The sequence below is a fragment of the Nymphaea colorata genome, chromosome 12, assembly GCF_008831285.2.
Source record: "Nymphaea colorata isolate Beijing-Zhang1983 chromosome 12, ASM883128v2, whole genome shotgun sequence".
Classification (NCBI taxonomy): domain Eukaryota; kingdom Viridiplantae; phylum Streptophyta; class Magnoliopsida; order Nymphaeales; family Nymphaeaceae; genus Nymphaea; species Nymphaea colorata.
In genome coordinates this window covers 15,289,661-15,346,908 of record NC_045149.1, presented here as the reverse complement: position 1 = coordinate 15,346,908, position 57,248 = coordinate 15,289,661, and the positions used below count along the sequence as shown (strand labels likewise).

General features: G+C 40.2%; 5 protein-coding genes across 10 annotated transcripts; 1 reads left to right on the top strand and 4 right to left on the bottom strand.

Moving 5' to 3' along the window:
- Nucleotides 1–496: 496 nt before the first annotated feature.
- LOC116266045 (phosphate transporter PHO1-like) lies at nt 497–8,095 on the bottom strand. Its single transcript, XM_031647115.2, has 14 exons — nt 7,783–8,095; nt 7,093–7,393; nt 5,545–5,902; nt 5,419–5,467; nt 4,296–4,367; nt 3,697–3,826; nt 3,424–3,547; nt 2,808–3,057; nt 2,560–2,664; nt 2,398–2,442; nt 2,123–2,275; nt 1,719–1,997; nt 887–1,023; nt 497–782 (listed from the first exon to the last, which is right to left on the bottom strand). The coding sequence occupies exons 1-14, from the start codon at nt 8,023–8,025 to the stop codon at nt 692–694; spliced, it is 2,337 nt and encodes a 778-aa protein (XP_031502975.1). The 5' UTR covers nt 8,026–8,095; the 3' UTR covers nt 497–691.
- A 10,480-nt stretch (nt 8,096–18,575) lies between these two features.
- On the bottom strand, nt 18,576–27,822 carry LOC116266322 (uncharacterized). Of its 4 annotated transcripts, none has more exons than XR_004175330.2 (9): nt 27,344–27,822; nt 26,628–26,971; nt 25,942–26,191; nt 24,932–25,097; nt 24,730–24,832; nt 23,546–23,674; nt 21,250–21,465; nt 18,952–20,552; nt 18,576–18,873 (listed from the first exon to the last, which is right to left on the bottom strand). XR_004175330.2 is itself a non-coding variant. In XM_031647485.2 (8 exons), the coding sequence occupies exons 1-8, from the start codon at nt 27,588–27,590 to the stop codon at nt 20,274–20,276; spliced, it is 1,734 nt and encodes a 577-aa protein (XP_031503345.1). In that variant the 5' UTR covers nt 27,591–27,822; the 3' UTR covers nt 18,576–20,273. The 4 variants fall into 4 exon arrangements, 2 of the variants coding, with proteins under 2 accessions (XP_031503345.1, XP_031503346.1); XR_004175329.2 differs by having other exon boundaries at nt 18,577–19,089; nt 19,450–20,552; XM_031647485.2 differs by having other exon boundaries at nt 18,576–20,552.
- Nucleotides 27,823–29,142: 1,320 nt separating this feature from the next.
- On the top strand, nt 29,143–34,455 carry LOC116265131 (uncharacterized). 3 transcript variants are annotated; one of them, XM_031645647.2, is made up of 10 exons: nt 29,143–29,477; nt 29,656–29,700; nt 30,447–30,588; nt 30,692–31,018; nt 31,121–31,343; nt 31,863–32,009; nt 32,092–32,216; nt 32,337–32,541; nt 33,412–33,659; nt 34,163–34,455. In XM_031645647.2, exons 3-10 carry the CDS (start codon nt 30,479–30,481, stop codon nt 34,329–34,331), a joined length of 1,554 nt encoding a protein of 517 aa, XP_031501507.1. In that variant the 5' UTR covers nt 29,143–29,477; nt 29,656–29,700; nt 30,447–30,478; the 3' UTR covers nt 34,332–34,455. The 3 variants fall into 3 exon arrangements, with proteins under 3 accessions (XP_031501507.1, XP_031501506.1, XP_031501505.1); XM_031645646.2 differs by having other exon boundaries at nt 29,567–29,700; XM_031645645.2 differs by lacking the exon at nt 29,656–29,700.
- A 15,705-nt stretch (nt 34,456–50,160) lies between these two features.
- LOC116265188 (pentatricopeptide repeat-containing protein At3g51320) lies at nt 50,161–52,589 on the bottom strand. Its single transcript, XM_031645735.2, has one exon. The coding sequence runs from the start codon at nt 52,288–52,290 to the stop codon at nt 50,608–50,610; it is 1,683 nt and encodes a 560-aa protein (XP_031501595.1). The 5' UTR covers nt 52,291–52,589; the 3' UTR covers nt 50,161–50,607.
- Nucleotides 52,590–54,503: 1,914 nt separating this feature from the next.
- Nucleotides 54,504–56,323, bottom strand: LOC116266393 (fasciclin-like arabinogalactan protein 1). The gene has a single exon (XM_031647594.2). The coding sequence runs from the start codon at nt 56,177–56,179 to the stop codon at nt 54,992–54,994; it is 1,188 nt and encodes a 395-aa protein (XP_031503454.1). The 5' UTR covers nt 56,180–56,323; the 3' UTR covers nt 54,504–54,991.
- Between the last annotated feature and the right edge of the window lie 925 nt (nt 56,324–57,248).

The following is a 57,248-nucleotide window of genomic DNA, read 5'->3' as shown; positions in this document are numbered from 1 at the left end:
CTCAAATGAAAATGCCCCTAAGGAATCGAACAAATCTAAAATCCCTGACGGAACTAGGATAGGATGCCAGAATCAAAGCAACAAGAAGAAGGGGAAAAAGAAAGCCAGAGACACATAACAATATTTTGACGAGCAGTGCCCGCAGGAACCGGCGATGACGACCTTTCCGAAAGACAGACAATGCAGAAGGTCGGATTTTCAGCAGACGGACGGGAGAGAGAGAAAGGGGCTTAGACACAGTTACTTTTGTTGGGCGGGCAAAATTTAGAATTCTCTGACGCTCGTGACTCGCGTAGAGCTCTTCTCTCTCGAAGCTGGTCCTTCTTTCTGGCTTTATATATTTGGACGCTTGCGCTGTAATTATAATTTTGACGTTCATTCGGGAAGCGACAGAGATATAAATGAACTTAAGACCTCAAGCTCCCTTAGCACAGTCTTATTGTGTCTAAGAAGCTCAACTCGCCCCTCAAGAAAAAGAAAAAGAGAAGAAAATGTATATACAAAAGATCAATTTATGCAATGTTGTTTCTACAGCGTGCTTCCCCATGGAAACCTTCGTTGAGATTGGGTTACATGACCAACGGGTAATTGGCACAGAAGTCGTCTACTTTCTGCAGATTAATTTCCTTGTAAAACCTGCCCCCTCCCAATGAGCAATTAATTCTCTTAGCCTTCAATCCATTAAATAAACTCACTCATCATCATCCATCTCCTGGAAAGGAAGCGGCACCGCCTTCACAGCCCTGAACTTGCCCACGTTGTTCAAGTGTTCATTCTCGAGCCTGTTAGTTGAACCCCATATTTGTGTCATAAACCCCTTAAGTTCACAAAGAAATTAAAAGCATGAGATGAGCAAATCACAGCCTAAAACGTGCTATAATTTTACCTGTAGTAGTTCCAATGGCCGCGCCGAATCACCTCTAGTGATGCTACAACAAATTCCACCACTCTAAGATCGACCTTACCGGTGTTGATGGGCATGACTGCTTCGATCCAAACAAGCCTGAGAACAAAGTTTACGACCTGAAAAATGCAAGAAAATAGTCCCTTCATGACCTCGCCCAACAGCAAGAGTAGTTCAATATCGATCTGAATGATCCTTTGTCCTTTGTTAACACAAAAGTTTCTCTTCACAAAAATGTACATCGAAGTTAAAGAACTTGGTCGTGTTGGAGCAACAAGCACGCACGCTTGAACGTATGAGCTTGGACATGTTGGTGTTACTAGCACCAACACTATAGCTCGTGACAAATCTGAATACACGGATCTCATATCTGATCCAAAACTGAAATATTGCTGAAGCTTCTCTTCTTGGCAATTCTGCAGTCCAATTAGAAGGACGTTTCTAATGTTTGCTGATAAATGGCAAGGCGACATTACTAGATCTATCCGAGAAGTTTGAGCACTTTCTCTCTATAACATAAGGAGCAGAGTCTTATGTTCTTATAAAAATGTTTTGGCAGTGAAGGTGCCTTTTCACTGACGTTTTCCCCAGAAGTATTTCTTTTGTGTTTGTTACGTTTCTGGAGTGTTTCTGATCGTTTGGCCATTAAGACCTTCAATAGCATTTTTCGCCACGGAGCAAGCAACGCAAAATAAAACTGAACTGTTACTGACATTTTTTCTTTCTTTCTTTCTTTACTAACTAATGGTTTCTTAGAGACAGCGAAAAGTGGAATTCTGGTATATAAAGAAGTCTGCAAAGGAATGGTACTCACAATGGCGAGATAATAAAGGCTTTTGTGTCTGAGAACGAGGTCATCCCTTAGCCATGGGTTCTTGGACCTGGGGTTGAGCAGGCCCCAGTCCTGGACAAAGTCCCAGTAGAGCTGGTAAACAGTCGCCACGGTCGAGGTGACCACCACGAGGGCCAGCCATGCCGGGGTGGGCTGCATCCCGTAGGTTAGCCTCGCACCTGCTGCTACCATGGCCGACACGTACTTGCCCAAGTTGGCGATGTGCTTCAGGTCACCCTCATCAAACCATCTTCTTGCACACTGTACGCGTCCAAGCAAAAGTAATCAGTGGCCAAAATCCGGCGAGCATATATATAAATTAGTTAGCACCTCCATCCATGGCTTCAAATATATACAACAGAAAACATTCTGTCTTGTCTTCGTACCTGCATTGCACGCCAGAAGTAAGGCATGAAAGAAATAACGTATGCCAGCTCCTTGTAGAGTTTGCTGCTAGTACAAGTCTGGTAGTGGTGGGTTCTGAAGCTGCCGGCGAGGAAATAGCAGGCGGTGAACTCCATGTGCCTGAGCAATGGCACCTGCCCTCCAACAAGCAACAAGAAGTTACTTCCTTTCGTTTTATCAATTAAAACTTGATTAGAACATGGAATTCAAGAAACAAGCAATACGATCGGAGCGGGATTTGTGGAATTCAAAGCACCTGACTGGTAAGCTGATCAGCCATAAAGAAGTCGACCATCAATACCTGTTAGTCCAGGGACATCGCTAGAATGTAAGATTGTATTACCATAACCCATAATACCTGGATATTGATTACCAAGTTCTTGAAAACGAAACAAAGCTTGAGAGTCTGGGAATTTACCTTGTAGAATGGGGAGAAAACGATGTTGCGCATGACCCGCAGGAAGTAATAGCGGGTTGAGCGGTAAAAGATGTTGAGAGGACAGACGAGCAAGCCTGTGAATATCTACAAATGAAAAAAGAAAAACAGAATAAGAAATTATTACTAAACAATTTTTGCAGGTGACAATGTGTTGTGTGGTGTATGATTCGTGTCATGGTGATTCGGTTTTGAAGAAACGGCAGAGGACTTTGTCTTTTTTCTTTTACCAGGAAGAGAACTCCGGGGATGGCATCGACGTTATACGGCGAGAAGCCATTAGTCCGGAGGATGAGGTGGGCCACCATGGCACTGACCACAAGTGTCATGATCGTGGTGCAGATGAGGAAGACGTCCCTCTGCCGGAGAGCGGTCGTGGGCGAGAAATCGAAGATGAAACGGTAGTTGATCCTCGTTCTCCTCCAAGCAGAGATGTTCACTCCATACAAGAAGATGTGTAGGCTGATCAACGCAAACATGCTTCACAGGCACACCAGATAGAGGCACCCAAGAAAAAAATCATGTTAATTAATCCCCACCACCACTACACTAACTTGTACATTCCGTCAAACACCTAATGATGCAAACTATATGGTGGAAAACCATGAAACCGTGGAGTTAAAAAGTCCGGACCAAGCTTGCAGGACCTGGATATTTGTTGCACAATGCATGCCTGTCCGGATGGCTGAGAGCCCACCTATGCTATGGGGACAAAATGGTGGCAAATCAAAAGGCTGCATCGCCAAGGGGTCGAACAAATGTGGTGTGTTCGACCCCCTAACACGCACTACACTGTAGTTAATGTAGTTACGATGTTAGGAGGGTGCTTTGTTAGATCGTGTATACCTGAAAACAGGGTAGACGGTTTCCATGTAGCCGGAATCGGATGAAGAGGGGGAGTACATGCCGGAGAGGTGAGCCAGAAAGGCATAAAGGCAGAAGAGCGTCAGGAAGCACCCTGTGAACAGACCTGCACCAAAGAAACACCATCACAAGGACAGGATCAGAGGAGACTGATAGCATTTTTGTTTTTTGTTTATTGATATGCAGAAGAATAATTGCTTCAAAGAATATGTTGCCTGCATGCATGTGTGTGGGTCGGAGAGTGACGTTACATACCTACCAAAAAGGTGACCATGTGAGAACCCTTCTGACTCTGAGGCCTCAAGAACTTCATCGCCCTCTTCCGGTCGTTCCCTGCGAAGTGCTTGGTGAACAACGATTCCACCTCGTCCCCCATCCTCGCCACCTGCCCCCACCACAAAGATTACTTACATTACTCATTTACTTCCACAAATAATATATACATATATATTCATTTATGGTGCAACCTAGAGCAAGAAAGTTGGAACATTGAACTTTAGAAAAAGAAAATTCAAACCAGTGTGGACAGGGGCCCTATGATTCTTTGTTCAACACTTTAGTCGGGGTGATTTAACTTAGTGCATCCAGTTGTGGCACTCACAACTGCAAGTGCACCCACTAGAGCCATACAATTAAATATATAAGACAAGGATCCCATTTGGAGCGTTGCGATTATTTGTGAATTCAACATGGATGCAGAAGATATGCTTTCATGGATATGCAGATATATTATTTAAGCACAAATGCGTCAAAGATAAAGTAATTGGTTAAATTAATAGTGTTCCGTTAACGCTATAATGCATGAAAAAGTTTTTGTATTTTCTAGAAAAGCGAAGGGTGCGACTGAGCATTACCTTGTCCGAACTTATGAAATACGAGCATTTAACCGCCTTCAAATACGTAGGTGAAGCTTGCTGATTCGAGACCTGATTGTTTCAGAATTAACAAAGAAAATGTTAATAAATGGAAGCAGATAAAAGATCATCGTCGGCAATGGGAAATGCGGGATAACCTTTCTCCTTGACTCTATATCTACTTTTTGGAGAATATGGGTTTTAATATTTTTCACTCTTGTGAAAACATATCTGAGTACGAATGACACCTACGTCTGGATTAACCATGCTTTTAAATAAACTAGTAAAATTAATTTAAAAGTTAAAGATTCTGCAATTATGCTTCCAATAGGGTCCGCTTATATTCACATGCTTACTAAGATTAAAAATCACATTTGTTCTGGATATATATTCATATCGCATTAAATACACATACGGAGCATGACTTTATTCTATTTAGTTTTTTAAATCTTGTACTTAAAGTTTGCCACAGGATTGGAAGAGGAAGTGAAGTTTAGTTGGCAACTAGAAACCATTATAAGGTGCTAAGGTGAGCAAGGGGATAAAAGTAATGGCTAGAGAGTCCTTTTGGCCAATAATGTATGAGAGAGATCATGGAGTTGAGTGGCTTTCTCAGCTTCCACTGTCAAGTTGATCGTTCTCCGGGTTGGATATATATCTCGGCAACTCAGACCCGATCAAATATAGCATGCTCACACGAGGGATGAGATAGAAAAGACTCGAAACGAAATCCAGATTTAGGTTCAAACTCAGAATGCCAAAATGGATCCCTCACCAAATGAGTTAAATGGATATTGGATCCGAGCAATTTAAATCCCAGTATGGGCACCTCTAAAATGGCTAGGAAACGTTTTTTTTTTTTTGGTTCACCAACATGCAGGGATTAATTCAACAGAATATTGAACGTGAAGCAATGTTGAGAACAAGTTCGAGGGGCCTGAAAAACCAATATCATGATTCTGGAACAACTAAAAGAAGATCGAAGTGAAGGTTTTGATTAAGATATACGAATGGATGGTATGCAGATGAAAAATAATGAGCCATGGAAAACCAATATCATGGTTCTGGAACAACTGAAAGAATATCATGCTAGATTCCCTCTCGTTCAAATGAGAGAGAGTACCTTATCGAACTTCTTGAGTATCTTTCGGAAAGCCTCCAAATTCAGGGAGCTGCCATGAAGAAAAACTCACCATCAACGACTGCCAACTGCAGAGAGAGAGAGAGAGAGATGGAGGATCGGACGCACCTGTAAGTCTTGAGCAGGCCGAGCCCTCTGTACAGCTCCACATAGGCTCCCCTGATCATCTTCTCTGCGCACTGCACCTTCTTCCGGTTGACCGCCTGACCGGGACCCTCCCTCCTGGACGGCCCGTTGATGACGTCCTCCCACAGCCCCTGAGCCAGCGCCGAGATGGCCCTTGTGGGAGTCGTCGCCGGCAACTCGATCCGCAACCCGCTTCTGCTCTTCCCCTTCCCCCACTTCACCCCTTCCTTCTTGGTCTTCACCTTCGCCGCCGCTCCCACCACCCTCATTCCGTTCCCTTCCAGCGCCGCCACCAGGTCGCCGGCCGCCGGTGAGCCGTCGCTGCCGGGCTCGTCTGTTTCTGTCATGAACCAAGGTGAAATTCGCTGCATAGATTAGTGACTGTTTTGGCGGTGACCGGGAGCCATATGGGGACATGTCCATATGTTCTTTGACCAGGTCGGTATGTACCATTGATTGAACGCAGGCACTTGGCTGGGTTCAAAGGGTTGGGACTTCAGCCGCGCTAAGGGAAGCAAAACCAAACATAAGGTTGAACCGTTTCTGACTCCTACCAAACCTTTCGTGGTACGGCGGTAACTCAAAGTGTAAAGCTATGCATCTAAAACATTACGTCAGAATGAATATATTCCAAATTCTTGTTAGTTAGCCAATCAAAATCTCTCCACGTTTTTTACAGATATTTCTTTTATAAAGTTGAGAGATGTTCCACACATAGTTAAATAGTTAATCGAAGACGCTGATTTAAACGGGATCAGGTTCTAAATCTCTTGCCAGGATCATGCATGACTAAATGCGAAATTGGATCAGCTTAAAATGGTTAAAATATCATATTTAACTAAGAACTAAAACCCGAACCATAACAAACCCATTGCAGGATGTATTCTAGAATACATAGGATTAAAATCTTTCACAGGTTGCAAGCAATTTTTTTGATTGTTTTCGGTGGAGAAAATGATAGGAGGACGGAAAAGTGAGGATATATGGGGAATCCTCTCCTTCAAACTAGACCGCCACTTCTATAAGCCCCAACTCGAAAAGTCGGATCTAATGAAACCAAAACCCCACCACGACTCTACCGGAAACCGACTTGTTTTCGTCATCTTAGTAAATTGACTGATACTTGAAACATGGTCGTGAAAACTGTAAGGATGAGGACAGGTAATTAGCCCCACAAGCTTTAAACACACACACACACACACATATATATATATTCAATAACTTCTTATCTATACATTCAAATAGAACGACGTAAGGCTGAACATCATTTTTAAATCATGAAAACCGTTTCAAATCAAACCGATTTTTGAAGTGTGATTGCATATGATGTTTGAGAAATTATACTGCACCTAGCGCTTCCACATTTTTTGCCGCAGAAATGAAGGTGATCAGCTCGAGCTGGGCTCACACTCGCAAGGTGGAGTGGAGGCAGCATCTGCTAGCTCGTGTCCTCGGTTATCTTTAATCAAATGCCGGAGGTTGAAGAGATGTAGAGGGAATTAAAGGATCTATAAAAATGGGGGGGATTACCAGAAGACTCTGATCCGTAGAGAGAGAGGGGGCTGGAGCAGAGGGAGTTTCCGGCGTCGCTCTTGGCGGAGGAGACTTTCCGGTGGCGATCGTGGAGCACGCGCTTGAGGTCGAGGAGGACGTGGAGCTGCTTGTTGAGTATGTGGCCCCTCTCCAGAAACTCCGCCTCCTTGGACTTGTAGAACTGGTTCACCTTGTTGAGTTGCTCGTCCAAGCAGGCGAAGAACTCCTTCACCTCGTCGTCCTCCGTGAACAGGGTCACCAGGTCCGTTTGATACCAACTCTCCTCATCCTCCCTCACCTATCAATTTCTAGCCTTCTTTAGAAGAAAAGTTACTGATGAAATGCCCACAAAAGATAACAAGAGAAGCTTTGCTCTAATACAGGAAGTCCGAAACCAGGGATTGCATGGCCATAAAGTTGCGTGACAGAAGGCCGAAGATTAGAAAGCGAAGGTGGTCGTCAGCGTAACAAAACGCTCCAAAGAGAGGAAGCTGTATCACGCCTTTACCCCCAACTTCCCATTACCAGAGAAAAGAAAGGACAAAAGCAGATTCATTCATGTTCCGCCACTGCTGGCAAATTAAAACGACGCTCAACGAAAAGAAAAGCCAAACGATCAGAAAAGAGAAACAACACCAGAAAAACGAGTCCGCAGGACAAGTAACTACCATTCTCTGAAATGGTCACCTGAATTATGGGGCCGTCGTCGTCGGCCTTCCCGAAGAACTTGTCGGCAATCTTGACGCCCATGTAGCGGAAAGGGTCGAAGATGGAGAAGCCGGTTGATACGTTGTTATAGTCATGAGCGCTCTTCGATTCCCGGAGAAGCTTGATCCTCTTCACGTTCTTCTTGAGCGCCCAGTAGTTAACAAAAGCGTCTTTCCATTCCGGAATTAACTGAGCCTCTAACTCCTTTGAGAACTTCACCATTTTCCTCCGAAAAGAGGGAGAGAGGAGGAGGAAGCTTGTGATGGTGGTGACAAGGGTGGGTTTGGAGGAGAGCGTCAGCTTTATAGGCAAAGCTGATGCAGTCATCGTCCGCCAGATTATATAAAACATGGAATCTGAACAAATCTTAGCCGTCCGTCGATTTCCTTCTACTGAGACACACGGCACCCTTCCCATGGCGTGGTTTTGGGAGAGCGTCCATCCCAGTTAGGCCCCCACGTTCCCCGTTTGTCCCAGCCCCCTACATCAGCTGCTTTTAATACGTGGCTCGAACCCAACCAAGGAGAGCTGGTCAAGAGTTCAAACCTTAAATCACACTACCGGAAAAATGAGGCAGAGTCTATCGCTTCAAATCGAAATGACCACATAATTATTTATTACTTTGAAACATTTTATCTATTTTGATTTGCATATTTATATTTTTATTGCTACGTTGCATGTTGCAATTCATTGTTGCTTTTGTTGAAGAATATCGTGCGGAGTGAGAAACTTTGAACGATATGTCGAATTGAATGCGATTGTAGGATTACTAAGGTCTGTCCATACTTGGTTCCACATCGTGTTTGTTCTTTTAAACTTTCTTTTCCTTTTTTTTTTTTTTTTTTTTTTCTCCCCCTCCCTGTTTCTCTCTCTTTTCCAGTTGAGAAGAAAGTGCTTTGTTGAGATGGCCACTATCAAGTGCACTTTACACAAATTGTGAAGGAAAAAAAAATCCTGCCAATCATCGTCACGCCTTATCACATTGCTCAGGTAGATCGGCTTTACGAGCCTTATTTCTCTCCGTCCTTTTTTTTCTCATCTGAAACCACGAACGGCCTCAATCACCTTTACAATCATTCACATAACTTGTTATTTTGAGCTTCCAACTCCGTAATGATCTTAAATCTTCCTTTATGAATTTCTTCTTTTCATCAACACTTTTTCTCGACTTTAGCTCTTTTCATGACGCTAAACATCTATGCCATAATATGTAATTATTTTCTTTAGCATGTGATCTCTTTTTTCACACACATATACATTGAAAAAAGGTTAACATTTGGAGCGCACAATATTCTGATGGTGGTGAAAGAGAATATTAAACTAGAACGAAGGGGGAAACGCACCTCTCGGGCTACGAATTCCGGCACTTCCATTCCAGTGGGTAGTTTCCTTCCCCACAATGCTAAAGAAAAGAGAATACGCTTCTTTCTCTCTCCTTAACCGTTAGGGGTTAGGCACTCATCCTGCCAGTCGTTGGTTTTCCCTTCCTTCTTGGAGTCCTTTCTTCATAACTTTCTACCAACATCGCTGACCAGAGTGCCTTTTAACCAGAAAGAACAAGTGGTAGCCTAATACCTCAACTTTTTTAATACGAATAGTAGCAAACTTGGTAGAATGTATGAAGAAATTTCGTGTGGCCTTGAAGATATTGGAGACAAGCAATCGCCCGATTCCAACATTTTTTCCGCACCATTGAAGATTAGAAACGTGATAAATTGGTCCAAGTTGGCTAAAACTTCACATATGAGGTATTTATTTACAGCATCCTGCTTCTAAAAGGAAGCAATGGTACATATATATAATATATATATAAGTCACGTAAACTGGGGTCGCAAATGGATCGGATACCTATAAATTAACACCATACCCGACCCCCTGTAGTAAAGGATTCCATCCATGATCTCCTCCTCTACAATTCAAATCTCAGGATGGATCTCATACTGTGCGCTGTTACTGCAGATCCAGATAATCAGATCATGGCTGATCAAATCTGGAGTTGGAACTGGATCTCGTTTTCTCTAAACATCTGACCAATTGCAATCGGGTTTGGTGGAGCCTTCTTAACTGTTGCTGGTTGCTATATACAGGGCATCAGAACTTGCAGAACTTGCCAGTCATGGACTCTGTTCCGGCCAATATAATCTTCCCTTGAGAATATTTGATTGGCAACAAAAGAACTTCTGGGTGCTAGCCCCACTTGGACATGATCTCTAACTTGGGTAATTTGTATATATAATAAATAAGATTAGGAAATCAGCAACACTTTTTATGGTGATGTTGGAATAGGATTTGGGACCCCCTTTACGGGCAAATTTTTTTTTTTTTTATCATATAAAAGAAATGTCAATAAATCTTTTGGCCACAAAAGGAGGAAGTCATTGGTTTACCTCTAATTATATTGCTAAGATAAGATTTTCAATCCGTTGCTTGGTTGTGAATGTCCACTTTTCTAAACCAAACTATTATTGCATTAAAGAATTATGTGCCTTCCTAGTCACCCATGAGAAAGTATTTATTTAAAGGGTAATGCTTCTTCCACTAATTCAAATGAGATTAACTTTCATCTCCATGGGTTCCTTTCCTAGCGTACTTAAATTGTTTTCCGCTGTATACTTATCTAAAAGATCACCCGAAAACCGCTGCATGGAGGGATTCAGAAAGATGATCTTATGTAAAGCTAACGAACCTAATTAAACAGCATCTTATCGTCGAAGTACAAATTGAATTTGCTTAATCCAAAGCTAGTGGCATCAGAACTGTTCTTCCTTCTCACTCATTAAAATACTAATAAGTCGATTTGAATCCTTAATTTCCTAATTTGATTAACGAAAATTGGACGATCTAGAGGTAAAAATCTTGGTCGTCATCAAAGTTGGATTCTAATAAGATATAAACGATTCATACGAAAGGGCAGGTGTAGGATTTTCATTGTTCGATGATGAAGAATGATTTGAGTAAAGTGTGTCATTATCCATCTCAAGGGTAATTCTCCAGTTTCAACTCTCTCTCACTCTCTCCATGATTGTGCAGCTATGGTTATATTAACAAATTTACAAACATTTTTCAAGGAATAAACTCATGGTTATATTAACAAACTTACAAACATTTTTCAAGGATTAAACTCATGGTTATATTTACAAACTCACAGACATTTTTCAAGGAATAAACTATCTAAAGCGTGAGCCATTGGTAAAAATTGGCTAGTGAAGGTGAGCTATATTTTAGGCTTAATTTGTTGAGCTCACAAGCCATTAGTGAACCAACCACCAGCCCTAGCTAGCTAGCCTAGCTATATCATTGTGCCTACTGGTGCTGCTTATAAATGTAATGTTCGAAAAGGGTCTAGTACAAGGTATGCCATTTCTGTACATTAAGCAGCAAATCAAGCAGAAGCAATCACTGTACTTAGTAAGACCGACGGGTGCCAAACAGGACAGGCGCTAAATGCAATGCAAAGCATAATTTCATAACGCATGGAAACACCAAAACTTGTTTCTTTGGGCTTTCCCTCAAATTTAGACACTAGATGAAAATAGACAGGTAACTGAAAGATACTAATGGGGGGCATCCCTTACATAGCAAGACGTTGCCGCGGCCTCAAGGGCCGAGATCATTTGACAAGTGGTGATCAGTGGCGGAACCACATAGTGACTAGTGTAGGCAATTGCCAACACCAGCTTTACAAACTTTACTTATTTTTATGTTAATAATTTTATATATTTGGTCATTTATATATATAGGTGTCCCTTTATTGAATTAGTGTCACTACCAGCTAGCTAAAATTTTTGTCTCCGCTAGTGGTGGTGATTAATGAAGCCTTCCACCTGTCGCGTAAAATTAACTAAACCACTCTTCCCATTTCCATTGATGGTTGTCAATGGAAATTCCTGTTCTTGAGATCCAACATAGTTAGATATGGATATCCAAACCTCAATAATAGTGGTTCCGACATATCTGCAAATAAAGACCCCGATCCGGACATAAGTTCCGACCCAATTTCCCCACACCGAGCTAACAAGATCCAGGAATATTGCTAGAAGTTTCAAGTTTGATCATGAAAGATTAAGCACTAATTCTCATTTCTCCCACTAGATATTTAGTGGATGGCTGTAGTAATCAGAAAGGAAAATTTCAAGAGTTACTTATATCGAATACCGAAGGATGCAGATGAATAATAAACTCTCCAAACATGGACGGGATTGAAAATGACAAACTTTTGTTTGATGGATCTCCACAAACAGCTCCCTGCATATCATCTTTTTTCTGAAAATGTTACGTAAAGACGCACGAATTTTGGTAGTAAAACACAAAAGATGCTTGCGGTTTGCATTTTTTTCATCCAATGAAATCCCGTTGCGTTCTTTTATATAGAAAATTTACGCGGTTGAGTGGAAGGAATACAAACTTGAACACGTTTCTGTCGTCTATCCAAAAAGCTAGCTGTCTCTGTTTTTGTAGAGTTCCCTATGTCTTTTACTTTCTCTATTTTTTTTCTCCTCTTTGTGCTCTCTTGATTCCCGTGAACTTCAACCCTTTGTATAAGCTTCGCCCCAAATATATATATATAATTATAAATGAAGAAAAAAAAGAAAATCAAGTCCTAAAAATTTATATGAACAAATTATTCTTTTGAATTAAATATAAATATATATGTGTGGGATCAAAACAAAACACCATATATCATTTACTTGTATTACCAATGACATGACAAGCACGTACTGTACGTGTATTTTGTAGAGACTGGCATGCATTGACTCGTTAATAATTAGAATCAAATGGCAGCAAATCGATTAATTTTCTTCCATCGCATGATACGTGTGTGGCATGTTTTATATTATTTTTTTTATCTTTTTAAAGTTTTTTTATTATTTTTTTAAATATTCTTGTACACTTTTTAGTTTTTAAAAAATGTACATAAATATATTTTGTTGCTTCGTATAATCAGCTGAAACAGCCAACTTTGTTTTTAATTTTTCATTTTTAAAAAATTGGTGAAGACGCGCATAGCTAGGATACCAAATAACTTTATTATGTATAGACGTCAACATATATGACGGGTGTTAATACGCAAATGTATATTACCAATAACGAAAATAATTTAGAAAATTAAAACACGTTTAAGAAAGAAAGCAAGTGCCTTGACAGAAATGTTGCTTCCCTCTGTCCGAAAGGCCAGAAAATGTGCCATAGAAGCTTTTTTTTTTTTTTTCTCCAATAAAGATTTGAATATTTTACAAAAAGATACCTAACTTTTAGCAAAATAGCAAAAAACGTGGGTGGCAATTCAGAACTTAATTCAAGCACAGCCCTTCCCTCTGTAGATTAAATTCAAAGACGAATGAAATGCGTTTCCATTGTTCCTCCAAAAGCTAAGCATTCTTTTGTGAAATTCTCTACAAACATTGGCAAAGCGACTATAAGAGGAGGTTGCCACTGCCACTAGCTGCCTTCCCCTTTTATCAACCGCTCTTTCCTCACCCAGTGGCCTATAATATAATGCTATCCAGGCAAACAGTGGCGAGCCAAGTTCCAAAGGCTTCATAATTCCAATTCCTTCTTTAGAAGAAGGAAAAGGGAAACAAACAACATCTTTGTTGCAGAAAAGCGCATTTTGACAATGTGTAGATAAGGTTGGTGGATCCTTTTTCCTTCCCTGCTGTTGCCTTTTTCAAGAGAATGAAAGTGCATGCAATAGAATAGAGTCGTAGAGGGATTATGCTCATATGGGAATGCATAGGGTCAACCTTGCTGAGTGAATCCACCCAATAAGCTGACGAGCTTCTGCCTTTGGGCTTTATCAGATTGCCTCAGCCATCATGAAGCGTGAACCGCCTTTTTCGAGTGTGTGGTGGCACTTGAGGTTCATGAACGATATGATGCATTGTCCTGCCCTGGCGTGCATGCATGCATGCATGTGTTTGTGTGCATAAGAATGCTAGTCACAATCAGTTTACACAGTTTATGTACATGAGAAAGCTCGTGTGCACCGGAGGAGCCAAAAATTTTGGAAGCACGATAGTATTGATGGACATACATCACGTGGAACCTATCATCTACCTCGAGATAAGGGTGAACAACAAGTCAAGCTACTCGAGTTCAAGTTCAACTTGTTAAAGCTCGGGTCTTGTTGCTTAACGAGTCGAGCTCGAGTTCATGAGTCAACTTTTTCAAATAATCGAGTTGAGTTCGAGCTCAACACGTAACTGCCAAGTCGTGCTCGAGCCTTAATCGAGTTTGTCGAGCCTTAATCGAGTCGAACTCAAGCTCAACACTCAACGATAAATATCAATTCTATTCAAATGAGTTTGTCGAGCCTTAATTGAGTCGAGCTCGAACTCAACATGTAACAATGAATATCAATTCGATTCAAACAAGTTTGTCGAGCCTTAATCGAGTCGAGCTCAAACTCAACATGTAACTACTGAGTCGAGCTTGAGCCGAGTCTCATGTTCACCCCTACCTCTACAGAAGAGATCTTGCATGCTTCTGCACAGATTTTTGATTTCGGAACATTGAAGAGTGCTCTCAAGCAAGCCAGGATCAAACCTAGACTTATATATATAATAAGTCAAATATAAATATAAACCTTTTTCATGAAGCTGGTACTGATAACTGCCGACACCATCCCCCATCTAGCTTTGCCATTGCTCGTGTGTATGTGTGTGGGCAACTGCCCTCACCAGACCCCATGTGGCTGCATCACTGTTAGTGTGTATGTGTGTGTGTTACAGTGGAGAGCAACTCATAATCAGTTTACATAGTTTTCAAAAATAATTGGCCAAATGGTTTATAATGAGTAAATACGAGAACTGATTATAAACCATTTGGCTACAAATTTAAACTTCTTTTGTATGTACGAGCAGATAAAGCAAGCACAGTATGTATGTGTCGATTGAGCTTACGGCAAGAAGTGATGACTGCCCATTAAAGTCGAAGCATGAGTGCGCGGCCCAAGAGTTATGGTATGCAAATACTTTAGGCCAGACTTGTGATCGAGTTCTACAAGCTCCATGGAGTTGAAAAACTTTTCGATGTTTATTTTAATGATGGGAGAAACATTCAAGCTTTTTGGTATGTATCAGGATGATGATAAAGGTAGAAAACGTAACACACTTCATGTTTAGACAAATTGGAGATATGCGAACACCAAGTGTTAATTGAAAAATAATAATAATAATGAAAGAAAACCTTTCAGAAACTATAAAGTAATTGACCACTTCTGATTGCCTAGTGGTTCAGTCTTTTTGTTTTTTGTTCCTCATCGATCGATGCATAGCCATTGAAATGTTGAGGATCGATGCTACCTTTTTTTGCCTTTCCTGACAAGCTAGAGCGAAGGAAGCCCTTCTAATAAACGACCAAAAGATTCAAACACCATTAGAATCGGATGCCCTTTCTTCTTTTCTTTTCTTACATAAAGCATGCTTTAATTACTTTATTTGATGTGCAATCACCAATGCCTTATTGGCCAGTGGAAAGATAACACGCTTGTTCAATCCTTCGACGGAACGTGGACATGAGATTGATGCCGCTTCCAGTTTTAAATTATGATCTATATGTGCATATTTGTTATATTAAGCTCCAGATTCAAATAATTTTCCATATGTGCACTACAAAGAAAACGAATCTTTACTGCCGCGGAAAGAACGTCATCAGCCGTTTAAGTTTGGAGGCAGATGATAAAGGACCAAAGAAATTTAAAGCTGTAAAAAATTGCTTATGATCCCAGAAAAAAAAAATATCAATGAACTTGAGGAGCTGAGAAAGACGCAGCAGCATTTTGGCCGACGGCTCATCTCAAACACTTTTTGTTGATTGCCAACAACAATGCTTTCGGATAAGGAATTAGTTCATTTCTGAGTCAGGTTCCGGTTTCTGCCAATAAGTTCAGATAAGGAATTAGTTCACTCTGAGTCAGAATTGACGATCCTAACTGGTTTGTGCCGAACTTGAAGTCATGATTTTGGAATTTGGCTTTTGGTTGTTAAAATACAAGCAAGGATTCCATTTCTGTGAACTGTAAGGAACGCATAACAGCAGTCCATTAAAAATATGAGAGAAAAAGAGAGAGAGATCTTGTTACAAGCTAGGCAGGAATACAGATACTCGGCATCTTAGTTTTCAGATTTAGATATCTTAAGAGCAGGAATGCAAATTTAGATTCCTAATTAAGTGAAACGTGCTGGAGGCCAAACATGGTGCTCTTCTGGAGCATCCAAGGTGCGCATCCGTGCTCCTCGTCAGATCACAATGATCCTACCAACAAGAGTGGTCGAATCCGATGCCCATCTGAATCTGAATCCATTCAATCAGCAGTGGTAAAGGAAGTCAAATGAGACTCGCAATCAATGTTAAATTCTCTACCGAAATTTTGCTTTTGAATATAAATTAAGAGAATACATGAAAGTGCATCACATCGATCGGCCAGATCCTGCCCACAACTGCTGATTGATCAAGCATTATAGTAGGAAGTTGCCTGCAAACTTCTCCAACTTGGTCAGATGTCATGATACTGAAACCCATCTATGGATTCTTCGCGTATTAATTCATTCTGTTCTCTGCAACTACGTTAGGGAATTAGATGGGCAATTAACGCCCTCTTCATCTCATAGGTTTAACGCACAGAAAGCTAACTGGAACCAATCAACGATGGCGAGAACCTAGCTTCATCCGTCTCTGTTTGGACCAGCAACTCCATGGTTCTTCCTTTTTTGCAGAACAAAGAGTGCAGACGACGGACGTCATCGAACTTTACTACAATTAGTCAAAAGGAAGGATCAAATCATAATGAAACACTGCCTTGTACTGCCATTGCCTAAAGCTGAAAAAGATCTCCATGACCATCATTCCGCTGCCCACCATTTAAAGCTAATCCTAGGGATCAATAGCAGCCACCAGCTTCTCCATTTTCCTTTTCCTCCCCCTTTTTTTGGGTGAGACTATGAAGATGATCAGGCGTGCTGTGAACTGTGAAGCTGGTAGGACAGGCATGTATCAGAAGCCTTGCAATCACATTGCTCCATGTGTTTCGTTGTTCGTCCCCACAAATTGAGGTGTGAGGTGATTAAGGAGCGCACCTTCGTGCTGCAATAAACAATATCATCAACCAATAATCAACTTATCAGGCATGCCCACTCCGCTTATATGTAAAAGTGCACTTTTTCTGTATGAAAAATTTTTACAAAATAATAAAATACGCTTAAGTTTGGATTTTTTTCGCATTTAACCATATAAATTACAGTGAAAACCGGGGATTAAATGAAAGAAATCCCAACTTGAACATGCCTTTTGTTATATAACCAAGACTTGCCAAATAGTTCTTATTTATATGCATGTAGGTCAGATGGATCATTTTTTCCGCCGGTCATGAAAAGCGTGCATGTTTGCACATATTATTTCTGCAGATTAAGATTGTTTATCGTTGTCCCTGTTTGTTTGGGTTCGTGCGCGTGTGTATGCGTGTGAGAGAGTGCTTAAGCTAAGAATTCCGCTTTATTAACTGGTCCACCAGCCTCAAATCTGATTGATAGTTTCTACTAGTCACAAAGTGTTGACCAATTGCGCATTAAGCTTGTCATGCAAAAAATGTCGCTGACATTCACAAGATGGCGAGCAGGATTGATTGAAGCCCTGCATACTTAGATCCACAGGCACCAATTAGGGCCTCAATTAGATTCGCAACCTATAAATGTTTTAATTGGCTTTTGATTTAGTGCAGCAGCCACTGATCTTGGTCTCTAAATGTTTGAATTGCCTTGTGAAGATCCACAGGCGCCGATTTTGGGCCTCAATCAGAGGCAGGATGTGTAGCAAGGAACTCGCACCACAAGTTCCGAATTCGCGCCGCTTTTCAGCTTTAAATACTGAATGAACCGCTCACAAGTCAATCAATTATTGAAGTTCGAACCATTTGTTCGTGACCAAAATCGTCGGGAACGCATGACAGATGACTCTGCAGCCGCTCCGGTCCTTTTCCGATGGCCTCTTTAACATCACCATCTCGTTCTTTCTCTTTCCTCTTTTTTCTCGTTTGATTTTCTTAACATCAAAGCCAAATTAAAATTAACCTGTGCCACGATGTTATGGACATGATGCCCGGACAGGCAGATGCAAATGCTGACACAGACAGCATTATTTTAATGAGCTTCATCATTGTTCGCTGTTGAACTCTTAAAATATGTATATATAAAACACGATCGTGTTCTCGCATTCTTTTCTCCAACGAACACTACTGAACTTGCAGGATATTGGAACCAATCTCGTCGGTTTAATTAATTAGTCGTTGTAACACAGACTGACTGATCTCTGTTCCGAGTGTGGATAATCTGTTCATCTCCCGTCTGGAGCAGCACATAAGATGGACAAGGCTACTGGAGTCATACCAAGAATCACGTGCTCTGGTGCATGCAGCTGCTAAATCTAATATTCAGCATTTGATCAAGTAAAGCGTAGCCAATGCCCCTTATCTGATTCTCTCTACACCGAACAAATTTGTCAAGCGTTACGTTGGTACCATGTGAATGGTTAGCACCATCAAAAGCAGTTCAATAATTCACCCCCTCCTGTGGTGGAGTCTCCATTACGCAGCAGTTCCATGCCTATGCTTCTCCCTCACCTAGTAGAGAGAGAGAGAGAGAGTCGCACTCCTAAACTTGCTACTCGCTGGCTAAAGATTGCCGCTACATTTTTGGACAGGTTCGCCATTATGAACAAAAGGAAAAGGAGTCTTATCACTCAATAATTGTCTAATAGCAGAAGAATTATTTTATTTAACAGATATGGAAAGCAGGGCCGAGAAATTAATTTATCACAAATTAAAAGTTCTCTTACATGGTATCCCTGCTCTGGCAAAAGGCAAGAAAATTATGGGGGAAGAAAGAGAGAGAGAGAGATGTCACAACAGTTGAAAAGTGGAGCAATAAGCAATCTTGGGACAGAAACAGACTAAATGCCAAGAATGTTGGGCCGGGTGTACGACCAGAGAGCAGTGCCTTTGCTTATGACAGCATTCCATTATAGTAGGAGCCCATCACACACACACAACACCAACTTTCCCAAGTGGGGAACAGCCTGCATGCCATTGACATGATAATTGTTTGACATGGACATTGCTCTTCACCTACAAAGAAGAGAAGCACGACCACTCACAGTCATGGTGGTAATTGGGAAATAAGCCACTCTGATAGTCCTTTTCGTTCAGCACACTTGACGAACTGTGTATATGTCTCATGGGCCCTTGAATCAGGTGGTCCGCAGCGATCGCCATGATCATCTAAGCGACAAAACCTATTCAAGAATTTCAGACCCACAAGTTCATTCTCCTGCAGAATCTGTTGTTCATGCAATCGAGTGCTGATCTTGCCTCTTCATAAGCATGTAAAGCACCCCAATTTCATTAAAGACAATAATCTCATCCCCAGAAAGAAACTGGAAAGAAACGTCATACTCTGCTGGTGGAATAATTAGTTTCTCTAAAGGACAACTAATATTATAAAAGAGAATTTGAACGGTAGAGCAATGGTGCAAAATGTGATATTTTTTAAGCAACGGATGTTCTGAAAATGATCTGAACTGTTCACAATAAATTATCTGCGTTTGTAAAACGTGAAAATAAAATCGTCATATGCTAATAACATTAGTGATCACCATGAAGTTAGTCATCCTTGCGGCTTCTTAAGTGACATCATACATGCTTCAGCCTGATCTTCACCCCAACTAAGTCATTGCTCTAAATGAAGCCCACTATCCAAAAAGAATTGGGTGAGTCACCTTACATTCCTGCAAAAGCGAAAAGAATGGCAATAACCTAAACCTAGCTGGTCCAGCCCTCAAAATTAGGTGCAAGGCACCAACACCATTGGGACTGGGTTATCTATGGACTTGAATAGTCTTTATGTAAACACAAAATTAAGATAAACCTGCAACAAATCTGTGGAAAAAATGTAATGGAAGAAATTTAGAAGGATAAACATCTAAGTTTATTTAAGGGGCCGTTTGGAAATAATAACAAACTGTTACCGTACCATGAAGCTGCCCCAAAAAATATGGAAAACTCAAAGAACACTAGTTATAATGTTCCATGAAACTGCCCCATTTTTTGGAGGAGATTCATGGGACAGTACAGCGTGTTAATGTTGCCAAAAACAGAAACAAAGTCCCAATGGATAATGCTGGCTCACAGAGTGCCATAGCTTCATTTTTCACGGATGGTGCAGGACATTTGTTTGTTCAAATGCGAAGATACCATTTTTCTACCTTTGCAATTTGCATAATTTTGTCCTTCAAATATCTACAGCATTGAATAATACTCAACTTCTACAAAGGTGCATTGAATAATTTTCAACTTACGTGGAAAGCCTTGTATGCCTGAGACTGTACACCCCAAAATTTGTGACCACAGAGAGATGGATCCACTTGAAAAAAAAAGGCACAAACTTCCATTTGCACTTACAAGACATCACAAAAGAAAATTACCAGAACCTGTCTTTGTTAACACTGAGATAACCTGCCATTATCTTTCCAGCGGTGTTCCTCATGCCATCAATCAGGTAACACCAAGTTGAACCCAGTGCACCAATGAAGAAATCTGCATCTGCTGCCATTAGGAAATTAACAAGAGCATTATTCGTGCTGATTTCTCTGCCAAGGCTAGCCTCATATGCTGCCATTGTCATGTTGCCTTCTTGACGTGTCACATTTGTATAATAGAATTTATACTGTGGGTAGAATCTTAGTTTGTCTATGATTTCCTGCATGCCATCAACATAAACAAGAGCATGATGTCAAGAACAGAACCAATGGGAACATCAATCTTGGTGCCATTTCAGGAATGGTGAAAGAAAAGGGCAAGATGCCAAGAAACTGCATACAGTAGTTTCAGATGCAATTGGAAAAGAGAGAAAATTTTTTACCACCTAATTTGAATATGTAAAACCTTTGAGACCTATCGAACTGAAGAAATAGTAGCAAAATGTTTCAATGTCCACAGAGATATTTCAACTTCTCAACAAAAATGTTAATACTAGTCTTGACCAAAATCAGAATGCCTTCTTGACCCCCTCTCTTGGTTAAGGAGTAAGGACTACAATTTCTCACAGCCTCTACCTTAGATTCACATTGAACACTTTTTTCTAACCTTCATTAAGGCTGCATCAGCTGCAGATCTGGCAGAATGTCATGATAGAAGCTTGATGCTGGCATTTCATTCTACATCAATGACCTACAAGCTTTACCTGAATAAATATTGTATCCAAAAGGATTTATTTCATAGCTTACAACCATATCCTATCAACAGCAAATGAGCTGCCGAAATCCATGGGATTATGTGGTAATGCTAAAACCAAAGGCCCAAGTCATACTGGGACAGTTTGTTTATTTTCTATAAGGTCATCCAAATCTCAAATAAGATATTGAGGCCTCATGATGGTATTAACATAAAAGAAATACCTGCATTTCTGTAGAGAGCCATATATTCTTAAGGTTTGGGAAGCGCCTACGCACACGATCTGAAAGTTGCATGTAAGCTTCAAAACCAACCACCTTCATTTCAGATGCTTTGTCACCCATTCTTACATGAACACTTAAAATTGGCCTAGGGATCCAAGGTCTGTGGTATGCCCACACATGGTTTTCCATTTCAGCTTGAAGCTTGCCGTGACCTACCTGAAACATGCAAAATAATATACAAAATCAGAAGTACAAAGAGTACCTGCTGATGCACAAAGGAAGCTGGGGCTACGTATGAAAATAGCAGTAAGTTGTATTCCTTTAACTCAAACAAAATGAAAAATGTCAAACGACATAAAGCTGAAAGGATGTAACATAGAGCACTAAGCCTCTGGAGAATAAATAAAGGATGTTGTTTGTTTGTTAACAAAAATGTCAGAATAGATAGCACTGAACTAATGACATCCAAAAACTGGAAAAGGATTATATCAAGCTCTGCTTCTTAAAGTAAAATTAAAACTTCCTTTGGATACTACTACATTCAATTTAGCAGCCAAGTCCTTTCATATAAATCCATGTAAGGTGTAATGACTCCCTGATAAATCTCAGCTGACTCCATAAAGAATTTTAAGGAATATATAGTAGTATCGTACCATGAGTAAGCATACAAACACCAAAGAGTTAAGCAATGATGTGATGGTAGTGACGATAAAGTTGCTGAAGGCAGATATTTGAGAACTAATCTTGTGTTATTATTTCTCTGTTGGCATGCAATTCCTTGTCAAACCCAAGATTACGTTTTTTAATGTAAAAGTTGCATAAGATTTCAAGAAAGTCTTCCCAAAGGTCATGGAATATGGATAATATGTACTGATCATGCATGGGGGTCGAGCTTGGATGAGACCTCAAATAATCCAAACAACCAGATGTTGAAGAAGGCCATGTACAAGAGAAATTAGTAAGGGGTAAGTGTATAATGACAGGCCTATTGAAGAACATTTATCAAGAGGAGAACAATTGTGAACAAAGAACCTATTACCAACTCGAGTAAAAACTTTTCTGTTGGAAGACCACAAAACCAATCTCAGTTCAATGAGCAATGCAGCATCCGTTGTCCACGAGGCATGGGCCAATCTAAGAAGACCATTGTAAGGAAAAAATAAGTCAATTAATCTAAGCTCAATATTCATTAGCTGTTTCACGATAGAACTTGTTGCAACAGAGTACTTCTATCAGGTCCCTGGCAGTGTTGGTATTGGTTATTTCTGAGCATAATATGTGGCTTTCAAATTTCCAGTTTCCCATTGACTGATCCATCAAAGGTGAAATCCCTACTACTGGCTATTACTTGTCAATTAACAATTATCTAGTTCTGTCATGCTGTCGTAATTGCGATTCTATAATTCTCATATTGAGTGTGAGTGTGTGTGTGTGTGCATGTTCATGTGTGCACAACCATATAACCATCTAAAATTTTCTCACCTTGGACCTTTTGTGTACATGTCAAACTTGTACCTGTGAGATAGCATAGAAGTCCAAGAATAGAAAACTGCTAGCTCCTTTGTGAGAGAGCCAGTGAGCCATTGCCTAGTAATCAAGCAATAATAAAGACAACTTATGCCCAGATGCAGCTAAAACAAATGAATATGAGCTTTTTAATCAGGAGCTGCTTATGCACACGATGTTATATATGTCCCCGAGTATACAAATACATACGAAGGACCTTCATGCTATGCATAAAATCACACAAATGAGTGCAATCACATGTATGAATGTGTGTAATTAGCTTATTATGGTCAAACCAAATACTGGATGTGAAAGTTGTAAATATAAAAATAACCTATATTTTTTAAATTTTATTCAATGAGAATAATCACCCATTGAACACAAGAAACAATATAGATAAGAATACTCTACATTTTACACATAAATGCCATGACAAAAGGCTCAATCTTCATATGAGAAAACAGAAAATGAAAAGAGATATGACCCTTAAATCGGGTCTCTATGCACGATGGATTTGGATCTCTTAATGGATCCGGATCCATTTAAAATAAAGAAAAATAAAAATAACTAAGAAAAATAACTGTGCACATAAAAGCCTAATTGGATTCAATGGATCCACTAGACCCTGTCACGTTCCAACCTCATAAGCACCTCCACTTTACTGCTTTGACATTATCTTCATCCAAGATGAGGAAAAAACAGAAAGGCTCCAAACCTCTTCTCAGATATGTGCATCTTGATGACAATAAAACATATAAATTATAGGGAGATAGTATCACCACTGAAATACCTTTGGCCAACCATATGGTAGAGTTTCAATAACCAGTTCCGAAGCTTGAAGCCCAAATGCTTTATGCCGAGCACTATTCAGCAGATTACACATGTATTCACTTCTAAACCTCATTAGATAGCGGACTGCCTACAAACCAGCAATAGAACATCCATAATAAACAAGACAGACAGCTGCTGCAAGATAATTCTTGCTATACCAAATTTAAAGCAGATGTCGAAATGTCATAGAGTTGAAGCATTTGGAAAGGAAACTACAAATAAATGATGCTTCAGATACCAGTAAGACCACATCTATGGTTCTAAAACAGCTCAACAGTATAAAAACTGGAGAGGATTGGGCGCAGGTTAGAGACATGAAGACATATGACATTTTAACTGCTGATGCTTATCCATTATGTTCCAAAAGCAGCTCTATCAGCAAAGAAGACTAAAGGGGAATAAGACAATGGGCCCTGTCCTTAGAAAGCTAATCACACAAGAAGGAGGTACCAAAAACACAGACAAGCTCGATTTTTTTTTTTTTTTTATTGTGTGCAAGCTACTCCAATTGACATTATCTTTCTATTTTGCAGAACTCAAGTGACAATGAAGCATTTATAATAAGGAAAATCTGCCCGCTTAGACAATAGTCAATCTAGTTCAACAATAGACTCTGAAAATTGTATCTGCATCAAAAACTGTTCAATGTGATGTAAGAAAGTCTAACTTCTTCCAAATACTCCTCAAGTCACCAACTAATCAGTCTCAAGTTTTGGATCTCTGAATTAAATGCTTGCCTTCATCAACCATATGATAAAGCACCCAAAGATGTGGTCAAGAAGAAAAAAATGCAAACCAGCAAGCAAGGGACCACAAGGTGCATAAGGCCCCATGAAAGTAGCAAACAAAGGCCAAATTAAACAGAAGTTTCCCACGTGTGAAATAAAAAAATAGCCAAAACATTAAAACCAGAAATTTAAAGTAGATTAATGAAAAGAAATGAGCAGCAAGCCCATAAATATGCACATCTGCTACAACATGCAAAAAAAAGTCTAGTCATGCTAACATTTATGAGAACGGAGAATATCATCAATTCTTCAGTCAGGATCTGAATATAGCAACACATATTTTCATTAATTGGCAATGAATAGAAAGCATAATAACCAGGAAAGTTTTTATAATATTTAATGTTCAAAAAATGACCTGCGATCTCCACCACCTCCTATCCATTTTGCGGTGACGTTTAAGCAGGTTCCCATCTATCTCTGTTGTGGGTTGTAGATCATCCCATGGTGTGCCCCATATTCTGGGACAAAATAATAACTTTTTCAGAAAAAAACAGTCAAGGACTTAAGTGTGCTTCTACAAATCATCAAAGAAAGAATCATGCATGATAAATGGATACCTTGGAACACGACCAGCCCAAATTGCCTTTGATGAGTAATTGTCCTTCAACGTGACAATATTTTGACTCCAAGCCTTCTGGCCCCATAATAGTTTCATGGCCTGATTTCTACATTCTGTTGAAACTTCAGGCGCAAAGTAGCAAGACCAACGAGAACGTGCTGGTCCTACACAGCATATTATGAAAGGCAATTAAGCAAAGAATAGCTATCCAGAAAAAACCTAAAGTGTTTTCACCAACTTCACACAAAAAGGAAGCATTCAGCTGGCCTATTTAAATTTCTCTTATACCAATTATAGTTTTGATAAATAATAGAACAGAAAACTCTCATAGGAAGCCAAAACATTTTTTCTCATAGCTTGACCTCAAAAATGTTTAATTTGACTTGTATGTGGCAAATATAGACATACTTACATTTTGTACATGGCATAACATAACCATAACTGCACATGGTACTGTAAAAAGAATAGATGACACTATGATCCCCAAAACCTTATAAATTAACCATTGATTGCAAAAGTAATATTTTTCTGCAAGTAAACATGTCTCTCAGAGAGAGAGAGGGCTCAGCATATTTGCTTGAATCATCGATCTTACATAGGAAATGGAATTCCAGGGAAGTTGAAACTAAATCAGTTAGGAACCCAAATTGTGTAGCCAAGAAGGCAGGAACCTCAAAACCCTTGTTTGGAATCTTAATTCCCACAGATCTCAACTCAAAAGTTCAGGAACTCAATTCCGGAGGAATCTTAATTCATATGTCCCGAACCAAAAGTCATAAATTTAACAAAAATATCATCTTCTTCAGATATCACTTCCTAAATGGTTCCCTGTAGTGCTTCCTGCTTCCTCAATAATTTCATAACTTGAAAGGACTGCCTCTTGGTTACAATTACCTTTCCGATAACTATGGCTTCAGAAAGAAATGCGGCATGAATAAAAAGTTATTACCACATGAGTGTCAAAAGAAATAGACATTTCACTGATAATTAACTGCCTAAGCAAATCACCTTTGCAGCCTTCATGATCAGCTCGGTTGAAGTAATTTGTGACCAGAACCCTTTGTTCATTTATTGCAATTGAAAGAAGTCCGCACATTCCAGCAATTTGAGCGCCCAGACCAAATCCAGGTTCCACTTGCCAGTCAGCAACAAGAAACCGCACATTGGGGTCACTACAGTTTCTTGGATGCTGATGCATCCATATATCTTGCTGCACTTGTCTTGTAAGTGGTAGATTATCTTCGTCTGAACCAACAATCTGAAAGATCAACACACACAGAGAAGGAACACTAATAAGAGCAAACAACCGTTATAAAATCACACAAATCAGTTAACAAGTCAGAACAAGTGCTGGCCATATATATATATATATATATATATATATATATATATATATATATATATATATATATATATATATATAGACATGCACACACGCACATCTTTGGCAAGAAAGTGATGGGATATGTTTTGTACTTGATTCTTTGCTATGTCCGTGGTCTTAAATTGATTCTAATTTACTCTTGACAACTTGTCTCCTAAATGTCTAACCAATAGAGTAATGATTCATGGCTGACAGTTATCAACATAATGACAAACGCAAGCTTCATGAAAAAGCATTTCTTGATAAGTTGACATTCTGAGACAAGAACAGGGAATTTCATGAAGAAGTTTACTCTAACAGAATGACGTACCCATGGAGGATAAGCACCTTCTTGGGCCTCTCCTTTCTCAATCTGCGTCTGCTCAAAGCCTAACAATGCCCTCCAATTCCTCCATGGTGGAAGGCTGCCATTTTCACCACGTTCATCCAGCTTACGATGAATTTGTACATTGAACTGGCAGTTCTCCATATGAGGAGCTTCTGGCACATTTGATCTATTAAATCCTGAACTTCTTGTTCCCTTTCCCTCCAGCAAGGAGTCCCATAGAGTATATAGCAGTAAATCTCTCCGTTTACTAATCAAATCTCTATTTCTTGTAATTCCCGACCCTCTCCCCATCGCCATATAGACACATGAACTACGCAAAGGCGTGTCTGCAGTTGGAACAAAAAGTTTACTTCCGTGAATAACTTTAACAGCATATATTTTTCCCTGGGAGAAGAAAGAAACGAAAAAGAAGAAGACTTGACTTCCTAACCCAGTCACAAGAATCGAAAAAATATTTGATATCCTGAATTAAAGAGGGTCAGCGATCAGTGACCGCAACATGGGCACCGAGAATACAAATGAAAGACCAAGGAGGTCGTTATTCACACGCCCATTCATCAAGTACAGATAAGGCAGTCAAATTTAGTTTTCTTGTTCTTGGTTCGACGTTTGACCAAGCAGACTACTCTGCTATCATTATAGAAGTAAAGCAAGAAAAGACATACACAGAAATGAATCCTAGAGAGAAAGGATCTTACCATCAGAAGATGGAACCAGAGTAAGGCTTCCTGTTGCGTTCTCTGCCTTTACAGCAGGGGTTGAAACAAGACTCTCGAAATCGAAACCTCTAAAAGAAGTCATTGCTGCCAGCAGAAGGTATGTAACACACACCCCACAAAGGAAGCACACAACTCCGACCTTACAAGAAACGTAAGAACTCATCTCCAGCGCTCTCTGTGATACCAACCTCTCAAGACTCTTATAAGAGCTGGAAAGCTGCTGCATATCTCCTCCCTCGCTCTCTCTGCTGGTCACTTCCTTTCCTCGTTCAGGTTCAAATTTCGCAAGTTTTTACTTCTGCCACTTCCAACTGTACCTACCCAGCACCCACATACGTACTTTCATTCTTGCCTCCATGACACATCTCCATCAGCCCTTTCTTTTGTGCCCGAGAGTTCAGATATAGAGACGAAATGAGAAAAGAAAACGACACAAGAGACGAAGAGCAGAAAGATCAGGGATGTGAATTTAGAGCGAGGGAGAGAGAGAGGGGGAGGGAGGTGCTGACGGCTTCTTTGCTCACGGGGGCCCACATTCGTATACCAACAATGAACAATCTGCGCCTCAATGTAAGGGGACTTGTGGGGCCGTCGACCTGTTTATGGAAGCCAATGATATTTAATTCTTCAAGTGTCGAACCGCTAATCATCATGCTAGCTTGTGGGTTTCTCTCCGTTGTTTACGTGTCACGTCCGGATAAAATTTTGGAGTTCCGAGATCATCTGGGACGGGAAGGATACGAACAGTTTTGCTTGTTGTGGATCTGATGTGGATGGCATATTTTAATTGATGTGATAAAAGATCCATGGTTCATCAAAAGATTTAAGGACAAGTCTAAAATCCACACTTAAAATTCTTGTTCTACTTTTTAACATACCAAGTTCCATGATATGCCTTGTAGATTGAGTTTCGTTGGATATCGCTCTGCCAGGTTTCATGCCAAGTTATTTAGAGGGGGACTGGGACAAGTAAACTGGATCATATTGGATGGTTCAATTTAACTGCCCTGTGATTGTGAAACGCTTTTGACATCGTATTTATCTCAGAATAATGTTTTTAAAACATCATTTACATTGTTTTGAGACGCATGACCTGACTATATTTAGCGATCGATTGGATTTAAAAGGCTTGGTAATGCTTGGCAGTTTGAAGGAGGTCGACTTGTGTCTTACATGGTTTAACAGGGGGAGGCATGAAAGGCTCCACAACCTGTTCCATCTTAAAATGATTCAGTTTCCCTTTTAAAATAGAGAGATCACGGCCGTAATTTGCAGGAATTGATTCATCAATTGAAATTCACTTATACCTTCATGTCACCTATAAATAATCATCACATTCGCTTAGCATTTTCGTTGGCTCCATCATGTTAATCTTTCTTAAGATGGTGATAGCTTGTTTGATTTAATGATACGCTGTGTATGGTTTCACTTAAGCTTTGGTTAAATTCGACTGCATTATTTTGAATTTATAAATATTTTTTTTCTTTTTTTTTAAGCATGTAATGACTAGGGTTAGGCACAGAATACCCAGGTCTTTCATCTATCTTGGCAAGAGAAGGTACCCTGAATTCGATTAAGCACGAGGACTGGGGGAATAGGTAAGGCAATAATTTTATTTATTTAACCGTTTTCTGCAATAGAGAAGCCATTATCAGAAAATTCAGAAATTTGAAGCGCATTTACAAAATTTCAGTCAATTTATGGTCTTGAAATGAAAACTTCACTTAAAGAAGGAACGCGATCCTCAAAATGAGGCGCGCACGGCATCCCGTTCTCCATTTCCCTCGAAGACAGAAAGAAAATATAAAACGCCTGCGTTCTTTCTGGTCTGCGTTGTCCCTCAGTCTCCTCCCTTCTTTCGCTCCCTGCATCATGGGAGAAGCACGTAGGGGGAAACCCTAAATCCGCCAACTCTCAGATAGTGGTTATTGGATTCCGCATTTCAGGACTTGCGCGCTTCTCCAGTCCGGAGCGAAGCGGTACCGATTCTGGAGTTGGTGGAGAGCGAAAGAGACAAGGAAGAAACAGGAGGGCCTTCGAGCTGTTTTATCGGTTCTTTTTCTCCTTTTCGTCCTTCTGCTGAGCGGATGACCAATCGCCACCAGTTTTAGGGGTACAAACGTTGTTCTTGATGTTTTCCTGCGTGTCTTTTTGGTATCCTGAACTTACATTGTCCGGTATTCATGATTTTAATAATTATAGTGACTTGGGGAATTTTCTTACTCTTTCTTGGGATGTTATCACAACGTTGGCACTGTTCGTTCGTCTTCTCCCCACTCTTTTTGCGTCAGATCTCTAGGCGGATTTGGATCTGTAGCTTGTGCTCGACTTGAAGTGTAATGCTCTACGCCAGATTTTCGAGTTTTATTTTCTGATTGCTTTTGTTACATTATTATGTTCCTCTTCTTCTTCAGTCCCACTAAATTACTCAAATGCACTATAGGCACCTCCTTTTCACGGTTCTTGGCCTGTATCTTTTCCATCCCACTACGTTGAGGGTTTTTGGTAGATGAAACCCTTTAGAGAAAAATAATTCGTACCTAACCCCCATTAATGTTATTCACCTCTATCTGTTATTTTCTTTCTCGTTTCGAACCCATACCTAACCGACGAGCTCGATCAAATTTGATAGGAATTCGAATTGTGCTACGTATAAGTGTCCGATGGACTGCCCTACTTTATGACGGGTTTTATTGGCTCCTAGTGTGAGTACTGTAGAAGGTGGCCAATGATAAAAATTGCTCAATGGCTGAAACTGTATTTATCCACGCATGGGCGTGAGTTGGTATTGGACTCTGGTTCGGTACGTGAAATTTTGGAGCCTTAGCAATTGGCCTTTGATTCTCACGTGTACATATTGTCAGTTGTAGTTTCAAGCTCCTTGATGTTTCAATATTTGGTGTTTGGGACAAGTCAGGCATTTTCCTGGAAGAATTTATCTGCACGTGTAGCGGTAGAAAAATGAACTTTGTCATACCTGTCAATGCTTTAATCATGCTATGCTAATGAGAATTTCTAACTTTTTGCCAGTTGTTGCCTAAGGCGTTTAGCACTTTTTTTTCATCTGTGTCTGGTTTGACAGCTGAACTGGTGGTGGTTTTGCTCGACGTTAAAATGGCAGAATGGTCTGCCATGACGTCATGTACGAATTTACAGCTACAAATGGACTCCTTGAAGACTGGCGTTTGCATTCCAAGAAGGGTGTATTTCACTATAATGGAAGGGTATTTGTTGGAATTCCTTTTCTTTGTTCTCTTTTTGTTAATGTGGAAGCCGAATATTTTAACTACGGGTATATCTCAAGGCTTGCTGCTGCTTCTGTTGCAGGGGCTGTTTGCCTAGGGAATATAGAATTTTGTTCCCACTTCAATCACTGGCTGTCCGCAGTGCAAACACACGACCTGTCACAACAGTTGAAGGAGAGAGGCGCCTCCCACGAAGAGGATTGAGATGCCAGTGTATAGGCAATGCAATTAACCCAGTGAGCATGTCAGTGTTTGAGTGGGTGCCCTTTGTGGATCAAATGCTCCTGGTGACAAGTGCAGCTTTTGCTTATATGGCTGGAGTCCTTCCCTTGGAGAAGACATCAGTTGCCCTAAAGAGAAACTCCATGGATGTGAACGCAGATGCCATGTCTTCTACTACTACTGGTAGGTAAGCAGTTGTTTGTAGTTTGTAAGTAGAGCTTTCTATGTTAGATGTTGTTGTGAAGGTCAATGGCCCCCTATTGATTGATTATGCATTTTACAATGGCAGTGCAATGGAAGGCTTAACACAAAGCAATTTCATGGAAGCCTGGGATGAAGTGCAGAAAAAGCTTGTGGATTCTATTGATGCTGGCCCAAATGATGGTAATTTGGAAATGGAAGCTGCCCAAAATGGAAATAACAACAGAAAGCGTCCTTTAAGTTTGCATGCTATTGATGACGGAGCCAGGCTTCGGCTGCTATGGGCTACATTTTTGCATCTTCAGAAAGAGGCAAGTAATCTTCGTCATTCATGATCTCATTTAGTTTAGCTGCTCATTATTTGAATTTGTAATTTCTTTCAGTTTATACTTTTGTATCATTTGAATTTTGAATATACTAAATGTTCATGAAAGAACAGATTGAAATTTCGAGCCATGACTGTCTTTTTTCCACCAAATGTTGACATCCTTTCTCTTTTTAGTGATATGAATGCTGATAACATCCTCCCTTTCACTCTACTCTTCTTTCTTGCTTCTTCAGATCTCAACTTCTTCAGATCTCAACTGCTGGATCAGAAATGAAAAATCAAATACAATTATAAAAGTTTGTAATAAACTTGATTGCAGGTCATGATAATCAGATGCTATTATAAGCATATTATCTTCCCTTCAGTTGTGTAACTTCCTTTCCCTTTTGAAGCTGCCAAACACTTCCTGTTGTTTCAAGAGTATCTCTTGTTGATGGAATGTTTTTTCTCTTTTCTTTTCTAGGTTTCTGGTTAAGGTTTCAATCAAATGTTTTTTTGGCAGGTCCAGAGTATTTCAGGAAACAGTGGCACTGTCAACAGAGAGGAGTGGTTAGTAGTCATATCAAGAATGATGAGGGCCTCGGTTCAACCCATATGCACAACATGGCTGACAAAAGAGTCGTCTGTAAGGAAGAAAATGCATAATCCGGTAAATTGTGATTAAAATTTTGCAGATTATTCTGTTCATCTGTCATACTCTAGGATGTGAACATTTTTTTTAGTTTCTATAGGATGCTCTTGAAAGAATATTTCAAGGACAAGAAGATGATGGCTCCATTTTGTCAAGTATAAGAAAGACCGGGAAGGAGGAGCTGTATGCAGATATGCTGTTCCTTTTACGGTTTGGCTCAGTTAGGTAATTTCTTGAGGTTAGGTTAGCAAACATTGTCTACATTATTTCATGATGCTTTTCTTTTTCGTTAATTGTGTCATCACTCTATCTGCTGAACTCTTCTTATCTGACATAATGTGGCAGGGCGGGAGGATATTATGATGGAAAATTTCTTGCTCAACACAGTATCAATATCTTGGAAGATCTGGTTGTGGTTCTAGCAGATAGGATTGCAAACATATATTTGGAACTGATATCTGTTGACAGTTCTCTCTCCAATGAAATGAATGGGATGGATTTACTGTTGTGTTCACTGTCAACCAGGGAACTGCAAAAATTAAGAAATGAGGTACTTTATGTGGTTTTTTATTATAATCGTATTACCATCCATTGTTTTTGTTGTATCCTTTTGTCATGTATTTTTTGGATATCTGAGACAATTGGGTGATGGCTATATGTGCTTTTTGGCTCCTCATAACATCACACTAACCTGCAAAATAGGATGGTATCCTCAGACAGAAGAATTGATGTCCTTGCAGGCATGCTAAGATAGATCAAACAGTCCTACATCTTGCTCCTTCAACTAAACTCTATAAAGCAATAATATCTCTACATCTAGCTCGCTTCATTCCTCAGTCCTCTAAAGGTGGCATTCATTGAGCTTTTTTCATGGCCAACAAGTGGTGTATTTAGCAGCAAATCGTCTTATTTTTCTCCAAATCTATGGAAGATAGTACTAGCAAGTTCTTTTGCCAAGAATTTTTTCTTAGGGCACCGTTGTTCTTATATTCCACTCTTACTCTTCTCTATAATTTTTTCAGGAAAACTTCCCTCTAATTATTTTATACCATTCTCATTGCTGCGAAATTTGTCATTTTAAACCCTTCTTTCTTGATGACTATTCTCTTTATTTTCCAGTTCCACGACATTTATCTCTCCTCTCTTCCCTCCTCCGCTTTGACTATGTCTCTGTGTAAGTCAATGTTGAACCTGAAAAACATCATACTTTAGGCTCATAAACACTACACTGATTTCATTGCAATACCAAGGTTCACCTTGGATTTTGCAGAGAATAGGTGCCTTGAATTTCCATTGTAAACTAAGGAATATGTTTGTTATATTTTATTCCATGCATGTCTATGCGTTCAAATATTTTTTTTATAGTGCATTATGTTTAGCATCAAGCTCACATGGTATATTTTTTTCTGAATGTGTACAGGTGGCCTTAAACAGTTGGATCTATCAAAACATTGAGGTTGTTATATCTATGTATGAGGACCGTTTTGACTTATTCGTGCTGAAAAAAGAATCTATTGGGAAGGCTTCTGAGATTTCATCCAATAAGTATGCTTGGTGGAAGAGGCTGTCTCTGAAGAAATCTGAATCACTTTCAGCTTCAAATATCATGATCAATAACTTGTCATTGCCTGTGAAACGGATCAAAGAGCTGAGAGCCTTGACGGGTTGGTAAGTGATCCTTAAATACACCTTCACTTTAACCACATGAGGCATCAGGAAGAAGCTTAATGATTGGACAGCTTAAAAGTTAATTTCCCTTGCGAATCTGGCACTGTGATCAAGTCACAGTAAGACTTTCTTTCACTGTTGAGCTATCTGGGGAGCCACTTGAAAATAAATTTTCCTCTTGTTATGATTCTAGATTCATAGAATATTCTAGTGGTGTCAGTTTATGTCTAAGTGAGCTGGAATCCTGGAACACACCTCCCCCCCCCCCCCCACCCCAACAAAACCCTTCCTTCAAAATTTCCAAAAACAAAAAGTTATATGTAAATGAAAGGTGGTGAACAACCATAATTTCTGCCAACACTTGGCGTCTTTCCATATAATCAACCAATAATCTATTAGCTTAGTATGTAAGCTTTTTGCCTGAGTGCATGCCATTTTTTCATTGGACTTCCTTGCTGCTACCTAATTAGCAATTTCTAAATGCTATTTGTTTTGGTTTGCAGGATGTACTATTTCAGCTTGTATCTGGAGTTTTCTGACATTGCAATGCCATTTGTGAAAGTTGTTTTGGACAAGGTTAGCAGTGCTATATCTTTCTTTTTTGTTTGCTTAATTGGGAGGTCTTTGGGTCTCATTTACACTGGCATAAGGCAATCTCTCAGTTGGAAGTGAGGTTTTGAACTTTGTCCTGTCCAGGTTTTTATCTTCCCACTTTATTTTCTTGTTTGCTTACGACCACGGGATCCTCTTGTCCAGCACAACATTCAATTCTATTGAAGATGTGAAATTTTTATCATTCTTGCATCCTGTGAAGGGGAGATTAAGGCATATTGTGTGCATATGCACTTAGCGGACAGGCTTTCAGGCTGATAGCAATACATGGTTAAACATTCATGGATGTCACAATGGTTTTTTAATCTAATTTGCATATACACAAAAATAAATACACAAGGTGACACAACCTTTTGGTAAATATGCTACTGCTTTAGGTGTTCCTGCCATCTGTAACCTCGTTCAATTAACTAGTATAATCTCAACTCATGGCTTTGTATGCATAGTTAAAAGCTTCAGGACGTCTTACTTTTTATCATGACAAGAGGTGCGCAGTTGCATTCATTTTTTCTTCAAAAGTGCATTGCAGTATTTACATGCATACACATGCCTTGGTTTCTGTTGCTGACACCGGTGTGCAACATGGTGAAAATCCATGGCTTTCCCTGAGCTTGGTAAAAGTCTGTGGGATAGGTAGGCCTCAATGGACTGATTTCGATGAAATCTGTGCATCAGCAATTCTATGCACCATTCGATTCACTAATGCCATGTTTAACTTTTTTATTTTTATTGTTAATTTTTACTTTTTGGCTTTCATTTTAAAACAATATAATATTTTTTTTCACTGATTCAAATTTGTTTCAAGTTCTGTCTTGTTCGGTTCATCTGCTGAAACTTTGCTTCCTGATTTGAATCGTAAAATTTATTTCAGTATGAGCTTGTCCGCAACGTGATCATGTTGCATTTTTTGTTTTCAAATGAACAAATACGTGAATATCTTTAAGATTTGAGCTCGTTTCTGAAGTGTCACAATTGCATAAGCCGAAGGTCATGTATGAAGTATAATGTAGCCAGTCGCTTAGTCTTTTTATCATCTTCTCTGGTTGGTTCCATGTCTCTCAATGGGAGGTGGGTCTGTGAACAACTAAAGTGTTAAAAACAGTTGTCCTAATTAAAATGGTCCAGACAAATGATTGAGATGTGAGAGCAGGGGGGCAGGTGTTGACACGGTCTCATGGCCGCATTCTAGGTTCTGGACTGAACTGGTAATTGAACTACATAGATGCAGAAGAACGAGGTCTTTTCATTCTATGATTTTTCAGTTTTTCCCATTACTATCTCTTCCTTTTCGTCTAGACTTCAAAACTTTCGCGAGCACTAAATTTTCAGCTTTTGAGCGAATGGTTGTGGTGAAGGTTAAGAAAAATTTAAAGAAGCGTTGTGTGCCTCAGCCCGATGGGCCTGGCATATTCCTTTTAACCTGTCTTTTAGTTCTAGCAGGAAAGTATCAAGATTTTAACTTGCAAGATATTTTGAACGTCGATATTATTAGAGAAAAGAATGGTTTGAAAATGGACGGCCAGGATTTGCCTTGAATTTGAAATTCTTGAGAGAATGAATGATGGAAGGAACTGAAGGTCAGTGGCATCCAATAATTTTTGCATGTTTCACGAAAGTGTGTGTGTGTGTATATATAAAGACAAGACATGTCACTTCTTTATTGGACGATGAATCAAATTGTTTCGCCAGCATTTTATTCGAATCAACTGATTCAATTCAATTGTTACTGGGATTGCTACTTGTATGGCTTTTATGGGGTCTTGAGATCTGATATGGTCCGGAACGGCATAGGCTCAGTACGGGTGTGGCAGTCACTAGGCATAGCTGGATGCTTTCCAAACAACTGGAAGGTGACAAATAACGTGGGAAAATTTTACAGAAAAGGATGCTTAATCGTTGGTGTAATAATAAAATATGCTCCTGCTTCATGTTTTTCATTTACCCGTTTGAAAAAGTTATAAAAATGTGCTTACATGACAATGGTTTATATATATATATATATATCACACACACATGAAGACTATGTAAACTATATATGAATCATAAAATTTGGATAACTCAAAAATTGCTAAAGGTAAAAATATGTTTCAAAAGTAGTAAATGTCATTAGTTTTAAAAAAAATTGTGTGTGTGAACTAGTAGTCCCTTGGGTTGTATTGATTGGACAACCCATGATGTCACACATAATCCCAACAATAGGGTACATATTACAAGATATTCAGCACTAAATATTAATTTTTCCCATCCCTTAGTGCTTAAATGCCTTGATATTTTGACGAACGGATCCATTTTCATCTAAAGTATTCCAACAACCGGCTAGTAAGGATGTCAATGAAAAAAGAAAAAAGGATCTCATTCTTAATTGGATTTGGATTTGATATGCACTTCTTTGTCCCATCTGAGATCCAACCCATTTCCATGGAAATCTCTGACCTTATGCTAGTTGGACGCACACAGTTTCAGAAGAAGTGAATCTTAGTTCAGACTTATTTTACATCCTGAAGGCCTTAAACGGGCCTACAGATTTCTTATGCTAGTTGGCCGCAGATTCAGTTTCAGAGCAACTGGAAGCCGAGTTCAGACCTCTTTTACCTGCTGAAGGCCTTAAGCTAGCCTACTTTTTTGTAGGTGTTCCTGCAGCTTCTATGGACATGAAACATGCAATCTCAATTCTCAAATGCGTTTATTTCAAATGTTCATCTAAAAAGGAAAAATTTAGCTTATCGTACACCAAAAACCATTGCTTTCCTTGTATGCGTTAGGTATGAGTCTCCTCTTGTGGGTCCGCAATCAAATCCAATTAAAAAATTCAACCCCATCGTCCACAGATTGTTTGCTGCTTCTTTTCAGAAATTTTCTTCCCAAAGTTACTGGTGACATTGGATTCAACCGTTCTATATAATAATGTGTCGTACTTGTTTGATTATGTAAAGGATGAAACATAACATGTCAGAGCTCATATATGCTTATATACTATTTGGATAATTTAACTGTATACTTTACAAAGGTCCTTTTCTGAGCCCTTTTATCTGTTGATATGCTTATAAACTATTCAATAATTTATTAATATATGCTTCCCACATCCTCGCTGGCATGCCTTCCCAAATTTTACTGCGGTCAATTGGTTAGCATAACTTTTGTTGCATTTAAATTCTTTGGATAATCTCCATCGTGCGATGATAGCGCTAACAGCGACTCTATTGGAATGCAAAATTCTTGAACTTTCATGTTTCCCTTTCCATCTTGTATATGGATTTTTTTGTTTTTTCAGAAAACAAGGATTGGGCCCAATCTAGTGGCCTTTTGCTTTAGTTTTTGGAGGAGGGGGGGGGGGGGGCTCACGTTTGAATTTTCCAAAAGAACCACATACTTTTGCTGGAAACCATCAAATAAGATTTTACTTCATTTCTTGCTGAACAAGCAATGAATAGTGGGAGCTAACCAGAATACACTATCCTGCGTTGGGCAGCCCTTAATTTATGTTACATACTTTACCAACTCGAAAAAATGGTGGAAAAATTTGCAAAATTGTATCAGCGAAAGCGTACCCTGATCAGGGAACCATAAAATGGTTGGAGACAATTTTCTAGAAAAAGATGAGATCATGAAAGCGTTGATCCTACAATTATGTCCCATGAAATTTTCCCTTTTCATAATAAGGGTCTTGTTCCACGCGTGCTATTTCTCTCGCTCCATCCCTTTTCCTGAAAATATGAGACTCATTTCATATATCGTTCCATCTTATTTTTTTTTATTAAAAACTATTTTGGACAATTCAATATTACTAAATCAATATGAATTTGTTAGTACCTAACGGTGTCTATGTCAGTATGCATTTCGGATCATCGAGGACGCAAGCCGTGTCCCTGTGAAAACAAAAAACCAGCAAAGTATTCATTCTCGTTGGAGACATGCAGAAAGCAATTTCCCATGGGAAAGCGCAGTTCTCAAACGTTTTCTCCAATGCGTGCCCTTTTTCCCATGACAGGCCCTAATCAGGGGTCCATAGGAAGGAATGGGGTCCCTGACTCCAAAAGATGGCGCGTCACATGGAAAGCCAATGCCTTGGCAGCTTTGATCCTCAATTAGCCAGCACGTTGGCTTTATTTTCCCTTTTGCAAAGAAGCATTTTCCCAAGAAAATGCTTTGTCATTGGGAATTTCCTTCAGGTTTCTTTCTATGCCTTTGGTAAGATAAAAAGTTGTAGCATTTCACCAACTTCAGTTCTGATAATTGAGAGCAAACCCTGGGTTAGCACTTAGCGGAGACATAAGTAGCCATCATTTCCAAGGGGAATGGTAACTCCTCTTAGCTGATCTATATACATTACATGCACCACATTACTTTCAGTGGCGGAGTCCGAAATTTTTGGGTGAAGAGCACTAATTCATAAAATCTTAGACCTTTGGAATATATAATAACGCATTGAGGGTCACCGCGTATAAATGCGTAAATGATTGAGCGGCGCAACATATAAATAAACAAATATTTGGGGCCAACTGCTATGTAAATAAATGGATTTTATGTGTGAGCAACTGTCCACACAAGCCCACATCTGGATTTGCGAATGATGATTTTGTCTTAAACCTTGGTGATCATCACATTCTGCATTCATGGTAAAAACTTGGGATGGAAAGACATCGAGTTTAGTTATCTGAAGTAGCAATCGTGAAGTTTGTTCTTAACTTGATGCTCTTGCCTACTAACACGTAGATAGTCCTTAACTAGGGGACTACCGTTCTCCTCATTTTGTTGAATGGGAACGAGAAAGATTTAGGACGAAAACGAATGGCACTAGTTATTTAGTTGCTTTTGCATACAATCTTGGTTCACGCAAAAGAAGTGTATGTGCAATTATTTGATATAAAAGTGTGTTCAAAGAAGAGAACAAATGGGGCAAATGAAAAGATGCAAAAGGGAAAGTAGAAAAGGAAAAACGTATGCACTTAGCACTTTGGGGATCCCATTGTTGCATGTTTTTAAAGATGGTTAAAGGAGGAATGCTGGCATAAAGAGAGAAAGAGAGAGAGAGAGGGTGTGTGTGTGTGTGTATATATATATACACACACTTTTGGAAGCAAAATTAGACATGGAATGCCGTATATAAATTGAAAAAGAATCGTAACTCAAGATCCAAAGATTTCTTCATGTACTACAGGTTATTCTCTACATTGTGAGATATAACCAGTGACAGTCTTGGTAGAAGTATCTCAGAGTTCTGGTCGAAAAACTATAGGTATTATACTCTATGGGCCTTTTTCTTTTTAATAATAATAAAAAAATAGGAAATTTTAGCTAAAACAGTAATGATGTAATTTAGTGTTAGGGGGTAATACTAAAATGAAATTGCAGGTACTGTTTTCTGTTTTTTAAGTTATGTATCTAATTCACTTCACGCTCTTATTTAACAGTTTTCAGGAAACAGAGCTGCTGGAGGGTAGGCCTCCGGCCTGTTATTAATCTTATTTAACAGTTTTCATTAAAAGGAAGACTTTTTATTGCAAAATAGAAAAAAATGGTGCCCTTTTTGAAATTATTTATCAAATATATGCCTGAAAGTGAGTTTTTTTTTTTATTTTAAAGCAAAATATAATCGATCAATTTAGTTTAATGCTGTTCACGTGTCCTGTGAAGGGTTTGGTGCCGTAAGTAAGGCTTCAATTGTTTTGAAAGCAGTTAGGGTTCAAAATTCAATAGAACTGCGAACCCCTTGATGAGTTGCTTGCGAGCTTAGTCTTGTTGGTGGCGCAACTACGTTCACTGCTTGTGTGCAATTTCACTGTAAAAGAAATCGTTTTCAAGCTTCTTCCAAACTAATCGTCGGAAAGGATGATGTTTGTATGAATGTGAACTCATGGTGCACAGATCTTTAGGAAAAGTAGGGAACCATCTCCTTGAATGTGTGGTCTTTAAAGCAATCCCTAGCAGCTAGTGGAGTTAATGGCCACTGCAAACAATTGATAATCCCAACACTTTGGAGTCATTTTGATAAGATGTTTGCCTGCTCAAATCGCAGTAACTACATCGGATCTCTATCTATAAGAATCTTAAAACAGTCTGGCAGTAATGGAACCATTGTGCGTTTAAACAGGCCATGAAAGTTTAATTTCTATAAAATAGCATGCCAAAGTATATGAAATTACACCTATATTCTCAAAAAGAAAAGAAGGTAAAATATCATAAACATTTCAAAGAAGTTGTCCCAACTATCAAACTTTTTCATGGTAGAGCCTGAACGCCACTTATTTAGAGGAAGAAGGAGGGAAAAAAGAGAAAAGAAAATGGAAAGAAGAAGAAGAGGAATGAGAATAACTCAATATATGCACCTTGTTCCGGTTTTCCCGGACAACTCGTAGGCCATATAACTTGAAATGGGTGTCTGACATATCTCTCTCTGGATGTGCACTCGAAACTCTACGTACGTGAGTCTTATTAATTCAAAATTGTTAACATCACACGAAGCTTAACTTTTGCTTCGTCGAGAAATTAATCTTAGTGGGATTACAAATGGGGTGGAAATGGTAAGAGAACTTTGTTATTTTCTGCTACATCTGAACTGATCCAGATGTGATCTGAGACGTATTTATCTACTTCAAACCATACAGAATATATTAATACTTGAGTACCATTCTACCAACTTTCCTTATATGAATCGATACAGGTCAAGGCATATGTTGCAGAAGGCCCAGACGTTGTAGCAGCAGAAGGGCAGATCCCATCTCCCCAATCAAAACAATAAGAAATGATTCCTCTAAAACCCTCCTGGATGCAATAAGGGAAGAGCCTTTTTGGAAGTAATGGAGAAGCAGAAGCATCTTTGTAGCTTTGGGTACAGAAAGAGCGACGCCATGAGTGGTTTCATGAGCTGTGACTGCCTGCATGACAGCCATAGCCCACCCACTAGGCTAGCTCGTCTCTTTAAGACGAAGCCCCCTTTGGGTAGTCATAACAGCATGCCTGGTACCTCACACTTCAACAGTAAATGGAATGATTCATAGCTTTTTCGGTTTGTCATCCAAAAGCTTAGACACAGAACCATTGCTACAGTCAAAAGATTCTCTTTGGATATTTGCCCTATGCCTATGGTTTCGTTTCAAACCCCTTCCTTCCCCCCAATCCAGAAGCAATCGCCGAGATGAAAACAAAAAGTAACATCATGTATAATCATCAGTTACGTGTATATCAAAGTAAAAGTCTTCAATGTCTATATATCAAACTTAATTTGTAGCATCCTCAGCGGTATAACATGCATGGTGTATTTGCCGGATATTTAGCAGCCATGACACTCATATGAGTAGAACCTCGACCACCTACAAGGTGGACCAAGCCTTATGGACTCTCCAATCTTAATAAGTTGGGCGGCATTTTGAGAGTGTAAATTCAAGGGGTTTAGCGTAGCTGGTTGGTTCCCGAGTGCAATTTGTTATTAGGATTCAAATGACAAAAAATGGAACCTAGAAGTGCAATGTTTGCAAGTTTAAATGAGGGCATGTTTGAAAGATCTTTTGAGCATCCCTTTTTATGCGACAAAAGTTTTGGAAATACATCTTCTAGCGTGTTTGAATGTTGAGTGTACGGTCGAGACAAATTCTTTTGTTTATTCCCATATTCAAACATTCCCTTAGGAAATGTTATTCCCATAAAACTCAAGGATAGGCCTTAGACCTTTTTATCGCCAATAAAGATACATTTAGGCATGTCCTTAAGAGCAGCTGGGTCCACACCCATAAATAGTTTTTCTCCTTAAGCTTAAATATAAAAGAGGGAACACTATCGTCCCTAAATAACTCATGTGACTTGAAACTTAGGGAAAGACTTTTGTTGATGACAATGCCCAAGGCTGTTGCTAGGTAAGATTTGGTTACATTTGATCATGTTTGGGCAAAGCTAGAAAAACACTGTACCATACGCTTCTTTTTTTCCCTAAACGAGACTTAGAAGAAACAAACGAAAGATTTGTCCCTACCTTTTGCAAGTACAAAAGTTAGGAAAGATCAGATTTACCATTCATGATTAAGGCAGACATAGTTTTATCTCAAAGAATCCTTAACGAGAAAAATAAAAACGATAGATAGATAGATTCTGAACACCAAAAAATAAGCCAACAAAGAAAAAAAAGAATCACAAGTTATTATGCCTCTTTATCAGATCACGGGCTCTTTAGATTCGTGTTTGTGCCTTTTTCCTGATTTTTTTTTTTTTTATTTCGATCTTCCAATTTCCGGATATCTTGAAAATATTCGGGGATTGCTGGTGGAACCCACATTTCATTTATTGATGGGTCCTACACTTACTGAGCAAAAGCTATTAACTTTCCCTGGCTTGATGTCGCCCCTCAGATGCGGACCGTACCGCCCGGTAGCACAGTCGGTTTGCAATTATAGTGTTCTCCTTTCTCATTGTGTCTCCACCGGAGAAATCAGTAGAATGAAAGAGAGCAAATCCGATGCGTGAATCCCGTGTGACTCGTAAAATAAGCCCCCGGATCAAACTCCAGCCACGTAACATTCTTTGCGTGAATCGAAACTCAAGTCGCCCGGCGTTTCAATGTGAACTCTAAATTTCAGTGCCTCTAAATCTCTACTTTCCAACATCTTTTGAAGTTTAAGAAGGTGGGTATTGGTTTTTTTTTTTACATGTATGTGGAATTTATATATCCCTTCATGTATAGTTTGATTTGATTATAGAATAGTCTAGGAGTGGGCATAAGAGATGAGGTCCTTAACATCTTAGAAGGGCGGCGACTCTAATGTGGCCAAATTTTCTTCAATAATCTCCTCCTTTTTCATAACCTCTTCTTCCCTTTTTTCTTTCAACTGGTTCATACTTTGTCTTCTGCGGATTCGACAGTACAGCAGACAGCATCACATGATTAAAATTGACTTTTAGATTGCCTCCGGGGTCAACACGCTATTATTTCTCTTCACAATGCCAACGGAGCCGCTACATCGGTATCTTGAGTCCGATAATGATTTCACCACCGGCAAAGCGTCTTTGAGAGTCAATCTCCCCAATCATATCCAAAGTGCAACCGTTTGGTAGCTCAGTTGTTGGCACTTTTCTTCTTCTTCTTCTTCTTCTTTTTCTTTTATGATTTTTAATCATAGGATATACTCATTTTTTATTTTTTAAAATGATTTTATTGCTTATATTGAAAATAAATTAACCGAAATTGAATAAAGTTTTGGAATCTGTCGGAGATGTTTTATTTCAGTGAGATGCCAACATGATATGTGTCGCTCCACTGGCTGATGCCAACGAATCTCAGTTCCCATGGCATACCTTGGATGTCGAGTCATAATAGGATTTAGTACATGAAAGAGAATAAATAAAAAGACCCGTGCAGTGCAGGATCCGACCCGCTTCTGTCCTACCTAATGTATTGCATGAGCTATGATAGCTTTGATTCCAAAGTGTCAATATATTCTGTTGGATAAAGTTGCTATAATGCACACATGAAAAGATAACAATTGACAAGAAAGCATCATGGGAGATTTATTTGGTGTATTAGTTTCTTCTTCTTGTTGTATGTGTCTTTGTGTGTGTACATATATATATATATATAAACTCAGCCCATGTATATCCAACTTTCAGTTATACAAGGAGAATTAAGATAGTTCTTTGTTAACAATGTTCTTATTTGCTAATTCGTTTCCATTTAAGATTTTGACTAATTATCACTTTAAACTTAGATTTGTTTTGAAGATTTTATCAATTTTTAATGCTACCCAATTCAACTTTGACTCCACTTTTGTTAAGAGAGGGAGAGAGAGAGAGAAGAGGGATTGAATGACACTTTTTAGTTTTAACTTTGCATTGGTGCATGGGGATATGGCCACGTGGTAAGGTTCTGCGTGAAAGAAGTCGACTCAGACCAGGAGGAAACCACCGCATAAAATGTGAAGTGTCGTCTTCTAATGGAACTCGAAATCTTTTCCTTGTCATGTCTTTGCCTTTGGCTTCGATCTGATAGCTAAGCTTTAATGGCGGAATGCAAGAATCCACCGCAACTCCAATTTCAATAGGACAATGAATTGTGCTGAAATTTCTCAGAGTCCTTTGGTGTCGTCACTCTGCCAACGTAACTGTCAATCTATAGTGCTCTCATTAATTGCTTTGCATTTCGACGCCGCTAATCACGCGCCCCGAGAGCTCCCAGTCAAGTGATAACTTGGCAAATTTTCCAAAAGCACGCCCCTATTCATTCTCTATTCACTGAGCACCACCCATGCACTTTATTTCAACCTCATTGTTTTCTTTCTAAAAACTGATTGTTCTCCAAAACATAAAAAGAAGAAACATGCCAATCTGGGAGAAAGAATTCGGTGAAAAGCATTTTGCTGTCCTCCTTACGATTAAACAATCACTTTGCTTAATCCATTTCAGCGGTTTTGGGACTCATTACGTGTTAAAAATGAAGGTGGTTAAATGAAATAAAAAAATATTGGCCTGCTTTTCGCATTTCACAATTTGCCAGGAAACTGCCGCTCTAAATTGACAAATTCGAAGAACCTTGGGGCTCTAGAGCGCCCTGTCACATGAAAATGGTTTATTCGTTTGCTGCTTTCTCCTTCGAGACTAATATCAGAATCAATTGGTATCGGCCGTTCCACATCACGGGGTCTGCAGTCATAATTATTTGGCAGACTTAATGGGCATCGAAGATTTGACAATTGACAATGTGAAAAAGGTTCGATTAAAAGCAAAGGATATCATATTTCCAGAGATAATCGATCTTCCGGATTTCCTTTTCTTTTTTTTCTTTTTTTTTTTGGTTGACTGTTTGTAGTTGTCGTTTCATAGACGGTTCATGTTCCATCAAATTGAACTTGAATTAGAGATCCACACATGTGATTCTCATTTTATTTTATTGTTACACTCAATTAAAATCAGTCTGATTTTAAATTCATAGATTTTTCATATTTTGAAGATCTCAGATGATACTGGATCAGAGGTAATTAGGTTTGTAGTATGAAAATATATATAGTAGCAAGAAGAATGACTTGATTTGATCGCGAGTTGCTTCAAATCCAACTTTTCACACATCATCTGTTACAGTATAGCAAAAGATAGTTCCATGATAGATATTTTAGTTCTCTTCAAGATAAGAAGTAAAATCACATCAAAGAATTGCACTGTCAATAACTACCTAATCAAAAGAATGCCGAAAGATATTGCTTTGAAGAAGGTTTTACTTGCATACTTTATCCATAACTCAATGCATTCAAAACCAGAATATACTTCTCCATCGGTTGGAGACGTGTTTGGTAACCGGATTCCTTCCCTAAGAATACTTAAGAAGAAAAAGGGTTCGAACCCCTTTCAACTTCTCTAGATTTCAAGTTAGAAAAGCTGTAAGATCCATTAAATTATCTTAAACGATTTTTCACCTGTCTTGGTTAACTCTTTTTTTGACAGGAACAACCTTTTTTACTTGAAGTGAAGTAAAAGTTATCATGCCCATCAAACCAGCCTTAACAAGGCAGCCATTGGCCTGCCTTCCTGCTCTGCCTGGACACCTCCCGGAAAACCATCCTTTCCGCCTGATTCATACCTCGCTTTTGCCGGAAGACTGACTGGTATACTGATCAGCAACTTCATTGTGGAGCATTCAAGGAGAAAACGAAGTCTGTCGATCCAATCTTCTTTTAAAACGAGACATGCTTAAAGAATTGTTCAGCTGAGCAGCTTCAAGTTCAGGAATCCTTGAACGAACTCATTTCCTTTGAAAGAAAAAAAATCTATCTTGGGGTGGAAACCAGAAAGATTTATGTCTCGTGGACGGTGAAAAATCCAATAGGCCGATCGTTGGTGGGGGCCAAACACTGTGTACCACAATAGGGAGACAAGGGCTGTCCTTTCACCAGCCAAGTGCAGCAGAAGGAGGAGGGCCAAAGAATAGGATGCTTTGCTTTCCGTGATTTCTAGGGGAAAAAAAGCAAAACGAAAACCAACAACTCTCAAATTTTTTCTTCTCTCTTTCCTTCTACTCGGTTTCTTCCCAAGTCAACAAAGATCTCCCTTGGCAATCTCCCAAGAAAGAAAATGCCAGCCCTGCTGCTCGCTTTACCTTTCAAGATTCTCTCTCCCCATTGCGCGTTACTGGCGTGCCCACAGCCCTTCACAGGAATTACTCAACCCGCCAGTTTAGCCGAGAGATGGCCCCTCTGCTTTGTAACCTCTTAAGTCAACCATGGCTGACAGATGTAGGCACATATATTCATGAAAATATGTTAAGTTTTGTCTTAATATGATTCCAAAAGCTGTTGTAATTTCGAGGAAACGAGATATGAGAATGATCATTCCAAATAGTGTGTGTGTGTCTGCTGACCAACAGTTTTGAGAAAAAGAAAAAACAAGAAATTTTTTCAAGTACAAGGAGACACTTTCCTTCTGAGATTTCTCGAGAATCTGTGGTTCTAGTGACACATAGCCAAGTTAAAGAAAAAAAAAAAAACAGAAATTTCATTTAGTTATTTGCAGGAATCTGAACTGCTCAAATTCGGGCGATCCAGATGCAATATTCACAATTGTTTATAATCTAACTATGTACCAAAAGTTTTGCTTAAACGGAGAAAACTCCAAAAAGCGTTACACAAGTTAATTTCTACTGCCAAGCGGATGGAGGCCTTGAATTGAAAAGCCCAGTGCCTCACTCCCCTTTACGAATTTCAAATAACCATGTACGCTTCTGTAAGGCCATGGTAGTTTCATCACCGCGACATTTCTGTGAAAGAAGTTTAAAGGGGGAAAAAAAAAAGTAAAGTAAAGGCAGGGGTGGTTTGTTACTTTCTTTGAATCGAAACATATGTTTTCTGTAATTTAGATGAGTTTTAAGGGGCAGTCGCGTGGGGCATGCTCCTTGGCCCTGCTTTTCTGCCGTAGGGGTGTTATAATTTGGCCATCTCCCTTGGGCAACTTTTCCTCAAACTTAAAAACTCTTTCGAAGATTTCCTGCCTTTTCTCTTCATCTTGAAGGAGGGAAGAGGAGGTTCTCTCCTGTGGTTCATGGATATTGATCCATCGCTGTTACTTGGGGGGTGGATTGATCTGCATTCTTTTTTCCTGTATGGCAATTTCTCTTGTTGGCCTCGTCCTGGTTCTTCTCCTAGCTCATCCTTCAGACCATCTCAGCTCTTCCATGGCTTCCATCTCCGGTACCGCTAGCCAGGGTGAGCCTCCGGTTGCTTCTCAGTCCATGGCAGTCCACCACCATGCCTCACCTTCATCTTCATCACCTGCCCAGTTCAATGCAAGTGACCACGAAGTTCCGAGCGGCCCGAATCCGATCTCAAATCGGTAAATGATCAATTGCCAGCAACATCTTCCATCACCACCAAACTTATTGTTCAGTGTGTCACACCTTCATGATCATCACGGTCTAGAGCTGCGGATTAATCTTAGAGTTCCATGACTTTCTCGTGGGTTATTGGTGATCAGCAGCAAGGACGTGTTGTTAGTCTAAGATGAGGAAACCTTTGCACTCTTCCGTTGCTTCTTCCTTCAAAGGCTTATCCTACCTTATAGAAACTGTCTGCCCAAGAGTGTTCTTACCTTAAAGGTTCTTATTTTGGCGTGTGTTTGTTGTCGTTTCTTGTTATTTGATTTATTAGATGGAAAGCTGCACCTAGTGGGAGACTTAGTCTCCCGCCCAAAGTTCTCGCCATTAGAGTGTTCACTTGTGTTTCAGATTGTGCAGAGAGTCGACACCGGCCCATATATAGGTCTGTACGGTGCGATTATGGGTCTTTCTTGAAGAGTAGTAGGTTTATTGTATTATCACCGAGGGGCTGAGTTGGTCGCTGAATCCCTCGACTCATCAGCATAGCTACTTTACATTATGATCGAGTGAGTTTGTTGCAGTCCACCAAGGGCATGGCTATCAGAGTATTCACTTGATAGCCTTGTCAAGACTCCTGATGTGGTCATCATGTTTATAGGTTCTGGTTTTAGATCATTCCTACTTCCATCATAATTATTAAAATGTACATAAAAGGGTGGTTTAGTTGTGCATAGCAGCTATAGATAAGTGAGTCATTATTTTTCCAGTAATGTGGTTGTTAATCTGGCTATACAGAACATTCTTTTTGTTATGAATGGGGTTGTTTTCATCCCTCTCTCTCTCTCTCTCTCTCTCTCTCTGTTATGCATGTCCCTGCGTGCACGCATGTGTGTGTGTCTGTCTGTGAAGATTGAAAGAAGGATAGCGATGGGTGAGGGCTCCAGTTAGAATCTCTCAGGTGCTGGGTGTCTTCGGTTAAAGAGTCATCTGAATGCAGGCACATGGCACTGAATAGGTTGTTGCTTTTGGTTGGATACTGTCTGGCCTCATCAATAATGGGAACAATTATAGGCTGATGGTAACGGCATCCGTTAAATTGAAATTTCTACACGTCCGTATCGGTTGATGCATCTGTTCATTTACGTGGTTGCAACTGCCTGAAAACTCAGGTCGATGTTTTGGTCACGCAGCAAATTGCTTCTGTATTTTTCTATATGTTCGTCTTTTTACCAATTTGGTAGAATGGGAGGGCACATATTTTACGCATTTTTGAATGGAAAAGAGCGGCATCTGAGGCATCTATTGTTCGGATATCTAAAGCAGTCTCCATACTGAGCCCAGGCCAGAGCAGAGATTTAAACATGCTTGCTTAGCAAACCTTGTCTACCAGAAACTTTCTCAATGTTATTGTGACGTTACAAAGGATGCGACTTCAATATTGCACTTTAGAGCTTCTTGGACTTAAGATATCTTAACCCGAACCACCATGCCTGGTGTACTAACTTTTACCATTTCCTTTACATGGCTTTGGATTAGTTTAAATGGCAAGTCCCCTAGAAACAACCAACTTGACCAACCAGCCAAGCCTAGGTTAGGCGAGCCTAAGTAGAGGCCTAGGCGGATTCTCGACAACATTAGCAGGTCTCCCCTGCCTTCTCTCTCAAAGTATCACAACAGTCTAAAAAATGTGCACCTGTAAAGACCGTGCTAGCTCAAACAATAACGTGAAAATGTGCACAATCAAAACTAGCTAGTTCGAAATTATAATAGTGTCAAAAATGTGCACGAGACCTTGATAATGCAAGCTAGAGAAATTGCCTGTAATGGGGGCTGAGCACCATGGAAATGGTTGCTAAAGATGAGTAAATCTTGGAATACAAGATGAACTGTACTTAGAAGAAAAAGTCCTTTACCAGTACTAAAACAAAAATAAACAGAACAACAAAGCCAATTCAGAACTTCATCATTCCCCTCCATAGACCACACCCCGTATCAAAGCAGTTGAGATCGTTACTTCAGAGAAACAGATTGATTCTTCATTTAAAACCTTGATAATCCGTGAACAATGCATAAAATATATACTACCTGTGATTCTCATAGCAGCAAGTACATCACAGATACATGTTTGGAACTAATTGCATAAGAGAGCACCTTAATTACCTAAAAATGATTTTTTGGGACAGCAATTCATGTGCATAATCCCTAAAGGCACCTGTGTTTCATGGGCGACATTTTGCATGTCCAATATCTTCCATACAAGTTGCATTACCTTTGTAAACTAAAGGAAGCTAATAAAAGTTCAACAGCTGCCAACACAAAAAATTTCTCCAACTTAAGTGAAAGATTAAACATCGGCATGAAGGAATACTTCATCATAAGGAATGGCTCAGGTACAAGTGGATCAAAAAAGCTGATTGGAGCTGCAGCAATATTGTTGTCTCCAAATATCAATCTGACACAGATTGAAGAAATGCTCACTTAGGAAGACTGACAGTAAGTTCAATCAACGGTTAGGTCACCTGAAACCATATTATAACCTATGGATATGAAGATCACAAGAAAAGTGAACGAAAAATATCATTCACAAGAAATGCAGTGAGCTTCATATCAAGCATTCAGTAACAAGTCAGAGGCAAACATAGCAGCCATTTCTAGTTGCCCAAACAAATGTTTCTTTACTAGTAAACAACAATGTATCTCTTGTTCTGAGAAAAAATTCATCGGCAATTTATTCATCTGGAAAAAGAAAAAGATATCACCGACTAGTCAAGTTTCCCAAAATCGGTGGATATCTTCCTATAAATAAATTGTACATTTAACAAGGTGATTTCCAAGCACCCAAGATGTATACAGGAAATCAAGGAAGCAACAAACTTCTCGACTTGATTTCTGCTAATCAGCCCCTTTTACTCAAAATTCCATCAAGCTGAACCATCAGAGGGCATTGAATTCAATCGGTTGGCAGCTTCATCCATTCTCAATTAGATCTCCTGCGTCTCTGGCCTCGATTTGTGGCCGGCGATAAAATGATGACCATTAGAGGAGTTCGTGTGCTCAAATTTCCACTTTAGCCTGACCATCACATGGCGGTGAGTTCAACCGCTTAGCAACTTCATCCATCATCAAATATATCTCCTGCATCTCCGGTCTTGATTTGTCACCCGCAACAAAATCATGCACAGTGTTATTTAAATCAATCAAACTACAACTGGTCAAACTCTTCAAACCCCGTTCCTTCATTGTCTCCTTCAATTTCACAACATCCTCCCATCTACCTGCTACTGCATAGACATTCAGCAATAATGTGTATCGTGCTGAATTATAAGGCTCTAACTCTATCAATTTTTTGGCAATCTTCTCCCCTAGATCTACATCTCCATGAAACCTACAAAAGCTTAATAATCCACCCCATAAGAATGACTCAGATTCCATTGGCATGCTTTTGATAATTTCCTCAGCCTCCTGAACAAGACCAATTCCTCCATAAAGATTTGCCAAACACCAGTAATGAGCAAATGAAGGGGTAACACCATAATCCCGACTCATCATATCAAAGTATCTTTGTCCGTGGTCAGCCGCCCCTAAGTGTGCACAGGCGCACAGGACACCAATAAACGTGACTTCATCAGGTAGGACTGCTCCACCACTCGACCGCATCTCCTCAAACAGCGTGATTGCGTCCATGCCATGTCCATGTGTAGCATGAGCCATTATCATCACGTTCCAAGAGACTACATTTTTCTTAGGCATTGTGCTAAATAATTTATGTGCTAAATCCAGACGACCACATCTTCCATACATATCCATTAAAGCTGTACCTATTATCAAACTGAAGTCGATGTCATTCTTCACCAAGTACCCATGCACGGACCGTCCTTCTAGTAACCTAGCAGACCTCCCACAGCCGGTGAGTGCATTTACAATTGTTCTGTCTGTGGCCTTCACGTCTGTCAATTGCATCTTCCTGAACAATTTTAATGCATAGCCAGGATTACCAACTCGCAGGTACCCGCCAATCATAGTGTTCCAAGTCACCACATTTCTCTCAGGCATTATATCGAACAAGTTCCTGGCAGGCTCGACATTTCTGGTCTTAAGGTAGGCATCAATCATAGTGTTCCAAGAAACGCAATCTCTTTCAGACATTTCGTCGAACAGTTGGCGAGTGCAATCCAACAGACCTAAACAGGAGTACATATGCATAAGAGAGTTCTGAACAAACAGGATCGCATCAACCCCATTCTTGACCGCCTGACCATGGATCTTCTCCCCATCTCCAACAGCGCCTGCGCGGCCGCAAGCATTTGCCAACGGCGGGAACGTATAACTATTGGGAATCGCACCTGCAGCCAGCATCTGGTAGTAGAAGGCGACACACCTGCGTGGGTCCGAGCTCAAGGAGAGAGCTTTGATCAATGTGTTGTAGGTGAACGTGTCTGGCGAGTTGGAATACCGGAAAATCAAAAGCGCATAATCGATACAGCCAGAATCCGGCGACGCGGAGCACTTGATCAATCGGCTCAATGAGAAAGGGTGATCGCAGAGGCCGGAGACGATAAAGTGGGCGTGTATTTGCTTCAACTCTTTTACGGTTCGGCAAGATTGAAGCAGGAGGAGAGATGGGTGGTAGAGAGAAATACGATTGGATAGAGAAGAAAACCTGGGTAGCAGGAATTTTTGCGGGAGAATGCGGGGACTCAGACGGAGGAGGTGTCGAGCGAGGACGGTTGCTGCCATTCATCTCGAATCGCGTTTATGAGTTGGGATGAGATCGGAGTTTCGGCCATTACCGAGCATGTCTTTGCTTGGTTGATCCTCTTTCTCTCTCTCTCTCTCTCTGTGAAGGTATTTTAGGGGTTTAGGGTTTTAGGGATTGGTCATGGTCTTCCCTCCGAGAGAAGGAAGCCATGGAGATAGATCTAATCTGCGGCTTCACAGGTCGTTGCGAGGGCTTCGTTCATGATCTTCCTCAGGGCCCGAGAGCCGACGAGCCCGACCCGCCCTTGTCAATAGTTCGATCTTTGCTTCTATATTGATTTTGTGAATCAACAGAACTAGCTTGGCGAGCAAACTATAGTAAAATAGAGCTTTAAAAAGCGAATCATCTCGTTCAAATAAATACATATTTTATGAAAACAATACCGAAGTACTTCTAGAAGATATTGCAATTAGAGAGTAAGTGTTTGCTGGCCACATGCTTGGCCCAAGCCTCAACTCATTCAATAAGTTTCTGAATTAAACACGAAGCAGTTAGGTACCTGAGGGGGAGTCACATTTTCAAATCAAGAAGGACAATCATATGTAAGATTCAATCTTAGAGAAGACAAATATTATTTATGTTACATACGTAACAAGGTTGGTTTGTGTTGCAGCTCATGGAAAAGTTACGTTAGGTTCAGCTTTCCAACAAGAGGTGTTGTTCTTATATGTTGATAATTAGGAGCATGTTAGTAAGAAATATTAGTTCTTAATCTCCTTATTTGTGCAGTCTTAAAACTGAACTGCTCGAAGTTGAGTGGAGCTTAAAATATTTCAACTTGAACAAGTCATGTTCGTCGTTTAATGAGTAGGACTCAATTGTGCGGAGCATGGGTTCACTTTGATGCGACCAAATAAAGCCAGTAAAGCGGTATTGTTTGTTCAATTCGTTTGGGTCGTTTTACAATGCTAAGGGGACGGACAATTGGTAGTCCCCGATTTTATACCTGACATTGAAGAACCTCGCCAAAGATCCGAAGTCCCATCAAACAAGAGAGGTGAGATTCCTAGATTTAAGCTCCAAATCTGCCAATCCATGTTAAAGGGGAGACGGTAGGATCCAGATCATGCAAGAAGCCCTTGGGAGAAGTCTTTCTGCGTCGCTTTTTTCTTCTTAATGCAGGACCATTGGAAGCAGCTCACATTCATCTAAATAATCGATCTGATTGTAAAAGCACATGTGTGTGTGTGTGTGCGCGTGCACACACACACACACATATATAATATGTATATATATATAAGTACAAAAGGTGCTAGATCATAAATAATTTTAGTCATCCATTTGTTTCTTTCTTTCAAAACTAATGGTTGAGAGAAAAATAAAGAAAACAATAAGATAGAATATTTAAATGATTTATTTACAACTTTTTCTCTTTGTTTGTTTCGTTCTTAACTGTCTACCTTGAACAAAATGAATGGCTGAAACAAAAAAAAAGAATGACCAAGATTATTCCATATAGATCTAACACAAAAGGATATCGTATCTATCAATTTCTCTCTCTACAATTGGAAAACAAGGCTTCGAAGCCCTTAGATGCCCTCTTGTTCTGGTGGATTCAACCAAAGGACTTCCTTTGCCACCATAGCGAATGAAGAGAGAGAAAGAATCGACAAAATGAAAATTAATGAACAGAAAAGAGCGACGAGTAGTTAGAGGGAGAAGGACTGGGAAACTCATTGAGAGAGAAGCACTGCCGACATTTGACTGAGAGCATCAAGAAATGAATTTAAAAAATCATGTCGGTCAAGGGGAGAGAGAGAGAGATGAAGATCCACGATTAACGCCGGATCTATGCACACCAAAGGTTACCAAACAAACATAGCCTAATTGTCATACGCTGGCATCTTTTTTCCCGCTCCATTGTCTCTTCAAAGGCAAGGACCGTGTGAATATTTACCGCATAGAAGATCTTTGTTCCAGTAAAAAAAAAAAAAATACCAACCGATCGCATACTCATGGCACACATGAAGGTCTGTTGATGTGTTTCAAAAAACAAAGAAACAGCAGCTTCCATCCAGAATTTAAGTTGTCACATGAAGAAAAAAAGAAAACATCTTCACGTTCACAGATCTTAAAGTCTTTGAAGAAGCCATTAATTGCTCCGGATCTTAAATTCGAGGCTCTGAGGCCCACTCTGAGTCACAGCAAAACATGATTCACCCATCCTTTTGTCCTTGTTGCGATGGAGAGAGAAAAAAACCGACCAAATGCTAATATATTAACAAAGTGACAAGCTGTCGCCAGTACAAAAGCGGATGAGAGGTTTCTGGAAGCTAATGGCAGATGGATCATTGACCAGAGCTTTTTTTACCCTCGTAAATCACCGACAATGTTTTCTTCTTTTACATGCACAGAACAACACAACCCACAAGAGTAAAAAAGAAGAGCAGGAAATTACAGCAGCAGCAGCAGCAAAAGAAGAAGAAGAAGAGTTTAAAATAAACACACAGGAACAAAAAGATACTTCCCCTTACCCTCACCGCCCCCATTCACACTACCCAACAAATAAATCCCCAAAATAACGGTTCCCATCACTCTCTTCACCAGCGGCAAAGGGAGGGACAGTTATTTCCACATTAAATACACGTAAAGGTAAAAAAAAAAAAAAAAATTGAAAAGAACAGAGAGAGAAAGTATGTAACTCTGGAAAAGAGGAAGAGACGGTAAAAATCAAGCAAACTAGAGAAGAAGGGCGACCACCACCATGAGCAGTGAGCTCCCACCAGCCACCAACTTGATGCTGTCCGAGCTGTCGGCGGTGTCGCTATCAGAGGGGGCTGAATCCGGGCTGTCGGGTGAGGGTGACGAGGAATGGGCGTCGGCGGAAGAGGAAGGGGCGGGGGAGTCCGCAGCCGGCGCAGGCGCTGGGGCGCCCTTGAACAGCTCCTTCGGCTCGAGCACCTTGTCGATGGTGAAGATCGCCACGGGATCCTGGTCGTACAGCGTGCCCGTGATGCTGGCCGTCACCACCTTTGTCCTGAGCGTCACCTCCTCGCCCTGGTTCTGAACCGTGAAGGCGTAGTTGCTGGCGCCATTGGTGGCGAGGGTGTTCAGGGGGCCGTTGTTGGACTTGAGGGAAGCGATGGGAAGGTAGATCGGTGCGGCGTGGTAGAGCAGCAGCGTCTGCTTCTCGTTCTTGGTGAGGTTCTTGTAGGTGGGGCCGAACTTGGTGATGACTTCGTCGGTGGGGCAGAAGACGGTGAGACCTCCGACGACGTTGTCCATGTAGGTCTTGACGGCGCCGGTGGCGGTGAGCAGATCCGCGAAGTTTTTGCACCCCTGCTTGGACATGAGGGAGGTGAGGTTGAGCTCTGCCGGGGAAGGGGCGGGAGCCTCGGCGACAGGGGAACTGAGGATGCTGCTGATCTGGATGACGGAGATGTTGTAAGGGATCTCCTTGAGGGACTTGACGAAAGAAGCGTCCAGATCACCGTTGTCGACGGCGCCAAACCCGACCTTTCCGCCTGTTAGGTCTGTGATGTTGATGAACCCGGAGGTGCCGGGGGCGGAGCCGGTCGCCTGGTAGAGCGTGGCGCAGAGGGCGGTGCCGTTGGTGATCTGGTGGAGCTTCTTGGCACCAAAGTAGTCGAGGCAGACGTGGAGGCTGAGCTCGTTCTTGATGGAGGCAATGGGGAGGTCTTTGGCGAGGAGGTCGGCCATGGCGGAGTTGTCGACGGCGAAGACCGTGATGGTGGTGCGCCGGTTGATCTCAGCCGCCAGGTGGGTGACGGACAGGTAGTGGTTGAAGGTGGAGAAGTTGGGGAATTTCGCCAGGATGCGCGTTATGTTGTGCGCCTCCCCCGTGAGCGGCCCCCCGGCGAGGAACGCCAGCAGGAGGAACGCCACCACCGTCGAAGCCGTCCCCATTGCCTCTGTCCTCGCTCTTGGTGTGGCGGTGGTAGCGGCGGCAGAGGGGTCGCACAGCGAGAGAGAGGGAGAGAAGAGAGGAGCGAGTGGGTGGGTACACTGGTGGAGTGAGTTTTGAGGTAGTCGGTGGAGGAAAGGCCCTCGATTGTGGGTTTATTTATGAAGAGGCCATTCAAACGGGTGGCTGGCCCATCGCTTTTGTCAGGGTGACGCTCTCTTTGTTTTTCCTTTTTCTTTTCTTCTGAGTATAGCTCAAGGGATTCCCGGCCACCATAGATGTTAGTAAAATGTAGCCTCGTAAAAGAAGGCTTCCGATTGATTCTTCACATTTGCACAAGAAATATCGGTTTTCCAGAAGATGTTATCTAAATAAACAAACAAAGGTTTTAATTATTATTTTATTGAAATATCAGCTGCCACTAGAAAGAAAGGTGTTGTTGAAGCAGAAGGCATCTCAATAGGCAACAACAATCTCTTCCCAGTACCGAAAAATAATTGTGTGAAGAAAGAAGTAAAGATGAGCTCGTCACCGTCACGCCACCCCTCCCTTCTCATCTACTTACTACTTGCAGCTGAAATTAATTGCCAAACGGAGGAGGTCTTATTATTAGCTCTCATGTTTGAACTTTAGCTTCGTGCCACAAGTTTCTTTAATATCGAAACTATTGTTATGTTACAATGGCAAACAATCATTGTGGACTTTGTGTGTCCTTAAAAATTAAAACAAAAAAAAATATGCATTCATAAAACGAGTGGCAAAACTGTCGGTAAGTACAGAATGATTGAGAACTGATGGAAAAGCTGACTGTATTTTTGTAATCTTTTGTCTATTCTTAATAAAAGGGGAGGCCCAACAGGTGCACCTCATTCCAGCAAATAATCTAATCATCTGAAGGTGCAAAATATGTCTTTAAAACTTTTTTTTTTTTTTTTTGGCATTCGTATGCTGTTAGTAATTCTAAATATATAGTGACTACCAACTAAATTAAGGTGGATATTTTGTCATTTTAATGTATTTATATATTTACATGTAATTTTAGATTTTATGATAATTTGAATGTGAAATTTA

Excerpts from the sequence above, each read along its gene's own strand:
- LOC116266045 (XM_031647115.2), bottom strand. The coding sequence starts at position 8,025 with ATGGTGAAGTTCTCAAAGGAGTTAGAGGCTCAGTTAATTCCGGAATGG. Across the intron at positions 3,548-3,696 it reads CATGGTCACCTTTTTGGTAG|GTCTGTTCACAGGGTGCTTC; the intron begins GTATGTAACGTC and ends TCTTTGGTGCAG. Across the intron at positions 3,058-3,423 it reads ACCGTCTACCCTGTTTTCAG|CATGTTTGCGTTGATCAGCC; the intron begins GTATACACGATC and ends GTGCCTGTGAAG.
- LOC116266322 (XM_031647485.2), bottom strand. The coding sequence starts at position 27,590 with ATGCAGCAGCTTTCCAGCTCTTATAAGAGTCTTGAGAGGTTGGTATCA. Across the intron at positions 26,192-26,627 it reads AAGGTGCTTATCCTCCATGG|ATTGTTGGTTCAGACGAAGA; the intron begins GTACGTCATTCT and ends TTGATCTTTCAG. Across the intron at positions 21,466-23,545 it reads TACCATATGGTTGGCCAAAG|GTAGGTCACGGCAAGCTTCA; the intron begins GTATTTCAGTGG and ends TGCATGTTTCAG.
- LOC116265131 (XM_031645645.2), top strand. The coding sequence starts at position 30,479 with ATGGCAGAATGGTCTGCCATGACGTCATGTACGAATTTACAGCTACAA. Across the intron at positions 32,217-32,336 it reads TTACGGTTTGGCTCAGTTAG|GGCGGGAGGATATTATGATG; the intron begins GTAATTTCTTGA and ends ATAATGTGGCAG. Across the intron at positions 33,660-34,162 it reads CTGAGAGCCTTGACGGGTTG|GATGTACTATTTCAGCTTGT; the intron begins GTAAGTGATCCT and ends TTTGGTTTGCAG.
- LOC116265188 (XM_031645735.2), bottom strand. The coding sequence starts at position 52,290 with ATGGCAGCAACCGTCCTCGCTCGACACCTCCTCCGTCTGAGTCCCCGC.
- LOC116266393 (XM_031647594.2), bottom strand. The coding sequence starts at position 56,179 with ATGGGGACGGCTTCGACGGTGGTGGCGTTCCTCCTGCTGGCGTTCCTC.